This window comes from Gastrolobium bilobum, unplaced genomic scaffold (genome assembly GCF_033153095.1).
Source record: "Gastrolobium bilobum isolate Gb01-03AN ecotype WA unplaced genomic scaffold, APGP_CSIRO_Gbil_v1 utg9509, whole genome shotgun sequence".
Lineage (NCBI taxonomy): Eukaryota > Viridiplantae > Streptophyta > Magnoliopsida > Fabales > Fabaceae > Gastrolobium > Gastrolobium bilobum.
In genome coordinates, this window is record NW_026898720.1 from 452,729 (window position 1) to 522,517 (window position 69,789).

The following is a 69,789-nucleotide window of genomic DNA, read 5'->3' on the forward strand; positions in this document are numbered from 1 at the left end:
GTACAATGCAAATTCTAGCAACCTAATAACAATGCTTAATGCTCTCAAAATCCAAATAAGTCCTCCCACAGCAGTAAATAACTAACCAGTATCACTGCACTTCTTCTCAGCAGACTCCAGTTCAGACTGAAGCTTTTCTTTTTCTTGAACATTATCTTCTTCAACTTTTTTAAACCATCTAACACAGAGCTTAAGCCGTTTAATAAGATCCACCATCTGGTCCATTTTTTTCTGCAAAACAAAAGGGGGGAAAAAACAATGAAACACCCACATAACAAGGTCTACTACAACAACCACCCAAAAAATTATAATAATAGATTAAATTAAGAATCACCCAAGTAAACCTTATTATCATAAGGATTCCCCTTTTTCATCTTCTCATTCAGCAATGTCTCTACATCCTCTTTTGTGAACTCAACAGTACTACATTCCGCAACGTCACTCGCCACCGCATCATCTGACTGATTGTTCACAGAAGAAAGCGGCGCTCTAGCACTCCCAGCTCCAATCCTTCGACCCCTGTCTGAGAGCACTTCTTCGGCACCCACCTTTTTCTGAAATCAAAAAACAAAAAACAAAAAAAAATCACCTTTAAATACCCACACTACTCTCGTTCTCGTTGAGCGCGATATAAAAGGATGGAATAAACGGTGCTTCAGAGCCAATTGAAAATACGAACTCATTTGTGGTTGTGTTAAATTCAAATAATTAAAAAGCACAAATTCGAGAGGACAGAGAAAGGCTTACGTTAGAGGAGCTGCGAGGAGGACGGTTCTGGTTACGGGAAGCCATGTGTGGCTTCGAAATTGAGAATTTTGTGCAGTGAATTGGGATTGGGGATTAGGGTTTACAAAGTTGAGAGAGTTAGAGTGTTGAGCGTGGAATTTGTATTCGGATCTGGCGCTTCAGGGACTTTTCGTCCTCATGTTCTGAAAGTGGAGCCTTTGTTTTTCAAATTAAAAAAATTTAAAACTAACGGTCATATTTCTTATAAGTAATAATAATTAAATTTCTTTATCTTGAAATTTGTTAAATTAATAAAAAAAAATCTAAATTTGATAAAACTTGCACTTCACCCTTACTAAACACTGTTTAATCTTTTTAAATTTAAAAAAAAAATATTCGTTATTTTTTTTTACATGAAAATTTTGATTAGGAGAAAACATATTTTATAAAGGTCAAATAATATTGATGAACTCGAGCTGACTGATTTAGATTGGGCTTTTTTATAATTAAGGATTTTTCAATAATTATTAGGTGTTTATCCTTTTGTTATTTAGGCTTTTTTTATTATTTTTAAGATTTTAAATTTTAAATTTTGGATTAATTTGTAATTAGTCTATAAAATGATGATTAAGATCCTTATTTTATGAGTTGAATTTTGTTATTTTGTTAATTATAATTGAGAATCAGAGGGTTACCCTATTATGAAATCCTAACTTTCTGTTTAGTCAATTTTCTATACGCTTTCGATTTATTCTGGGTATATATATCTCCTATTTAAGAACCATAATCATATCTAGCATGTAGAGAAAACTTGATCAAATATATCACTGTGACGGACAATTAATCCATTATAGGAATAGTTATATTTTTTACCTATTTAATCTTTGTGCCCTTATTATAAATTTGATTTAAATCAACTATCTCAAATATAATATTAAAAAAAACAATTATAAATTTTGTTTCTCTTTTTTCCCTTCTCTCTCCCATACTTTTTTCAACAAATTATATTTTTTATATTCAAATCTAAAATGAAAAAAAAAATATGTAGCCAATATAACTTTCCTCAATCACTATTATTTTTTTGAATCTTCGATAACCAATGTGATTGAGAGTGAGATACATACGAAGGTCTGATGCAAATGCAAATGCAAATGAGAAAATGAAAAGAAAAATGAGAGGAGGAGTAATGTGATGAAGATTTTGAAGTTTGCGGCTTTTCTTCTAACCGCCTTTGAGAAACCGCCAGTGTAGTCTTTTTCATTATAATTTTTTAATTTTTCAACTCAAAATGACGTCGTCTTGAGAACGAATGTAGATAACTTATCTACATTCACTTTACATTAAAGCCTTAAATTAATTTAAAAAGGTTAGATACAAGATTAGACACGAGGTTAGATATATCCTCCATGCGAGCGATGCGCATGACAGGAAATGGGGCCTTATTATCGCGAGTATTCTCAGAAAAGCACATCAGATGGGTTCCACCACGGGAAAATTGGATCAAAATAAACTTCTGTGTGACATTCGCTTAAATACCTAATATTATGCTGGTTTGAAGATCCTCCTCCGACAATCAAAGTGCTACTCCAAGGAAATCTTTCTAGCGTGAGCAAACCCCGTAGGATTCTCATGTCGTTGTTGTCTGTATTTTCATCTGCAGTGTTATTAAACCCGACTCGACTCGGTCGGGTTGACCCGAAAACTAGAAGTGGTGATCTAATTGGTTTGAGTTAACCAACGAAGCAGTTATGCAACAAATCCAATGAGAACCAGGTTGACTCGACTGGTTTTTATAAAAATTGGTGATCCGATCAGGTCATGCATATTTAAAAAATAAATAAAATTAAAGCGAAACTCTTCTTTTTTTTAAGCAACAACCAAATGCAAAATATCTAAATTGCAATCCACCATTTTCAATTCACAAATATACATACTAATCATACAAAAAGTAAAACATGATTAAACATTTAAAATTAAGAAAAATGAATTTGAAATGAAAAGTGAAAAAGTTGGATTGAAATTTGAAAGCATAAAGACATAGAAGACAGGAGGGAATTGGCTGGCTTGTTACTTAGGCGTTTGGTAGAGGAAATATTTTTTTTACCAGAAAAAAAATAAGATTTCAGGGAATATAGTGGAATTTTTTTTTCCTAGATAAGTTACGAAAATGTGTTTGTTAGGTCTAAATTTTTTTCGAGAATATTGAGTTAAATATTATACTGATGCTATGGGAAAATAAAAATATCATGTATCAAATAATACTTTCGTTTGGGATTCTGTAGTTAAAACTGAAATGATGGGAAAAAAAGTTTCCCGAAAAGATTTTCAATTTTCTCATTCCAAACGTTGAAAAAAATTTACCCCACCCCACCTTATCAGGATTTCTAAAAAAATCTCCATACCAAACAGCCCCTTAACATTCACATAAAATTTTCTCCTTCCAACCACACAGAAATCATAAACCCAAAAAATAAAAATAAAAAAATTACAGAGCTAAACATTTAAGTAAAGTTCAACTTCACGAAGTTTTCTATTTCTTGAGTCCAAACAAATAACACTTCAGAAAAATTCACAAAAATTAAAGCAGACCAATGAATTTTCCATATTTCACAAAGAGAGCAAAAAGCGAATGGGTGTGGTGGCGGAGTAAAGGTGATCGAGTGGGAGGTACCGAATGGGTGTGCCACGGGTTGTGTGAACGTCGACGTTGGTGTTCATTAGCACCTTATTGGGGTTGAGGAAGGAATGTCATTTATGAAGAAGAAAGAGACAAAAAGAGAAAAATTCGAGAATGTTAAACGTGGTTATGAAATGCTAAAACGTACGTGGGATGATGTGATTCAATATTTTAAAATAATGGGTAATTTTGTAATTTCAGTATACTTTCGCATCAATATTTCACAATCAACCAAACATAGCATCAGTAAAAATAACTCAATTTTCTCGAAAATATTTTTGCCTACCAAATACATTTTCCTAACTTGGGAGAAAATATTCCTCACCATATTCCAAGAAATATTTTTTTCTCGGTAAATAAAAAATTTCTGCTATACCAAACGTTCCCTAAAAGGGTTGAATGTTTGACAATGATAATGCTTGGTGAAACAAGGTCAAAATGGTCAAATCACTCTTATTAAGAAGGAAAGTGAAATAATAATTGGTTAAGAAAAAAGGTGAGGACAATATATTTTGTAAGAGATAGATATTGACCGTTTGAGAATAATATTAGGTATTGAGTTTAAATAATTAAGTTTAATTTAAATTTTTTGAAATCCATCTATATTTATACCTGAATTCTCAAGCATCTCAAATCGAAAACCGAATTAGTCACATTTGGATTTAGATATATCTACCAAAAAAAATCATTTTAGGCTCTCTTCTAACAAAAAAAAAAATAGAATTTTAATTAGTAGAAAATAAGAGTGTTCAAATCTAATCAAACTAAATTTTTTGGGTTTGGTTTAGTTTTTAATTTTAAGAATTGATCAGTTCAATTTGGATATCAGTTTTTTTTTTTTTTTTCTAAATCCGATCCAAGCCAACAAAAATAAGCACCCATTGCATCTAAGAATGATTCGGTGGTATGTTCACCCCTAATAAATAAGCATTTTAGTACAGAACACAAGCCAAGCCTCTTCACCCACTGCAAGACAACGAGCAGTCATTTTCTTCTTTCGCTCATACCATTAACACCTTTTTAAGACATTTGTGAAGAATCTATACAAAAACAGTACATCTATTATTTAGGTAAGGATCCGTTTACAAATATTTTTTATAATTTTTTGCAAATTACACTATGTACACACGGGAGAACATAGTGTAACCTAGACCTAGTGTTCTCCCGAGAGTACATAGTGTAGTTTGTAAGAGCTTGTAAACAAAAAGTTTGTAAATATAACTCTCCCCATATTATTTCTGTTTTATTTACTCTATATATATATATATACTTTAATTATATGTTATCACTATAATAAAAAAAGTTAACTTCTTAAGTCATTATTACCATAATAAAATAAGATAATACATTATTGGTTTAATAATAATACAATTAAGTTTTACTCCATGAAAGAATAGAAGGAAAAAAAAACGAATGATAGTACATTTCTTATCTAGTAAGATGTTTGTTGACATGCTCGGTCTTAGAATTAGTGTTTTGGTTAAGTTAACTAAGTGAGTCACATTAAGTGTGGCCTACTCCTTGTCTCTTTTCTTCCCTTGTTGTTGCCGATGCAAAAACATAATAAGCAACAGTGAACAATCCGTGAATGAAACATAAAACCCCTCCAATGGATAGAAACCGATGGTTTGATATCCCACACGATTCTCTTGATCTTGAGTTGGCTAGTGTGCCTATGATGAGCATGCAGAATGCAACTGCTAATACTATCCTGCAAAGAACACCAATTCAGCAACCAGCACATCAATATTTTAATCTCTTTATGCTATGATATGGTAAAGGGTAAGTTCAACTTGAGACCAAATTGATAGAATGAGTTTATTTAAGTGCAAAGATGTGTTAGAGAAATATAAGAACCATTAAAAATGTATTTATTTAATAGTTTAAGTTTTTAGGTAAGATAATTGTTTTATATGGTATCAGAGTCTTCGAAATCATGAAGTCACGAATTCAATTCTTACTAACCCTATTCAATTAAAAATAATAATAATTAAATATTTTGGAGTTCTTAAGAGGGATGTGGGACTGATACATTATTCATCGTTCAAACCAATGAGTTCTTGTGTGAGGGGTATAGGCGCAATTAGATCTGCGGATGTGTTTCAGGCTGTTGCGGTTTGGAATGTAATGGATCATCATCATTTTTCTAATTAACTCTTGTAGCACAGATCGTAGATGATGTTCCACGAATCAGTGTCCTCTAAGACAGTATGAATTGACCTCTCCTGCGTCGCAGTACAAACAGATCTCTCTAGGTTCTAGTAAACCTTCCAAGTTATCTATCGAGTGGGAAGGAAAAGTGTGTTGACACTTTTTGAACTTACCTCTCTTGATCAATCACCTAAGAGGCTGATGAATTAAGTAATAGTATTTATATGGATACTAAAAAATTCTAGCCCTAAGCTCTTTGAGCTCTAAACTTCTTGAACTCTTCTTATACTCTTAGCCTAATTGGACTTAAGTAAAAGAACATAAACCCAACAAGGGACGTGTTAAAAAATATGAAAACCATTTAAAAGATATTCACTTAATAGCATAATCGTTTAGGTGAAATGGTTCATTTACAAGATGCAGATGAAATTGAAATTTTTGGTACATGCACATTGAAGAGAAAGTGAAAGACTTACCATGAGAAAATGAGAAATGCCACGGCTAATTGCCTATTGGTTGTGGCTCTTTGGTATTCTTCTTTGGACCGCACGCAAATGCACCCACCAAACAAGTGAGCAATTACATGAGCGAAGGCCAAGAGAATAGCAGCAGCAAGTCCTAGCTTGAAAGCTTCATAACTAGGGTCCCTACACTCAAATATCCACATCTTCAAATCCTTCACCTGTTTTTGTCCCAATAGATTAAAAAGAAGGCTCGTTAATGTTCTCAATAATGGATCCTTAATTGAGATATGTTTGCTCTTGGATTACCTTGTTTTGAGCTATTTCTGCTTGAATTCCAAGTATGCCGGCAACAATATCCATGACCATGACAAGAATGCAAACAAGAAAAAATCCATAGTTTTTGGCCATTTTCCCAAAATTCAAAGGTGATATAGTAAAGGGTGTTAGCTACCTTGGTCATAACTCCTCACTTTAATAGAGAAGCACTCCATGTCATCCCTAATGGAGGAATAAGAATAAAGATTGTGCCAGGTTTGCTGCTTATTTTTATATGAGAGCATTTAGCTGTGAATGTGATTATAGGGTAAAAGCTGCTTTTGTCTTAACATTTTGCTTTATGCTTCTTCTGTTTTTTCCTTTCTAATATTCCTTTCATGAGGGACACGGAAAGCAGAGTTTCACCAACAAGGAATGTCCAAATCCGTGGTATGGAAGTATGGCCAGGTGATCTCATGACAGTGAAATGGAACCAATATTGCTGAAGAGCCTCCCTACATTTAATATCATTATTTTTCTTTAACTATTTTGGTCGTAGGAGTTGTGGCCAAAAGATGATAATTGCAACTTAGCATGTTCCAAAATATTGTTTCATTATAATAAAAGCCTTATCTATTCTCATGTAACATGAGACGAGGAATCTCAGGCTATAGACTCATAGCGTTGGATCACACATAACGGTAGAATTCACCACTTGAAAAAAAATAAATTTACACAATTATCAAAAGGTCTGTAAGAAGAAAAACTAATATCATATATCATGAGAATAGTTTTTTCCTATAATAAATGGGTTTAGTATATGTCATTTAAAAGGACATAAATTGTGTCCTTTTAGTAACTTACACAGAGTATGACCGGTCATACTCTGTGTAATTCTGGAAAGTTACTTTTTTTTTCACTTTACACTTCAGTGATGTGATTGAGGAAAGAGAAAAAAAAGCAATTTTTCAAATTTAACAAAGTATGACCGGTCATACTTTGTGTAAATCATCTAAAAGGACCCAACTATTGTGTCCTTTTAACTGACACTTTTTTTTCCCATAATAAATTCATGTAAATCGTCCTTCCCATTATATCTATTAGTAAACTAAATATAAAGGAAGCAGAGGATTCTCTCGATCTCTATCTCATTAATGGCACATCTCTTGATGTATCGTAGCATAGTATTTGCCTTAGGAGTAAATCAGCTGGATTATATTAGATTTTAGCTTGAATAGACAAAATTTAATATAAAATATTTTGAGTATAACCTAATCGTCGCATAGTATTTGCCCTTATAAGGTATAACCTTATAGTAGTAGAGGGAGACAATTTGTCAATTGTTAATCAGCTTCAGAATCCTGACCCTAGACGACCTGAGTCTCGTCTTATTAAGGGTATAAGATCCTGCATTAATAAAGACCGGAGAATTCATGTTTAACACACACTCAGAGAAGCTAATTCTTGTGCTAATTGACTTGTTCACGAGACAACTACTCAAGATGCTGTTTTTCAGCAATTCACTTTTGTCCCTCGTTTAGAAAGGCTTATGGCTTTAGATAATTTTGTATGTTCCCATAGCTCCTGGTTAGGTAATTTCACTTTGCTGGATTTTAGTTTCTTGTTGTTGTTTTTTTGTCTGGTTTTTTTTCTTTGTCTGCTTTCTGGGCTTTAAGACCTCCTTATGTACTAAAATAATAATAATAATAATTATAAGGTTTATTGAAAATAAAAAGAACTAACCTAAACCAATTAAGCTATTCAAGCTTATAATGCCTTCAAGATTTATCACAAACTAAAAAATATATATATTATTATTTTATTATTTAAAATTATTTAAATAAAATTTTATTTATTTTATTGAAAATAAATAATATTATATAAGCTAATAAGGATTTTTTTTTAAAAAAAAAACTTAATTAATTTTTATTTTATTAAATATATTAAGTCAGCATGACATCCGAGAGGCTTGGTCGTAAATACTTAATAGGCTTCTAAACCACTTACACCCTTGCTTCTAAGTCCGAACCTATTATGTTAATAAAGATAAACCCAATACAACCGTCATTTTGTATAAGTATAATGATACTTTGAGATATAAAAATGTACACCTATTTATATGTGTGTACTTTTTTTTAATAATTTTTTTTTTTTGAAAAATAACTTTTATATTTTGGTATGAGCTTTTTTAAAAAATTGAAGAACTTAAAAAGAAAAAGTGCACACAATTGAGACTTTTATATTTATGACAGATAAACTTTTTTTTATAACATGAAAGAGCTGCTCAAACACTAAAAATAATTAAATAATAAGTCCAAATATAAAATGATTTTTACTTTTGATACAATAAAGCATGGGTAATACATGTGTAATCTTACCGAAAAATGAAAAAAGTTCCTGCAGAGACAAAAAACTGAGAGAGAAATAAACTTAAGGAGAGAGAAAAGTTATCAATGGGTCCCACATCAATTTTGGTATTGGAGGAATTATTTCTGTTTCCTTATAACATAACACATATATTACCCATGGAGCATATCTAATCATCCTAAAGTTAATAGGTATTATACGTTTGGTTTTTTTATATTACATGAGAATTAAATTCTCATATTGACTCAATTAGTGGTGGGCTTCATATTTATTAAAAAAAAAAAAAAACTTTGCACGTAAATCAAAAAATCACAATATGAGAATTAAATTCTTATGCAACATGAAAAAATATTTTCTCTATATATATATAGAATGAATTTTACTATATATTTATTAGAATTTAATTTTCACATTATGTCAGAATAGAAAAGAATTATATTACTATCATCTTAAAAAAATCTACAGTATCATTATTAATATATTATTGGGTAAAAAATGAAGATAAGTTATTTTCAGTGAGCTCAAAACAACATTGTTTTCGAAAAAAAATCAATGTGTTTTTGTAATTTAATATTTTAAAAGGTTATTTTAGTCTTTATTATTATAATTTTTAATCTTATAATCTCAAAACGACATCGTTTTGAGCTCACTGGAGATAACTTTATCTCCAGTGACCGGAGAAATACTTTTCTCTATATTATTTAATTATTTTATTTTTCCTAAATTATTAATATAGAAAACTTTTAAAACAAGGTATCAAACGAAAAATATATGATAATGTATATATTAATAATATTTCAAAATTCAATTTCATTTACACTGACAAATGATTTCATTTTGATGCATAATGTAAAACAAAGTTTACACTTATATGCAATAATATAGTATAACATCACGAGTATGTCACATGTTAAAATAAAGAAAAAAATAAGTATTTAATATTAATCGTAATCACTTAAGAAAGAAGTGATAATGAACAAATATTATATGAGTAATATTTTAGGTAGACAAATGTTATATTTAAATTTTTTGAAATAAACATTTTTTAGATAGACAAATTTGTCTGTCACATAGACATAAAAACATTGACCGCGTCATTTTTTTCTCTCGCAAACAAAAGCCAAAACAAAACAGTTGTTAATATGAAAAATAAAAAAAAGTAACGTGTTGCCACCTCCTTGAATAGTGACAGCGTTTTCTAGAAAGAACTCCATTGTTCTCTTTTCCTCTGCCACCTTCCACATTTGGATAAACTAATAAGTTGCTTTTAGGAGAAGGAAACTAAGAAAGAGAGAAAGGGATTATCAAATCCACACTAAACTGGAATCTGATTCCCTCTCAATTCTCCTCACTCACCTCACCCAACTAACAATGTCAGCATACCGATGGAAAAATTTCGACGAAAACGAGGATCGCCCCACCAAGCCTCGCCGCTATGGCGTCACTGAAATGAGAAGCCCTCATTACACTCTCTTTAGCCACAACGTTCTTCAGGTAACCCCATTTCCCATTCCTCATTCAATTCATGACTCTGTTGTTTCCTGTACAATCAGGTTGAATTGAGCTTAAAGGTCTTTGATTACTAGTGATTATGGTGGATCATGATGGGTTTAATTATTTAATTATTATTAGCGTTGTGTAGTGAAGACGTGTTGTGTTGTGTTTTGTGAAGGATATATTTGAATCTATGGGAGAATATGTTGATGGGTTGAAGTTTTCTGGAGGTTCTCACAGCTTGATGCCAAAGACTTTTATCAAACAAGTGATAGACATGGCACATCAGCATGATGTTTATGTTAGTACTGGTGATTGGGCTGAGCATATGATTCGTAAAGGTCCATCAGGTTTCAAAGATTATGTGGAGGTATATGGCCACTTTTTTCAATAATTTTTTATTATTTTGTGATGAACTTTTGTTCTTGACTTAGTTACATGTTATTATTGATCTTGTATCAGGAGTGCAAGCAGTTGGGGTTTGACACTGTTGAGCTGAATGTGGGCTCACTTGAGATTCCTGAAGAAACCCTTTTGAGATTTGTTCGCTTGGTCAAAAGTGGTGGTCTTAAAGCTAAGCCTCATTTGGAAGTGAAGTTTAATGAGTCTGATATTCCCAAAGGTGGTGATAGGGCTTATGGGGCTTATATTCCCCCAGCACCTAGATCATTTGGTAAGGATATCTTCTGGATTGTACTAATAAAATATGAAACAAGTGATATGCTATGATTGAAGAATAGGCAGATATTTATGATTAATCATGTCCTTTGTACAGGACATTGTCTTGATAAACATGTTCTTTGTTTCAGGCAATACTATTGTGCTGATATAATTTTCATGAATCTAGTAAGAGAATGCACTAATCTGTGAAATATGTCTGATATTCCTTGTCTACAACAAGCCTGCTGATAAGCCTTATATGATATGTGGTTGTTTAATAATGTACTATAGATAGGTTTTTTTCTTTTTTAAGGGAAGGGCAGTGCAGGTAATTTATGTGAAGTAATTAATGATGGAAACCCAAAGCTTGGTTAAGCAAATGACATGCAATGTCAACCGAAATCAAGATTATGAAAACAAAAATTGGAACTACACTAGAAGCATGTTCAAGTTCCAATCATTTTAGCATCAAATTTCTGTTTATAGAACAATTTCTCAGTTTGTGTCCTTGATTCAATTCCTCTTCTATATTCAATTTCAATTCAATTTGATTGGATGTTCCATACCCAGTATCTAATAGTTAATTTTGTACGTACTTAGCATGATAGTAACATTAAAAAAATAAAAGTTAGCTACTTTGTCTGTATCTTCTTGCTGCATGAGCTTTCCTTTTCTGATTTTGAGCAGAAGTATAAAGTTAAAGTTCAGAATAAATTTTTTATAGAAAACAAAAAAGTTCATATAAGAAATGAAAATATCTAAATTCTGAAGGGTTTTGGTTTCAATTTGGATAAATTGCTTAATCAGATGAATGAATGCAGAAGATATGCTTATTATGGATTCCGTCACCTTTATTACTTTAGACAGATCTGCTTAGAATGTGTGTAGAATCAAATGGGTAGAGGCCAGGATAGGGGGTCAATACACCTATGTGGTATATATTTCCTAATTCATTGATGTTGGACGTGTTTTACATGATACTATTTGCTGTAGTCATTTTGAATGGTGCTTAAGAAATTCCAACCCACTAGTTACTGGCACATAATATTTCAATTTTTTTTGGACAGAAGGTTGATTGGCAATGAAAAATGTAAAATCAACATAATATATTGTTTTGACTTTGTATTGAAACTCTTGCCACAGAATTTGTAGAAGATGTAGATCTCTTGATCAGGAAGGCTGAGAGATGTTTAGAAGCAGGTGCAGACATGATAATGATTGATGCTGATGATGTCTGCAAACATGCTGATAATATGCGGGCAGATATCATTGCGAAGATCATAGGGCGCCTTGGTCTTGAGAAGACTATGTTTGAAGCATCAAATCAGAGAACGTCCGAGTGGTTTATCAAACAATATGGTCCAAAGGTAGATGGTCTGCTAAATAATTCTAGGCATAGTTGCCCTTTTTGCTAATAAGAATAAGAAACCCAACTTACAGCTTTGTTGATATTATACGTATACCTCTTATTTCAGGTTAACCTCTTTATTGATCATTCGCACGTGGTGGATGTGGAATGCCTCAGGGGACGAAACTTGGGTAGAAATCATGCTTCTGTCCTCGGTTCTTCATATTTCCTGTTCTGAAGTGATGGGAATTTTATGGCACCCTATGGGGGGTTGGCTTGTTTAAGTAAAAGTCTTGTGTTGTCTGTTATAGTGGGTGTTACATATTTCCTTCAACGAACATAGAGAAAATTTAAATGGAGATATTGAAATAAAAGTTCACATAAACTTTTCATGGATTGTTCATACAATAGCTCTACTAATCCTATACTAAAGAAAACATAACATATTCAGAAATGATAAGCTCAGCAGCACCAATCCACGCAAATTTATGATAGTATTGCTTCGGGGTAAAAGGTGATTTGTGTGCGCTCTATTCCTAAAGAGAATCTTGCCTTATAGCGTTTAAGAACTTGATCCATGGTAACTCATTGTTGATGCTACTTTAATATGTTGGCAGTTTCAATTTTCTTGTTAATCTTGGCGGTTCAAGGCTTCGGCTCCATTTGAGATTAACTAAAGATGTGCCTTCCTTGTGCTTGCACGGACTTTTTGGTCTTTCAAATTAGTTAGTTAAATGATTTTGGTGCTATATGTTTCTTTTCTTTTTCTTTTTTTTGGCTATTTGTACTTGAACGCATGAATTCAAGAAAACTACGGACAAAACCAGGGGTAGGAGAAATTTTTATATGAATCTGATGTATTAAGTTCATAAATTATTGACATGTAGTAACTAAGTAGTAATTAACTATGATAACTAAATAGTAATAATTAATAATTTATCAACCTAATGTGCTCAACTTAAGCACACAAATTGATACAAGAATTATGTTGTACATTAATCTAAGTCTAATTGGGACCACAGTTAGTCGTGAGCACAAAATTCTTTCAAAAAAAAATCCAACTCTTTTTTGGGCATTAAACCATTAAGTAACGCATTGAGGTATCTAAACATCAAAGGAAACGGGAATGGACCCTCTATGTTAAATAAAACGAGAACCATAGTTATACAAAGGTGGATCAATAGTGATAAAACCGATAAAAAAAACAAGTTTTCTTCTAACATCTTTTATGGGAATAAAAATTGTTAATTCTTTATAAAATTTTCCTCCGATTTATCAATTAATTCTTTAAAAAATAGTATTCTTTGTACCAAAAATTCTTATTTACACATTTTATAAACAAAATTAGTTTTATTTAAGTTTTTGTCACTCTTTTCTATTTATTAAAAAAGATATATATATATATATATATATATGTGTGTGTGTGTGTGTGTGTGAGGCGAGATCCTTTGACATCGGCGTCAAATTTAAAGTTTGACACCTAATCTAAGAGCTGTTAGATCAAAAAAGAACAACGACTCTGATTTGTAAGAATGTGATACCATTGATCTTTTTTGATCTAACAGCTCTCAAATGAGGTGTCAAATTTCAAATTTGAGTTTATCTCTTACATACACATAAAAGTATGTAGGGTTCATATTTTCTCTTTCTTTCTCTTTTTCTCACTTTTATGTATATAAGAGATAAAATTAATTTCCTACAACATGAGAAATATTAATATTTCTGTCTCTCTCTCTCTATATATATATAAATATATGGTTTCAATTTTCGCCTATAATAGGAAATATGTATCTTATGTTATAGAGACATCTTGTGTTGGACCCATATCTATTAAAAAATCATAAAGCTGTTATCAAAAAAAAAAAATCATAAAGCAAAAGAAAATCTTGCACGAAAATTGAAAGATCATTGATAAGAGACTCTCTTACAATATGAGAGAATATTTTTTATTTTTTTTTGGAGTTACCCAACTCTAATTATCTCTTTGAGACGAGTTGGCTCCCTCCGGTATCCCCACGAGCTTCGACTCTTTGAGCCGGCTATGGGACTAATCCAGAGTGCGGGGGAACAGTGATGGCTAAAGGTCCAGCCCCCTCCCCAAGAATGCATTCAGCGGGAATCGAACACATATCCAACCCCACTAACTCAGCGCCAAGTTACCAACTGAGCTGCACCCATTGGGTGGATATTTTCTCATATATATATATATATACATGAGGTAGGATCCTATGACACCAGTGTTTGACACCTCATCTAGGAGCCATTAGATCAAAAAAGATTAATGGTGTCACATGCTTAATATCAGAGTCGTTGATCTTTTTTTATCTAATGGCTCTCAGATGAGATGTCAAAATTCAAATTTGACACCGGTGTCAAAGTATCCTACCTCTATATATATATATATATATATATATATATATATATATATATATCAAACCAAGCGTATAGCTTTTTGTGTGCATTGCAGAGATGTATATATATCAAACCAAGCGTATAGCTTTTTGTGTGCATTGCAGAGATGTTCGTGCTCTAGATTGGATCAATTTTTAAGTAAAAATCATCATATCTAATTCCTTCGGTTTGATCATTTAATCATCCATTCGGTTTAGATTTTTTTTTCAATCCAATCCAATTTTATTCGGTTTGGATTAGATCGGTTTTTAATTTTTCAAAAAGCCTAAAATTTCAGTCATACAAACCTCTAGCTGTATAAAAATAAAGTCATTCAAAGTTATAAACCACTTAAAAATTCAAGTCTTCAAACTAAAATAAGTCTTAAAACGCATGAAGAGTTAAAATAGATAATAAAAAATTAATAAATACATAATACATTGGATTACTTTGAATTGGATCTGTTTTTACCAACCAAATCGAAAACCGATCCAATCCAATTAAATTATGCGATATTGTTTCGGTTTTTGATTTTTTGATTTTCTGTTAATTCAGTTTTTCAATTCGACCGCTTTGATTTGAATCGGTTGATAAATGCTCTAGTTAGCTTAGTACCATGCTCCCTCCTAAAAAAGGATAAAAAAAAAAAAGAACTCAAAGAGGAATTGAAAAAAAGAATTGGATTGAAGAGGAATAAAAGTTTTTTATATACAAAATAGATGCACCGAATTTATATTAGGGTAGCACCAAAAAAAAAAGAAAGAAAATCCGTATACGAGACGAGAGGGACTGGGGGAGGGGTTAATAGTAGTTTGTGACAGCTAAAAAGAGCGTTTGTTTGTTTGACTTGATTGGATTCGGATGGTTCCCCTCTCTCTCTCACACACACATTCACATGACAAATGATATGATTAATAATAATAATTACACATTCCGTTTTCCATTTCCATCTGTGGTTTTAATTACAACGTTGTTGTTGCTCTTCCTCACAAAAAACAACCCATTTCACGCGAAACAAGGTTCCTCCCCTATCTCCTTCTCTTTCTTTTCTTCTTGGTCAATGATAACTCTCTCTTTTTCTTCGATTCAATGACGTTCTCATTTATTACTGTTAGCTTAGATGTGCGAATTCTTTGTTAGTATCTTGGGTCGGATATGCTTTTGGGTGAGATTTTGTTCTGAATCCATGTATGCATTGCCAAAGGAATAAAAAAACAATAAGGTATTTTTCTTGTACGGGTATTGGTGGCACAATTTGATTCAGGTGTAACAGATTCATTTTGCGAATATAGTCTTAACCTGTTTAATTTTCAGATCAAGTTGTGTGCATTTGCATAATTTGCAATTTTCTTGTTTAAATGGGATATGGGTTTCAGTAGATTGGATCAATGGGGTTAATATACTCATCCTGGCTGATGCTGTGTTGGAATCTACTATACTAAGGAATGCCATCGGGCAGAGGCATTATGTTTCAGGCTTTGTCCTTGTATTTGTATATCTTGATCTCTTTGAATCTTATTTGATTTTCTCACATGTTATTGCAATCATGGGTGCTACACTAGTTTTAGGATATAAATTTTTTGATGAAATAGCAAGGGAATAATGTTGGCATTTGTTATAGATAATGAAACCTCGATGCAGCCTGATGCTTTTTTCCTTACATTGCAAGTCTACTAGCCATATTTATTGAGCTCAGGAGTACCACAAACGATGACTTGATCATATGCTATTCTTGCAATAGACAATCATGCGAGTTCTAAGCCTGTGGCTCCTTCTTGATATTTTATAATACTCTTTTTTGACTCCTTGTTTCCATAGTAGGCTGTGGTGACTTAATCAGGTTGGGATTACAACAATATAATGATGAATCATGTGCTCCTTTCATGGCATGTTTGTCCATAAGGATTCTTATATCATATTTTTAACATTATGAAGAACACATTTGGCTTAGGTTTGATTCATACAGAAGGAACCACAGCTGAAGTTCTCATATCTCGTCTTTTATACAAGAAGAAAACTATCCTCTTTTCTCGGTCCTCATTAGTCACTATATTACTAACATGAGTAAAAGGATTGTTCTAGTTGTCTTTGGGGGTTGCATTCTTTTAATGTAGAGTTATTCTCTTTTGATTGTGTTTTTATTCACTACCAGCCTCTTTAGTCTATTGGAATTCTGAATGTTCCATTTTTTGGAGTGTTGTTTGCTGATTAATATTTTGCGGAGGCCTTTTAATGTATGCTAGTATATGCTTTCCTATCAGGGTTTGTTTAGGTCTAGCGCGGGATTGAGTAGATTGCTTTCACCATCTTGTTTTGTGTAGTGTGGAAGTGCTGCAATTTAGTTGGCTTTTTTCCATTTATTCAATATATGGGGTTTGTCTAATTTTATATAGGATTTTCCACAGCTATATGGCTGTGAAACATGTAGAAATCATTTTCAGCATAGTCTCTTGCATTGAGGTAACACACGTTGATATTTATTAGTTAGCTTTTAATTGATGATTGAACATAAATTCAGCAGAGAAATTGTGTAACTCTTAAATTTTGCAATTTTGCCATCTTCTTGCTTCCTGGATACTAATGAAATGGGTGTGAACTTATGGCTTTATCTACTACTGAGATGTTTTCATCTTGATGATGCATTAGCATTTTGTTGTTCTTTATTGAAGGATATTTCCTCATAGTTTCTGGATGGAATGTGACTCTGATTTCGAAGATACAAACACACACATATATGTTTAACTTCTCCAAAGGCTGTATATTCTATTTTCTGTGGAGTCAAATATACGTGCTATTACATGAGCATTGAATTTCCTAACACTCTTGCTAATGTTTGATATGATGTACAGATTCAAGCTGTCCTAAGTAGGTCGTTGTAGAAGCCATGGTTCATGACTCCATTTTGTCTTCTCCTCGGATGAGGTCACCATCTTTCAGGAAGCAATTTACAAAGTATGAATTGGGTAGTTGGTCAACACTCTTGAAGAGACACCGCTTCCTCTTATATGCTCTTGTTCTACTATTTCTCCTCTGTACTGTTTATCTGTATTTTGCTATCACTTTAGGGGCCACTGACTCCTGCTATGGGTTGACTGGACCTGAGAAAGCTTCTTGTCATATGGAGCAGGTTAAGGCTTCTATAGCCCAGCGTAAACTGAAAAATCTGAGACACTTCTGATTGTAATGCAAGTTATGGTGGAGAGTCCTTTTTTGTTTTTTTGCTTTTTTCAAGTCTGGGTGAAATGAAATCGAAATATAGTACACTACAGTGTTAGTATTGTACGTATTATGTACAGATAATTAGAAACTGTTTTGTGAGCTAAAATGAACAATGCATGTAGAAAGAAAGCAATTTCTACTAGCCCAATCAAGTTTGAGTTTTTCCAATGTTGATGGCTGATTCAAAGCTTTCCGTTTCCTATTTTTTTGTGATACGGTTGGTTCATTTTAATATGGACCTTTTCTAATGTTATCATGTTGGATCATATCCCGAGTTGCAAACCAGGAAGAAGTTGAATAATTCTCACAATGACTTTGGCAGACTCACACTACACGTGTATAATTTAGTGCAGCTTAGGTTTTGATTAATTCAAAAAGAAAAAAAGTATCAAAAACTTTCTAAAATAAATTTGGTTATAAACTATTTTAAATACAAAATGAGTTAAGAAAGTATTTAAATTATTAAAAAAAAATTAATTTACTGTAAATGTAAAAGTTTTTCATATTATAATCAAATTATTTATTATTATATGTTCACATTATTAAAAAAAGTAACTATAATAATTATTTAAAGGGGAAGGATATTGTAACAATCAACTAGTGTTATTATTAATGTTACTACCAATTAATTTCACCGTTAGATCGATTATGTTGATCCAACGGTTATATTTATTGTAAATGTAAAAGTTTTTCATATTATAATCAAATTATTTATTATTATTTGTTCACATTATTAAAAAAAGTAACTATAATAATTATTGTATCAACATAATTGATCAATGGTGAAATTAATTGGTAGTAACATTAATAATAACACTAGTTGATTGTTACAATATTCTTCCTCTTACTTAAAAACTAAATCTTTGAATAATGTATCAGATTAAAATTATCTATTCAACATATTTAGGAATTAGGATTTAGGATCAATTGCTCCATACTTAGGACCCGACCCGATCCACAATCATATCAGTTTGATCAAGTTAGTCCGAATAAGTTCGTGTATCAAATCCCTAATCCGTTACCACTCCTATTTAGCAAAAATCTCAGACTTGGAGGGACTTGGGGTTCGGTCTCCGATTTTGAGATAGTTATGTCGTCGGAGAAGGAAGCTTTAAGTTCTACAGCTAATCGTAAATTATCGTGTACCACTTGCTTCGATGATCTCTGGTTCTGCTACTGTAATATACTCATTGCCCTAAAACCTCAAAAGTTGGTGTCTTTTCTCAATTGGGTCATCAAATTACTGATAAAGTTTGTGCCTTTAATGTGTGCAGCCCCGGTTCATCAAATGCAGCAGTATTACAGGCTTGGTGTTCTTGATAATTGTTCCGACAAATGGAAAGCATTGGTTGACTGCTTAATGCTCAAGACCAAACCCAATTCTCAAGTCCAGGTTGGTTCCTACTTCATCCTCATTAATTGATATGCAACAATAATGTAATTATTGGATGTTATTTATTATATGCTGAAAACTTTTTTAGACATTGGGTTAAAATATTCGAGTTAGTCATAAAAAATATAGCGTTGATAGAACTTACCTTATAAATATATGAATTATGTATTCCGTTAGTGAAATTAGTTGGGATTAATTTTAGTGACTGAATGCATATTTCAATGATGATATAGCATTTTGTGTGGTAATTGACATTTGACATCAATGCATGGAATTATTGATATGGAGTGGCTTACTTGGTATATGTGTATTTAGAATTTGGTTTTATGTTATTTCATGTTTGTGAGATTAGAGAGTTAAGGAACCTGTCCTTTCAACTCTGTCTTTGAAATTCTCTTCATTGCTAGTTTTGCCCTTCTAATTGATGCCCGTTATGCTGTTCTGTTCTGTGAATGATGAACAGTACTGCAACATGAAATGTGCAAGAGCTCTTAGTTAATGTTAGTTGGTGTTATTGTATTTTTTTTATATTCATCATTCTACCATGTGCTCGTCAAGCTGGACGGAAAAGAAAATAACTATTTATATAAGATGAACCTTTATGATTTTTCGTTGTTGTTGATCGTTTTACCATGTGCTATGGCACAGTTGCGTGGTTTATTAGATCTGGCATGGCAGTTTATCCGGCTATTACTTTGAGTAACATGCTGTAACTCCTGCGTGCAGGAAGTTCTGGAAATTCGTGAGAAATCGAAGTCACATATCTGGACTTTTCGGACGCCAGAAGAAGCTTCAGATAACTGGGAAGAACTTTATGGTCATTTGGACGAGAGCAAGTTTAGGACTACCGTCGCACAGAGTAGTGGGAACTACTCCCATTTAAAATGAAATTATAGACTATGTATTTTCGGGAATACATAGGCATAATATTAATATTATTTTTTTCTCTCTCTCTTTAAGAAGCATTTCAGCACAGGTGTCATGTTTTTATTGGCCGGATGTAGGTACTACGCTAGCATACTATATATTTCCCATTTGGACAAGCCTGAATGATGAGAATCAAATTGTGTCAATAAATGAGTTTTGACTTCTGATTTTGCCTGTGACTTTTGTAGACCAAAGAAAGTTTATATCAAATTGAAGATGCTAGAGAGCAAGATTTTCATTCTTATTTATTTTGTGCTGTCTTCTGTCTTCACATTGAATTTTGCACTCAGAAGACTTGGCCAATAAAGTTTCTAATAACTTATAAAACTGCAATGACTTTAGTTTTAATGGTTCTTTCTCTTGATGAAATTTTAGTCACTTGATTTATGGTCCCTCCATCATCTTGTATAGAACATTGGCACGTTATTGATCATGTAATTAAATATCTTTGGCACAATAAGTAATGGTTTGTTCTATGAAATATATCAAACTACACTTGCAGGATTTTTCAATGAGGATTGATAATCATTGTAAAGTAACTTTTTATATACTTTCTCCCAGTTGAGTCCTTTCTGATTTCTCTCAGCAGTCAGAAGCATATCAATACTAAACATCATACATAGAAAACCTGTTCTGGACATGATGGGTCTGGCTTCAACCTCAAAGGGTAGCAGAAGGAACTAGCTCTTTCTGTCTTTGATATGTTTCATCTGCAACAAGTAGATGCATTACACTCGTTCATTTCCTTTGCTCTGTGGGAAATTTTTGTACACAAAGACTAATACAATCAACATAAGTAATCACATAAATTTTTTTATCACATAAATATTTTGTATTTTAATCATCTAATGCTTTTGGGTAGTAACTGCGTCTTTGATTTTGATTTGCTTAGTTATTGGTGATTGTGTTTGACCTAAATGATTACTTCGTGAATAACAATAATTTAGTTTATTTATGCTTATGAGTTTTCCTTTTTTATTCAACACTAGTGTTGTAATCAAAAGTTGATAAAATGTCTATCATAATGTTTGAAATTAAATATAATTCAATAAGACATGAGTATAAGTCATTCTTCTATATTTGTGAAAAATCGCTGCAACTTTAAACACTAATGCAGGAAGTAAATCTTAACTTGTTAATTATAAGAACAAATCTGATTAAATAAAAATTGAAGGATTGTAAACTTTAAACATTGATTTGTAAGTAATAATAAAGTTAAATGCAAGCAACACTCGACATAAGAAAGAGATAAAACGAAGGCATCAAAATCGAACTTTTCTTCTTTTTCTTTTCATATTTTGGTTGTAGAAGACAAAACAATTTTTTTTTTTATTGACAAGTTTTCTACATTACTATATCAAAAATAAAATAAAATTAAAAGAGATATAAAACATCGAAAAGGATTTCATCTAAAACAGAATGTTATAATGAAATCCTTTCTATTTCAAAAAGTTACATTAATCTTTTTGAGAACGGTTATACTTACAACTTTTTTTTTACAACCTCTTACAACCATATCTTAACACTGTTGATTTTCGTCAATCAACGGTTATCATTTATTGTGAATTTATAATTAATTAATGAGTTTAATTTGCGAAAATAATAACCGTTGATTAGCGAAAATCAACAGTGTTAAGATATGATTGTAAGAAGTTGTAAAAAAAAAAATTGGAAGTATAACTTCCCTCATCTTTCTTATACAATTAATGAGTGTTATACTTTGTATCATGTAATAGTATGTAAACCTTCATTTTGTAATTAAATAAGACGAAATTCTAAAAATAAGAAGAAATACTAAACAGATTATTTTTCATGTAGAAAAATTAGTGGGAAAAATTATAACAAACGCCGCATCCAAAAGATTTCATCTAAACCCGAGTGTTATAATGTATTTCTTTCTATTTTAAAAAGCTACACTAATCTTTTTTCGAGGAATTGATATGCGTTATACTTTGTACCATGCATAATATGTAAGCCTTTATTTTGTAATAAGAAGAAATTTCATAAACAAGAAGGAATACTAAACAAATTATTTTTGATGTATTGAAGATATAAAATCTAATGTTAATAGAAAGAAGAGTGGATTAAAGCAACATTCAAAATATTTCATTTTGAAATGATGTTGCCTAAAAAAAAATGAATGTTATTATTTGATCCTTTCTATTTTAAAGTTATAGTAAAAGAAATAATTTATATGTTACCAAAAAAATTATATTATATATTTTAGTCCGTTTTAATATAATTGAGCCTTTCAAATATAGCTTTTCTTTTTAAGCGATGGATAGTACTATAATTCATAAGTGAGTAAATTGAAACCTTTTTTTTAATCCATAAAAATTTAAGTGGAATTAGACACCAGTATTCTATTAGGATCAAACAGGACCACTCAACCTCTTTAAGAATTTTCAGGAGATATTACATGATTTGAATTCACGTCCTTGTAGAATATAGACCATACCCTTAGCTAGGGGTGTGCATGGAGCGGTTCGTAACCGATTTTGACAAAAACAGAATCGAACCGATTTTAAACAGTTTGGTTTTAAAACCGAACCGATTTTTTTTTAAACCGGTTTTTATTTATCCAAACCGGTTTAAAACCAGTTCCAAAACCGGTTTATAATTGAAAATCAGTTTTGATTTAAAATCAATTAAAAACCGATTTTGAATGTAATGATTCAGAACGAAAAGCTGTAAAATGTAATGGGAGGAGATAGGAGATGGGAAGTGGAACAAATTGGCAAATGGCTTAAGAGGTGGGTTGGAACCAAGATGTGTACGTGGTCCTATTGAATATCACTTGGGATGCCATTGAGTCATTAACCTTTGAACTCTGGCATCTGGTTATGGTTATTACAGCACGTTGCTGCATCCGAGCAAAACATGTAAACTTTTAGTTTTCCATCATCAGATTCAGATTTTTCTTTTCTATTCCAAATAAAAAAAAGTACAATCTCTACTCCTTTTCTCATTTAGGAGTTACTGCAAATCCATTAAAATTGGGAATTTGGGAGTAAGGGTTTATGGAACTAAGATTCAGAATATTGAAGATAGGATTAAAAAAGAAAAAAGAAAAAAGAAAAAAGTATTAAAAAAATGGATATGGTTTGGTTATGTTGGATATTCAAACTATTGTGAAAATGGATAATCAAACCAAAATCAAAATTAAAAAACTGGATTGATTTTTTAAACCATTTTATAAAAACCGGTTTTTGAAATTGGTTTGGTTCAGTTTATGAATTGGTTTTGATCATTTGGTTTTTTTGAACACCCCTACCCTTACCTAATTATATTTATCTTTGTTGGGTAAATTGAAACTTTTACTATTGACTTTGAAATTTTAGAAAATAAAATAAAGATTTTGAGTGAAGTCCTAAAACCTATAATAAATATTTTTATTTTATTTTATTTGAAAAATCTTGAAGTTATTATTAGGGTGTTTAAAATTGATTATGGTGACATTAAAAATGATAGAGAGAAAGAGAAAATAATATCTTTGAAAGACTCATTTTCATAACGGTTAAAAAATTCATTTATATTAAATAGATTAAAGTATAACTCATGAATTTTATGAGAAGGAAGTACAAATGTTCAAAGAGTAAATATTTTTTTTGGTTCTCATTAAATTTCACGATATCTGTTTTAGTTTCTAGCAAATAAAAAGACCCATCGTGGTCCCTAAGAAATTTAAAATGAATCCATTTAGTTAAAATTGTAGTCCCACATATTCAAAAAAGACCAATATTAGTCCCTAAAAGGACTTAAATGGATCCATTTTGAATTTTTTAGGGACCACGACGTACCTTTTTATTTACTAAAAACTAAAGCGGGCATCGTGAAATTTGGACAAAAAAAAATTTACTCGGTTCAAAATAATAAGAGGAAAGAATAATTAGAAAAATGAAACTACCATTTCTTTCATAGATAGTACGCTTTTTAATTTGTTAGTTGCATCACATCAATTTTTATCCATTCGAAACACTACCTTTTGGAGAAAGGACAAATACTTTTAGCAATCTTTACTGTTGAATTTCCGTGCTATCTGGCCACACTGAAACCCACATAAATGTTGGAGCAGGACGCCATTTTGGTGTAAGAATTTAGAGAGAAAATGTAGAGCTCCCGGGTCCCCGAGACACAAAAAAGTATTTATGTTGGAGCAGGACGCCATTTTGGTGTAAGAATTTAGAGAGAAAATGTAGAGCTCCCGGGTCCCTCAAGACACAAAAAAGTAGAGAGAGAAAGAGGAGAGAGGAGAGAGGGGAGAGAGAGAGGAGAAAAAAAAAGGTACAGGGAATAAAATTCCAAGAATTTATATTCTTTCGGGAGAAGGATATTGTGACAACCAAGTTGTGTTACTACCAAGTGACTACCAATCAATCTCACCGTTAGATCGATTATGTTGATCCAACGGTTATATTTATTTCTATCTTTGTATGGTCATGATTCCCCAAATTTAATACTTTATATTTATTTTCATCTTTGTATGGTTATGATTTCCCATATTTAATGCTTTCACTTTAAATATGGGGAATCATGACCATACAAAGATGAAAATAAATATAACCGTTGGATCAACATAATCGATCTAACGGTGAGATTGATTGGTAGTCACTTGGTAGTAACACAACTTGATTGTCACAATATCATTTTCCTTCTTTCGGATGAATAAAACCTTAGTATTATAGTGACACCGATTGTTTGGTGCAACGGTGGTGGTATCATAATTATGTATTTAAGAAATATATAATTATATGAAAAAATTATTCTTATGTTACATGTAATAAATTTTTCTCCTACACACTCTTCGACAACTGTGTCATCTTTTTCTTTTCATTTCTTTTCTTTTTAATTTTCAGGTGGTGAAGTCCACAAATTTATCTATATGATATGAGATAACTTATCTCTTTTAACATGAGATTAATAACACCTATAATTATAATATTAAAATTATTATTTTTTCTTTTCAAAAATTTGTTAGTTGATGTAAAGAAAGAGAAAAAAATATAACTTTAGTATTATATTATGTATTTATGAGAATTGTGTTGACTAACTTGTGAATTTAACCTCCGAGAGTTGTCATTCTTGGAGAGTTTTCATAATTAGTGAAGTTCGTTAAGACTTCACGATTGATATCTAAAAGAATTACTTTTATTTTAAAAAACAGCTTTAAAAAGATGCAACAAGAGTGTTAGATTAGTTGTAAAAAAAAAATGATTTCAATAATTGATTATAGGGTAATTGATTTCTTAAAAATAAATTATGATGAAGTCAAAGATTATAATTTATTTTAGATAACGAACGTCAAGATATAAAATATAATAGATCACTTTTTTCATGAAGAAAGCTTTTTATTATTATTATTAAAAAAAGTATGCCCATAAATGGGCTAAAAAGGATTGTGTAAATCAAAGTGACAAGGTCCCTAGAGGCATAAAAATTGTTTAGTAAAATCTCCCAATGTACTGCAATGGACTGTGTCAACTGTCAACCATGTTATTTTGTGACTGTGTTGGTAGATCATAGGTGGGTGCAAATTTTTTTTTTTTTTTTTGGAGTTACCAAATCCTAATTATCTCTTTGAGACGAGTTGGCTCCCTCCGGTATCTCCACGAGCTTCGACTCTTTGAGCCGGCTATGAGACTAATCCGGAGTGCGGGGAAACAGTGATGGCTAAAGGTTCAGCCCCCTCCCCAAGAATGCATTCAGCGGGAATCGAACACATATCCAACCCCACTAACTCAGCACTAAGTTACCAACTGAGCTGCACCCATTGGGTAGTAATTATGAATGTGTATGGATTGAATCGAATCAAATTTTTTGAAAAATTGAACTAAATTGGTTTAAATGGTTCGGTTCGGTTTAAAACTGGTTCGGTTCGAAACTGATTCGGTTCGGTTCGGATCGACCCTATTTTGAAAAGAAAAAATAAATAAAAATTTAAAAAATAAAGTTATACAAATTAATTTGATTCGTTTTGAAAACGGTTCGATTTGGTTCGGAAACAGTTCGGTTCGGTTCAAATCGGTTCGGTTCTTAAACTAGTTCTAAAAATCGGTTCGATTCATGTTCGATTCATGAACTGATTTTTAAAAACTGATTATTTTAAGGGACAATTCAATCGATTCATAGTTCGCTTTAATTTTTTAGTTATTTTGCACATTTTTACATGGAACATGAACATTACATAGGCTTATGATTGAGTGGTAGATATTTTGAGAAGGGTAGATAGGGTGAGTATTTGGAATTCAAAATGAAACGTGAGGAAAATATTTATAGGGCAGAATGGAAGGTGGAAAAGGTTTCCAAAATTCCCAAGACAAGTTGATATTGAGTCGTTGGTGAGGACACAACTCACGTGCTCACCTTAAATTTTTTAATGCTCACATGAAACAAACACTGTGTTCAAGTAACTGAACCACTAATATTATTTAAGAAGCAAACAACTCTGCTTCTAAAAACTGTCTTAGGGTTAAGTTTCATTTCAACCTTTGAAGTGAGAGTGTGTGTCTCTGTCTGTGTGTGTGAAAATATGGCTAGTATCAAGCAATTCGGAAAGAAGAAAGCATGTGTGATCGGTGGTAGTGGGTTTGTGGCTTCTTTGCTGATCAAACAGTTGCTTGAAAAGGGTTATGCGGTCAACACCACTGTTAGAGACCCAGGTATGTCTCACTCTCGAATAAATTAAAGTGTGTCCTTCTAGGTAGTGTTTGGTTCGTGAGAAATTTTTTTTTACTAGGTAAATGTAATTGATAGGGAAATGGTTGGAAAGTGAATTTGGTAGGAAAATATAAAAAAAGTTGTTTGGTTGACCCAAATATTACCAGGGAAGTTTATTTAAATATGCAAAATCTATGTTCGGGAGAAATTTTGCACCTGTTTTTTCACTTCCCCCAGTTATCTCAGAATACCACATCTCAATTCTGTAACAGTGAATTTCATCCAAAAATCAACACAAAAGTCATTTTCCCATCTATCCTATTTGCCTGGTATTTTTAAAAAAAAACCTGAACCAAACGTGGTATTTTTCAATATCCACTTACATTTTCCCATCAATCACAAAATAAACCTTGAACCAAACACTGCTAAGGACACAAGCTTAAGGCTTTTTAAGAGAGAAATAGCTATACAGAGGGTGTGGATCTTACTAATAAAAATAAAGAAAATAAAAATAAAAATATAGATCTTACTTTGTATTTATCTCTCTTAAAAGGATCTAAATTTGTATAATTAAAAGTCACACTTTTTCCAAATTTTATATATGCTTCATTTTAACCAAAAGAAAAAAGAAAAAAAGCAAATTACATGTGTCAAGTATCAATTTTTTTTTTTTTTACATGTGTGATATATTGTCTTTATTTTTTGGTTAGCCCTCTTCGTTTGTACCCACAAAAACACAATACCTATGAAGAATGAAAACAAAACCCATAAAGGAAAAGGTACTTGAAGACCAAATAAGATTTTGTCATGAACAAAAGTTATTATTTTGTTGTTTTGCGCAGATAACGCTAAAAAAATATCTCACCTTGTTGCACTGCAAAGTTTGGGCGAATTGAACATATTTGGAGCAGAATTAACAGTAGAAAAAGATTTTGATGCCCCTGTAGCAGGATGTGAACTTGTCTTCCAACTTGCTACACCCGTGAACTTTGCTTCTGAAGATCCTGAGGTAGATTGAACACTGAACTAGAAACTGCATTATAAATTTTACAACCAAATTGGATGCTTGCACCTATTTGGTTGGCAATGTGTGCAAATGCACACATAAATTTGTCATACATTTTTTTTTTTAAAAGATATATTTTTTAATTAATTAGAAATGTCACTTAGGAGCAATTTTAGTGCTGCATTGCCAGGAATATAAGCACACATCTTATTCACTGCTTATGTTTTTGTTGTTTTATATCATTAAGTTGATTGTTGATTGTTGATTATTGTTTTTTTATATTAAGTCGAAGTTTATTTTTCTTTTGTTGTTTGATGATTATATCCTTGATTCATGTAACATGAGAAATATAATCCTTTTTGTTTATATTCTTTTATTTTTTAATACATTTAAAACTTTGTTTAATTTTTTTTCGAAGGGCAGCACCCCTCTTCTAAATATTCGAACTAAATATGCACACGTAAATAAAATTTACTGGGTTTGACACCGGATGCTTTTACACGTAAATATATGCATATGTTTGTGTGTTTTGAAGAAAAAGATTAATTAACAAATGCTTCTGCAATTACTATTCAGAATGACATGATCAAGCCAGCAATCAAAGGTGTATTGAATGTGTTGAATGCATGTGCACGTGCAAAAGTTAAACGAGTCATCTTAACATCTTCAGCAGCTGCCGTAACTATAAACCAAGTCGAAGGGACAGATATGGTTATGGATGAAAGCAATTGGACTGATGTTGAGTACTTGAACACTGCAAAGCCACCCACTTGGGTAAAAATCAAACCTTAATCAAAACTTGGGATGGGGATGGGGATGGGTATGTTGAATGGTTCTTCACACTCCCATGCCTTGGAGCAGCACTAGTAAGGTGGCTCCTTGTGACCGGAAGGTCACGGGTACGAATTTGAGAAACAACCTCTTTGCAAAAATGCAAGAGGTAAGGTTGCTTATAATCGACCCTCATCCCTACTCTCGCAAGTCGGGGAGGGTTATACACTAGGGTTTGCCCAATCTATATTGAAGTAAAATTCATCCAAAACGTGCAGGGGTATCCAGTCTCTAAAGCACTTGCAGAGAAGGCTGCATGGAAATTTGCTGAAGAAAATCACATTGATCTCATAACTGTGATACCTAGTCTCACAACTGGTCCTTCTCTCACTCCAGATATCCCTTCCAGTGTTGGCCTTGCCACTTCCCTCATAACAGGTTCAAAAACTACCAAATCCACTGGTTTAAAGAATTTTTAGTTGTGCCAAATACTTACAAGGAACATACTAAATGACTCATTAATGTTTCAATGACACTTATATATCTTGCAGGCAATGATTTCCTCTTAAACGCTTTGAAAGGTATGCAGTTTCTGTCAGGTTCAATATCCATCACTCATGTGGAGGATCTTTGCCGTGCACATATATTTGTAGCTGAAAAAGAATCAGCTTCTGGTCGATACATTTGCTGTACTCACAATACTAGTGTTCCTGAGCTTGCAAAGTTTCTTAGCAAACGATACCCACAGTATAAAATTCCAACTGAGTAAGTTTCTAGTCATACATTTGGTGTGAACTAAAGACCCTTGTCTTTTGCATTTTAGAGAAATTCTTTGGTGGACCCTGTCCACGTTCCCGGGACAACTCTTAACAACATAGAAACTAAAGAACTTGCTTTTTAAAAAAATTCTCATCCCTACAAAGCTGCAAGATTCAAGTGTTTCTGATAGCAAAAGAAATTAGAAGTGATTATTTCAAGTGTTTGGCTTTTCTATTTTTGAAGTTGTTTATGGTATATAATACACCTATCTGTCAAAGTTTCTCTTCACTTGTATTGGTTTCGACCCCCCTTATTTAAATTTATGCAGTCCAATTTTATGGCCATGAATTTCTGATGAACCATTGTGTTTTGAACCCTTGATGACTTCGTTCTAAAGTACTCCCTTTCTCTCACAATTGAAACATGTCTTCATTTCTCTAAAGGCAAGAATCATTTTGTAATTGCAGATTTCATGACTGTCCAACCAAGGCAAAGTTAATAATCTCTTCTGAGAAGCTTATCAAAGAAGGGTTCAGTTTCAAGTATGGGGTTGAAGAAATTTTTGACCACACTCTGGAGTACTTGAAGACTAAGGGGGCTCTGAAGAACTAAATTTTTTTGATAAAATTTCAATGCACTAGCGAACTCTCCGCTTATTATGTAGTAGCACTTTACTTGGTTATGTTCAGTAGTTAAGCGAATAACTTCAAATCAAGGGAACAGTACGTTCTCTATGGCAATCCCCTACTGCATTGCAACTTTATTAAATCCCTCGAATACGAGTTATGGTATCCCCACTTTGTTAAAAGGACAGCTCAATCACTTTACTATAAGTTTGGATTGGATTGGATTATGCTTACTAATCCCATATTCTGCCCACGTTTTTATCAAATGATATGTGCTTGCATAATCAAACCAGCTAATGAAGACACCTACAAGGTCAAACCATAGAGATATTTGAATCTGATCCCAAATATTGAAAACTTGATATTTACGACTTAAATAAGCTAAAATAACTAGTCATTGTTTGCATTAGAGCCTGCTTTTATATCTGATAACTATCATATCATACTGGTAACCACTACGTCTTTTAGCAATTGACTTTCTTACAAATGGTTACACTGTCACAGGTTTGTGTCCGAAGTGGGGTGAAAAAAGTAATCATTGATGCCAATAAAGTCATATTTTTTGCATCTTCAGAAATAACCATAAAGCTTACTGAAAAATCTTTTTTTTTGTACCCTCACACTATCCTGTTATACTTTTTATTTATTGAGTAAATACCCTTTTTGATTCTCAGTAAATTTTATGATGTCCGTTTTAGTCCCTAGCAAATAAAAAAGCCCATCGTGGTCCCTAAGAAATTTAAAATGGACCCATTTAAATCCTTTTAGGGACTAATAGGGGTCTTTTTTGAATTTGTGAGGACTACGATTTCAACTAAATTGGTCCATTTTGAATTTCTTAGGGACCACGATGAGCCTTTTTATTTGCTAGGGACTAAAACGGGCATTGTGACATTTGCTGAGAAACAAAAAAGGTATTTACTCTTATTTATTATAAAGCAATCAAAATTTGTGAGTAGAATTCCCCTAACATAGTCACGATATTAGGGTAATGAACTCAAATTGTTAACCAAGTAAACAAAACAGAAAGCAGATATATACACATCCAAAAAGCACTAGCAGGCTCTGAAGATTATCGGCTATGCAATCTGCGCAGCTCCTTTGAAAACTTAATTGATGAAAAGCTATGAGTTTCTAGCTGGTCCACTTCAATGGAAACTTCCTTTAAGGCAGAAGTAGATGTTCGGCTATGATTTCTACCATGCTTCTTACAAAGCTGAGATAATGTTTGAACAACTTCCCTCATTGGAGGTCTCCTTTTGGAGACTTCATTGACACATTTGAATGCAAGTGAAGCCATAACATTAAGCTTATGCACATCATATTTTCCATTCAGCTGCGAATCCACAATTTCTTCCCATCCAACCTTACCTTCACCTTCAATGGCTGCCTAATCATAACCAGAGAAAAAATACTGCGTGAATCCTAAATATTAAAACGTTATATATTTATATATATTTCCTTATGCATCAATATATATATAGAAGCCAACATGCAGACACTGTTCTTACTAGTTTTACGTATTCCATGAGCCCCTGCTGTGGATTCCTGCCAGTAATAAGCTCAAACAGCAGCACACCATAACTGTAAACATCACTTTTCTTGGTGTAGGTTTTGGTAGACATATACTCAGGATCAAGATATCCAAAAGTTCCTCTGACATTTGAGATACGAGGTTTGATTGTCTCAGGTCTGGAGAGCCCAAAGTCAGTGACCTGCCCAGTAAAATATAGATGTTAGAATTATATTGAAAAGAAAGGTTTTAAGCTTCAATCTGGACAAAAACAGGTGAAAGGATACAATGAGCAAGGAAAATTGCAGCATTATCATTACAAAATTAAGGTATTAATGCCCGAAAAGCATTCTTTGAATCAAGAAAACTAAGACATCAAACCATTAGGATTGGTTTAGTGCTGTGAGACTTGGATAGTCTACATGAAGTTATAGGTTCAAACTTCAGTACTACCATTGTATCAAAAAAAAAAAAAAAAACACTATATCATTTAATTCTCCCCAACAAAGCTTTCAAGCCTATTCGGTAAGTATTGGCAAGATAATATCATTTTGATGAAATATATAGAAAAGGAGAATGTGAGGAAATACATAAATAAAAGAATAAATAACAGGACCAAAAATACCCCAATACTTTCCATGATGAAAAATGCACCAATGAATGTTTTCAAGTATCATCAACATCCTTCTTTATCTTTCTGTGAACTAAATGCAAGGTTACCTTAGCTCTCATAAACTGGTCCAACAGTATGTTGGAAGATTTGATGTCACGGTGCACAACAGGTGGAGCAGCCTGCAATGAGTTGTGTTTAAAAAATATGAAGAAACCAAAAGTAAAAGTATTCCATGTTCTCCATTTGTAAGTTTACCAATAATATTTGAATAAGCTATATACCCCAAAATGTAGATATTCCAGTCCCCTTGCAACATCTAGTGCTATGCTAAGTCTCACATCCCAGCACAATGGCCCATGATTTTTGCCTATATCATTAACACAAACAAAGGTAAGTAAAATGGAGAACAAATAGAGTTCAAGTAAAAATTCTTCTAAGCTCTTAAACAAAATAAGAAAATTGGGGTTGTCCTGGGAATAACCTTTGTTCAATAGGCATAAATGGTGAAGTTGATGAAAAGCAGGCTAACATATAACCACCTCATACTTACCACATCATTATAGTGGTTTTAACTATATCATTAAACTATCCACAGTGGTTTTAAGCTATAATTTTTTTTTAAAAAAGGAAACAAAAAAGAAGAACTGCATCATCATGAACAGCAGGACATCACATATTATAGCAAGGTATTGCACTTCCAAGAAAGTAAATATAAACTCCAGTCCGAGGATAACCAAATGTTTTATTTTCCAAAAGACAAAAGTCATAACAATTCAGACTGTTAAATTACTGAGTAATACAAGTTCACTGATAAATCATTTACACAAGAAAATGTGAATGCACATGCTTCTCTGAATTTACACAAATATTCAGATCAAGCTATTTTTTATGGAACAAAGAATGGAGCCTTCAGACGCTACAAGCATCTATTTCATTCAGCAATATCCAAATTTCTTTTTTGCCTACAAGTATAAAATGACAAAAGAAGAGTTGCTCTCTTTCTAACCATATAAATGAGAAGCAAGATTGCCGTTGCTCATGTAACTGTAAAGGAGCATACGCTGCTCTCTTTCTGCAGCATATCCTACCAAACCAACAAGATTTTTGTGGTGTAATCTTCCAAGTAATAGGACCTGCTAACAGGAAAGCAAAGTTTGAGGGAATTAATCCTATTATCTTCCAAATTCATCATACTGTTTTTATATCCCTGAATAACAATTTGAGAGTATCATATTGCAAATTAAAGGGAGTTAGCAATAGAGTAACAGAATGCTCGCACCATTAGTACAGGACATGGCATTGCATTAGTGAATGTGAAAAATTGTAGTCTTGTACGTATTACCCCCTATATTAACACTGCACAGTGCACAGTTGTCTGACTGGAAGTGATATGCAAGTTTTTTTTACCAATTTAAAATTTGGAAGATTTGAAAGGGAAAAAAATGAAGATAACAGTATAATTACATACTAATAAATTCTTTTGAAATTTATATAGTGATATTTGGTTGAAGGTTATAGTAAATTTCTATACTGTCCAAAATTAAGTTAATGTTATATACACAAACTTATTATCCTCCCACCCAACATAACACGTTTGAAGTAAAGTTTCAAGAAAACACCAAGGAAGGATCAATGAGTTTGGCAATCTGCGGTATATATAATGTAATAATGTAAGGGGGGTTTGTTTTTCTCATGTTGCATGAGAAAACAAACCCTTCCTACACATACCATAAATAGGTGTGCCACATTTTTTTTTTGTTTTTTTTGTTTTTTAAATAAGTGGGTCCCACACTTAATGTATCTATGACATGAGATTAGGATTTTCCTACATCATAAGATTTATTCCCAATGTAAGGATAACGAGTGAAGTTTTAGTGAAAACAGGAACCTCCTTTAAATATGGGGGGGGGGGGGGGGGGGAAGCTAAATTGATTTTTAATGTAATATTTAGTTTTCTCCTCGGTAGATTTTAACATAAAGAATCAGTTACATTCACACTTCAAAGCTTCCTATTTGAAGCCTATATACTTAATTAACATGGCCATTAAAAAAAAGGTGTTTCCTTGTTAAATACATAAGCAAACTTTCAAAGCAATTTGCATGGACATACAGATACGGACACATTAATAAAAACCTAAACATATCATTGGTTAGAAATTCCTTATTACCTCAGTTAAAAATTCATTTTCTCCTTGTCTTGAATCAGTACCAAGAACTTTAACTGCAACTGTCTCACCTGTGGACATCTGTGCTTTGTAAACAGGACCAAACGCTCCATGGCCTATGATGGTTGTGAAATTAGAAGTAGCCTTTTGCATATCTCTGGAAAAGGGGTCACAAGGTTACAGAAACAGAGAGATACAACACATGGGCAAGTTAGCAACACTAATGACAACAAATAGAAGGAAAACAACGAGATGCCTAAATGTTAAATGGAAAATGCTCCCCAACTCAGCCCTAAGCCACTGATAAGACCCAATATATTCAATCCAAAAACCCAAAACTAAGAAGTATTCCAAAAAAGTTGTGTACAATCCCCCAAATTACTATTCTTTTGCAATCCCCCACCGCATTATATATTTCCTTATCAGTCATGTCTCATATCCTAGTCCTTTCTTTGTTCATGGGCACAAAAGTAGAAAAAAAAATTATTTCTTTCCATAAACAAGGCAAGAGACGGTTTTCATGCACACCCTTTTTTCTCTTCTGTGAGAGAACTTGCATGGTTACAGTCTCATTGTCAATAATATGTAAACAAATTTTTCTCTCTCTCACTCTCTCAGTCCACAAAAGCAGCAAACAATTAAAAGGTTTCTATGCAACAAAAGTTAACTTACTTGTAAGAATATTTGGGAATTCCACATGCTGAAACTACACTCTTTCTCCTAAGTCCTTCCAACCATAAAGGCATGTTACTCCACTCAGATGTTCCGGGTGATTCCAGACCCACATTGGAGTCTGATAATGTTGAGCTTGAATAAACCCCTTCTACATGAGCAGGAATGGCCACTGCTCTCTCAGAACTGCTCTTCTCCACCTTTGTACGCTTCCATCCACACCTGAAGCATAATAAAATTGAAAGTGCCAAACACACTCCAACTACAAAGCCTATGCAAATTCCTATTATCAAAATCAATGAAGTCCGACTCATTTCTAACTACTTCAGTGTCTGCTCATGTACCTGAAAATGTACAGACAAAACCTTCAGAAAACTAATAAGACAGCTATATCTCTCATAAAACCCACCCAATCTACCTTGAATGCTGAAAAACAGAAAAACATCATCCACATATTAAGGGAAAACTAACTGCTACACAGAGTTTTATTTAGAGGCATTGTTTAATCATATTTCTCAACTAGCTAAACATTTATGGAATAAGTTATTTCAAATTCTCAATAGATTTATTTCTCAGGAAAAAAAAAATGCAAAAGAGACAATTTGGTGGATTTGAAAACCCATCAACACATGTGCTTCCCTAAAGGTATCTATCAACTAAGATTTTGCGAACCACAAACTTAGGAGAGAGAACCCCACTCATCAAAAGACTTTATGCAAGGGAATTTCAAAAATCACACACTTGCTGTAACTGAATGGCTCATCCCCATACAAAGGTGAAATTAACAACCAACTTAATGTAAGCACTTAAATTCAAAGTTACTTTGTGAATTATGATTTCCTTTAGAAAGAAAAAAAAAAAAGAAAAAAGAAATGAACTAAGGATTAGCAAATTAAGCTCAGAAGGACAAAAAAGTTACAATCTTGCACCTGACCCATCAAGGAAGAGTAAATAAGTACAAAAATCTCAGCCACCAAAAAGAGAAGAAAGAAGAGAAAGAAAGAAAGAAAACAAGAAAGAAAAAGAACAAACAAAAACAATGCTACCAAGCATTCAGAGCATTCCTGGAGAAAAAGAACACATTTTCCATAAGACCCTTTACCTTAGTTCACCGTGATCATCATAATCATGTCATGTCAATGTAACACAGACACAAACATGTTGCAATGAGAACACAACTAAACAGAACGTCCAATGGAAGTGTGTACTTACCAGTAAACGACACATCCACAGAGAAAGAGGGGGAAATGATGAGTGATATGCAAGAATCTTTCATGAGTTTAAAAGTTATCCGTTTAAAAATTAAACGAATCAAAGTGACGTGCCGTTTCGCTTCGAAGATGAAATGCCAATTTGGAATTTTCCTTGGCATTCCTAATTTGACACTTGTCATTGTTATATTCAATAATTTATTTTTTAAATGACATTGTTTAATCAAAGTACTACCCTTTTGGTTGAAATTTTTTTCCTTAGTTAAAAATTGCATTCCTTCCGTGCACACGTTGTTCTATAGAAGTGTTCAAGTGTCAATAGTTGAATCGGTGACAGATATGGGTGTTAATAATAGTGAAATTCAACCTATTACATATAGTTAAATGGAACAGGTTCAGGAATTTTAAAAAGATAATATTATAGGCCGAGTAGACAATAAGCTTTTTTTTACATGGCGGACTTATAAGTTTATAGACTGACCTATATCATATTATTTATTTTAAATAAAATAAATAAATTATTATTTTAATGATTTTGCATAAAAAATAATATTATTTTAATTATTAAATATCTAATAGGCTTAAATAAGCTAAAAGACTTAGGCCAAGACTTTTATTTTTTAAATATAGTTCAGCCAAGACTTATAATTTGAACCTATACAGGCTAACAGATCAGTCCATGCCTAAAGTATTTTACACAAGTCTGACCAATTTAAGCCAAGGCCTAGCTTAGTCTAGCCTATTTATATCCCTAATGACAGCTATTAGTTATATTTAAAAAAAAATCAAAACTGTAATCAATAATTTAATTCCCATAGTTATGACTTATTCTTCTTCTTTTTTATAGTTCATTTAGAACTTATACCTCACTAAGTTTTAAAATATTTTTACCGTTAATTTTCATTATAACACCATTAATTTGGTGCATATTTACGTTATAAAAAGCATCTAAATGAGTATTTACTGGATAGAGGAGTACTCATCCAAAAGTAAGAGCTTATAAGTTATATGCTCCTCCCATTCTAGTGTTTCATCACAAGACTGCAAGAAGGTATTTTCTATTGGGAAAGAGATCTCTTCCATATATGTTTCATATGCTTGCTCTTCCCCCACTTTAGAATATTCCTCAACTTTGAATTCTTCTTCTGCGGTAGATTCCTCCTTGGTTTCATATTCTTTATCAACTTTTTCCACATCATGATCCTTAAACTATGAATTTCCCTTAACATCCTTCTGAACTTGCTTGTCTTTAGTGGGTTGCTCAAGATCTCTGATGAATGCCCCTTGGGTTTTGAATAAAGATCTGATCTCTTGCTTAAACAATGTCTCCTCTTTAATCAGACGTAAGAGCGCATTCTCTAAGCCAGAGAGGGTGTCTTGCTGTGGTTGTGTGAGAAAAGGATTTTCTATACAATCCTCTTAGCTAGAATGGATGACTCATTCTCAGCTTCTTGTTCCACTATCGGTTGGGCCTTGAGTGCCTGATATTCATCGTAAACCACTTTCTCGATCAACCTTAGAGCTTCTTCAAGTTTCTCTATGTAAAGAGGTCCTTCATCTACAAAATCTAAGTTTATTCTCGAAAGTGGGCATAGACCGATGTAGAAAGTATGAGCCAATTGCTAGTCTTCTAGAAGGTGATCTGGGCTTTTCCTGCATAATCTCTCAAGTCTGTCCCAAGCTTGATATAAATGTTCTCAGTCCTTTTGTGCGAAGGAGTCAATCTCCTTTTTAGTCCTTTAGGCTTTGGATGATGGGAAATATTTTCTCAAAAATTTGAATTCTAGGTCCTCCCATGTGGTGATGCTTCCTCAAGGTTGAGACTTCAACCATGTCTTGGCTTTACCTTTTAGAAAGAAGGGAAATTTTGGAGCTAATAGCGTCTTCAGTTACTCCATCTATCATTATGTCATTGCAGAGATACAGAAACTGGTCTATTAGATTGTAAGGATCCTTTGCATGTTCACCCCCGAAAAAATCTACATATTCATTGTTGAGCAATTCCTCCAGCAAATCTGGTGGAATTTCAAATTGATCTGACATGATGTTGATAGTACATCATAAAGAACCAAAAATTATACTAGTGAAAAATAAAATAAGAAAGATTCAATCTATGATATTATAGATATTAATAATGTTGATAATGCTCAATCCCCAGCAATGACCCCAAAAACTTATTTCCAAAAATAGCAAGTATATCGATCGTACAAGTAATAAAGTAGCGAGTACGATATTGTTCCCACGAGGATTGATCTATCAAGCACCAATTTTGCTATGCGATCAAAGTTGGATCAACCTTAAGGATTTTTGTGAATATGATTCAAATATAAAAACGTAAGCTATAACTAACAACTAACTAACAAAAACAAAATCAAGAGCTCAAAATAAAGAATGGATTGAAACTAATAATGCAAAAGCATAGCTAGTGTTTCGATTTTCGCAGTTTCTTCTTAATGAATCTATCATTTCCCTCCATCAATATTCAACTCATGTTATTGACAATTCTTCAAAGATTAATTAACACCCAATCTCTTGGTGTTTCAATTCTTTACCCAATTAAGAACCCTAATCCCTTAGTGATCTCGCCTAGGGCAGACATTAAGAACAAAGAATCAAACAGTCATAGATTCCAAGTCATAGATTCCATAAGTCTATCTCTAAATCAAACAAACCTAGCAATTAATCAAATTAGAGTTTAACACCAACATCCTTATTGTCATGCATCTAAGATTGGCCAGATCATAAATTAAAGTAAGAATGAAGAACAAATTATTTACATAACATAAAGATTGAATATCAAATTACAATAAAAGAGTAAATAACATTAGGAATCCATTGATTCCATCTAACCCTAACTACAAAGAAACCTAACCTGACATAGATAAAAGGAAAGAGAAATTCATAAAGAAAACTCAGTCGTTGATCTCCACTGTGAAGCTTTGATCGATCCTTTGCCTTCTCCTCTAAGAATAATGTTATCCTTCTCCTCAAGTCGCAGAATCAATGAATCATCTTGCTCTAATTTGTTGTATTTTTGTAAAAAGATCCATGGACTTTTTTTTACGACATTGCTCGCTAGGTTTCTCGCTGAAACAAGCAACTCAACGAGATGAATACTGAAAATAACGTCCTGCTCGTTGGCTTGCTCGATAGGAGACTTATATAATCAGCATTCTTCATGGTTTACTTGCTGAGTTTACTCGTTGTAGCAAGCAACTCAGCGAGATACAACGTGAAATAATACTCTCTAACTTCCATTTGGCTTGAGTCTTGACTTTCTTTGGCTTCTTTGATCTATCAATGCTCTGATATAACAAATTTAACCTGAAATTGATACATTTTTAGTCAGTATCTTACCAAGTATGAAAACTAGACAAGTCTTTTGCATTTAACAATATTTATCATGTGTTTGACCATATTTTACATTATTTAACACACTTTTAGTCCTAAAGACATAATATAATTGACAATAACAAGAAGTACTCAAAAGGGATGGATTATTAATCTTATGAATAATTAAAGAATCCTCCTCACGTTAACTCAAGAGTTGTTGCTGTAGTAATAATTAGACATTAGGATATGATCAGTCCAAAAGTCGTAATTTTTTTTAAAAAAAATAGAGGCACAAACTCAAAATCGAAGAAGTAGTCACTGTTCTAATACTGATTAATATCTTAAAAAAAAAAAAAATCCTTCTCAGGTTATTTTGTCGACGAAGACTTAAGAGCCCAAGCCAAACATTGTCTTGCCTTATATTGAACAAAGCTCTACATCGAGTAAATTGATGAGCACAACAAAGTGCTTTGTCTATAAAAGAAACTGCTTCTACATGCGCGGCAAAGCTGTTCTAAATTGATTTCCCCGTTAAATTGAATTCATCAGGAAATATTAATATTTAATTTAATTTCGAGTGAATGTAATGCTAGCTTTAAAAAATTTAAAGATAAATATGTTTTTAATTATTTACTTTAAAACAAAGTTACTTTAATTTATTTTTCAAAAATATCTGCTTGTGTGATAATTGTAAATGGGTGAGAACTAGGGATGTGTAAAATAATTAAAAAATTGAATCGAATCATGAATCGAACCGAACCGCCCCTTAAAATAATCGATTTTTAGAAACCAGTTCATCAACCGAACCGGGTTTTAAAGAACCAGTTCATAAATCAAACCATTTTGAACCGAACCGTTTCCGAACCGTTTTCAAATCGAACCAAATTGATTTTTATAATTTTATTTTTTAATTTTTTTCTTTTCAAAAGAGGGTCGACCTGAACCAGTTCCGAACGGGTTTCGAACCGAACCAAACCAGTTTCGAACTGAACCGAACCAGTTTCGAACTGAACCGAACCAGTTCAGAATTGAACAATTTAAATCAATTCGGTTAAGTTTTTCAAAAAATCCGGTTTGGTTCGATCCATGCACATCTCTAGTGAGAACCATTCTGCCTTAGTAAAAAAAAATTCAACTAGCACACCGGTTTTTTTTTTTTTTTTTCAATTAAGCAGCCAGATTAATTAAAATTGGCTGGGAGAGTTTTTAAAACTCTAAAAGATCACACACACTAATATTTATCCATTTGTATGCATACTCCATTGAGTTAAAACTTGGACCAATTACTTAGTTGGTTTGTTGGTCAAAAATAAGATCAGTCTAGATTGAATTTAATAACAATCAGTTTATAGCAGCCGCAAAGATCACTTTGAAAAAGTTCTATTTAACCATTAATTTTTATCTAAAATTAGGTGAGCAATTTATTATTCTACAATAAGATCAATCATTGAATCAGTTCTTTCGTTTCATCTTGTTCCACATTTTCCCTCTCACTTTCACTTCTTTACTCTCTAACACAGTATTCTATCAAATAAATAAATAAATAAAATGAAAAATAAGGATAGTTTTCCTGTGTGGGCTAAAATTAAAAGCCAAAATCAAAAGTATTTAAATGAAAAATAAAACATTTATTTGATGGGAAATGCGACATACCCTTTAACTAATGTTTTTATGTCACACTCAAAACTTGAAATAAAAATTATTTAATAAATGATCTAGACTAGAAATATGGATCAACGAAACCCATTCAAATAGGGCAAGAATCCATTAAGGATCATGCTCATCAAATCCAAATCAAACCTTAACTAGTATGAAACGCGTAGGATGTGCATATCTACCATTTCGCGAATCACTCAGCAACTTAGACCTTATGACCATCTACTCCTGCTAATGACTAGATGATGAAGACAAGTTTTCAATTAAGCCTTAGTAACATAGCTCATCAAAAGGCATATCACGTAGATCTATAAGCTATGAAGGCCACCCAAAAGTTTATATATCAACTAAATCACCACACAAAGGAGGTTCATTACGAATAAAGACGATAAGAGCGAGATATATTTATCTTCTTCATATTAATTAAGCTGGGGTGTCTTGCATGTTATAGTCAGGTCAATTACTAGCGGCATCCAAACTTCATGCTGAGATGTCATTCTACATAATAGCCCTCGATCCCGAAAATCATAATTAACTTGGATCAGACTCAACGATGTATGATAAGGTCCACTTTCTTATGATCTTTTTCGTAAATGATACATAAAAAATCATATTATTTCCTCTAATATAACGGACAACTCTATTTGAAAATAAAATTATATGTGATTTCAAACATCTAATTCTTTTATTTTATTAGTTTATTTATATATTCTATAAAATAAACGTGGAAGTTTTGAAATATTTACATCCAACAACATTCCTATTCTTTTTACTTAGGGGGCGTTTGGTTGGAGGATTTATATCAGATACATAGGCAAATGGAGAAGGTGGGATTCAGTGTTCTCCTTATTTGGTTCAATGATTTCACAATTTTCTCTACCTAAATGTAAGTGCCAGCTTTCCAAGTTGCCTATCTTTTTCATTGAAATAGCTGGCCAAATAATCCCAATGGAAAGGTGGTATCTTCAGTTATCCACATAAATCGTAACACTGCAAAAAAGAGATGACCAGCGTGCCCTCCAAATTGAGCGTGCGACTCGTACACAAGCTATGATGTAAAGTTGTTAGTTGTCACTTTCCATTTTCCAAAGACTTGCACAGAGGAAAACGGAGATGGTCATGCAAGGTAGTGTTTCCAAGGTTCCTGTTTCTGGTCTGAAGCCCTGTAGAAAAGCAACTCTTGCGCAAGAAAGAAGAAAATAACCCGTCGCGATGGTAACTAACTACTAACTAGTGACGAGTGAGAAAGAAGAAACCCCCCCTTACGAATTTTCCAATTCTTGATAGTTAATCTTTCATTTGGAGCGAGAGAAGAAAGAAAGGAAAGAAGATGAATGAGCAGCAGGGTTACATGGAGGTGAGCAGCACTGGCACCAAGAAAGAAAGGGAAGGATGTTTGTTTAAAAAAAAATTAAAACATGGGTATTTTTGTAATCTCATCTGTTTTTTCCATCTATATTTTATCTACGGCCAAACATAGATTTTATAAACGTTACCTAATTTTTCCAGTAATATTTTTTTCCAACCAAACAACTTTTTTTTTACATTTTCCTATCAATCTCACTTCCGAACCATTTCCCTATCAATAATATTTTCCTATTATTCATAAAATTTCTCCTCAACCAAACGCCCCTTAGGGGTGTGCAGAAAAACTGGTTCACTTGTCCTGACCTTGACCTGACCCATAAATACCTATTTTTTTTTGAACTGGTTTAAATACTGACCCAATTTTATTTGGGTTAATTTTAGACCTGACTTGTTTTAAAAATGACTCATTGATCCAAAAGTTGACCCATACCCATTATGTGAAAAAAAAGAAAAAGAAAATCACAATTATATTAAAAGAAAGTTTTAACGTAAAACAATTACGTCAAAATTTTTTACGAAAAATATTTTCATAAAAAATTTTCACAAAAATTTTTGACGAAAAATATTTTCATAAAAATTTGTGACTAAAAACATTTCTGTAAAAAAATTTGACGGAAAAATATTTTTGTCAAAATTTTTTACAGAATTTAAATTTCGTCAAAATATTTCACAAAAAAATATATTCATCAAAAATTTCGACGAAACACATTTCCATAGAAATTTTTTGACGGAAAAAAATTTCATCAAAATTCTTTACAGAATTCAAATTTTGGCGAAAATTTTCGACGGAAATATTTTCGGTAAATTGTTTGACAAAAAAAAAATTTCGTCGAAATTTTTAGGGAAACACATTTCCTTAGAAAATTTGCGACTAAATATTTTCGTCAACTTTTTTGATAAAAAATATTTTCATCAAAATTTTCAACAGAACACATTTCTGTCAAAAAATTTCGTTGACAAAAAATGTTTCGATAAAAAATTTTGACGGAAAAATATTATGTGAAAAATTCTTTAGAGAATCTAAATTTCGTCGAAAGTTTCGAATGGAACATTTCTCTCAAAACAATTTTCGTCGAAATTTTGAACGAAAAACTTTCAGTCAAAATTTTTGACTGAATTTTTTTTCGTTTAAAATATTTGATGAAGGAAATCATTTTCGTCAAAACTTTTGACGGAAACTAAATTTCGATAGAAAATTTATTTTTGTAAAAATTTTCATTAGAGAAAAAATTCCGTCGCTTTTCGACAAAAAATATTCCAACAAATAATTTTGTGACAAAATTTTTGTCGTTTGCAACGTAGAAATTTCGACGAAATTTTGTAACGAAACCAAGTCAAAAACGGGTCAGGTCAAATTTTACCCACTTCAAAAACCAAGTCAGGTCAGATCCGACCCGGTTCTGAACTAGTTCACAAAAATCCAAATCAAGTCATATCTGACTTGGATCAAATTAAAGCGGGTTGAGTCAAAATACCTGATCTACAAAAATCAAGTTAAGTCAAGTCGGCACGAAAACCTGACCCGACCTGACCCATGTACAACCATATTTTTACCTAACATCAGGGATCAAAATCCCATTTTTAATATAGACTATTATTATAACATTTTTATTTTTTATTATATTATTGTTATTATTATTATTATTTTGCAAAAGATGATTATAACACAGTTAGTTTTCTCTTGCATGATAAGGCTAATTTTTGGATAACCTTATTTTACCAAGACACCGTTGCCAAACCAAAATGTTTTAAACACATTTCAAATTCTGGGTAAAGGATTTCTTCGATCAATGAAGATAAATTATTTTTGGTTAGTTAAAAACGACGTCGTTTTGGGTGAAAATTAAAGTGTTTTTATAATTTTAATATATTAAAGGATTATATTAATCTTTATCATTATATTTTTTTAATTTTAAAATCTCAAAATAATATCATTTTGAGTTTAATGAAAATAATATCTCCAGTAACGAAGAAATACTTTTATCTTCTAGAAATATATGTAAACTCAACTAGAAATAACAACGTTAATCAAAGATTGGAGGGTGAAATATAACCCACAATTTAATTTAGAAAAAATAAAATAAAATGCTGCATATGGGTGAAACCAATCTGAGGTATGAGACAAGGATGGCCCAAATCCAAATCCATGTTGACAAATATAGCAATAGCAATACTAAGCCGCCACGAGTCCTTATAAAGAGTTATACACAAACTAGGATCTTCATTTATATCCTACGGTCATAAAGTTGTATCCCTTGACGTGGCAACATCCTATGGGCAATCATAATAAACCGTAAGCACAACAACAATCTTAAATAAAATAAAGGCAAAAATTATACTTATCTTCTTTTCTTACTACTAAATTTTAACTATTGATTTTCATTAATATAACGGTTATAATTTATTAGATTATTTTTATTAATTAATTATTAATTTTCAATCAATTATAACCGTTATATTAACGGAAATCAACGGTTAAGATTTAATAATAAGAAGTAATAAAAAAAGAAGAAGTTAATAATTATAATCACTCTCTAAAATAAAATAAAAACATTTCACACGATTATCAAATATCATTCACAATCGTCATATTCCCAAACACTACTCACACATCCTCTTCACTCACCTTCCTTTTTCCGCACACAAACCCAAATCTGTTACCAATCCTGTTCCTGTTCTTCTTCGTTCCTTCTACCTATATCCATTCCCACTCGTGGGGTTTCCCTCCTCACTCTTCCCTCTTCTTTTCTCTCCCTTCGCTTCACAGATTCCTGAACCAACAACAACAACAACATCAACCGCGAGCTTGAAATTTAGGCTCTGGGATAGCCTTTTTTTTTTGACTTTTTTTTTTTTTTTGTGAAGAAGAGGGTGTGAGGGAGAAGGGGGAGAATGTCGAAGAAGAAAGTTAGTGGTAACACCATGACGCTCAAGGATTTCCATGGTGGTTCTATACCCTCTGATCTCCCTCTCCCTTCTGCTCCCGGCATGTAAGTACCACCCCTTTATTGCTCTTTCCCTACTTTTAATCTTACGATTTAAATTTCTAATCTTTTCGTTTTAGTTTGATTTGTATTCGATTATTCGCTAATGGGCACCTCAGTTAATGCTGTGGTTGTAAAAAATAAAATAAAAAATTAGGTATTTGAGAGAGAAATTAGATCTATGGCTTCTAGTTGTGCATGATTTGTTTGTTTGTTTGTTTGTTTTTTCTTTTGGTGTGATGATTTTCTTTTTCATTGATAGATCTGTTTATAAAATCTCTTGTAATATTTTTTTACCTGATTTATTTTTGGTTTTTCCATAGAACTGTGAGGACCTCCGATCGTTCTGGTTATGATCGACCTTCAGCATGGGGATCCCCTATGAGCCGGTCTGATCATTGGTCTCGGCCGCACACATCGCCGGCAACTAGGCATTATGACGATAAAAGCCCGTTTCTCTCACACACTGCCCCAATTGGCAGGAATTTTGATGAGGATGAGAGAAAGCCTCTTGATGGTATTTCGGTCCCAAGGAGAACAATTAGTGATGAGAGCATTCGTGCTCCGCCCTCTCGTGTTGAGGTGAAGCCTGAGTATGGATTGGGAGGGAGTTCATTGGGCAGGCAAGTGGCTCCGGTGTCTCAGACTCCTGTTGGAGCGGTTAATTCATACTCGGTGAGGATTACCGAGACGGTTCATGTGGGGATGAATTCTCAGAGTTTAGGAGGTAGTAAGGAGCAAGGAACTGCTGGTGGTAGTGGGGGTGGTGGTTATCCAAATGTATGGTCAATGAGGAAGGAGGTGACAAGTGCTGCTGAGCCAGAGCAATCTGCTTGGTCTGGTGCTAATGCTGTTTCAAAGTTGGCTCATGCAAGTGCTCTTGAGAAGGTTTCTTCTGGTAGATGGCAGTCAAAGGCTGTCCAATATCAGACAGATGCCGAGGTGGTTAGATCTTCTAAAGTGGAGAGTAGACCAAGTGCCAATGTTAATGGCAATAGTGCTTACAATAGGATGGATACAGTGAATGAAAAGGAAGATTATGATGCAATGCTAGCAAGACATGCTGAAAGGGGTTTGGGTATTGATAACCAGATGCAAGGTGGTAGGAATGAGTTACTGGATTATGAAAGGTCTGGGATTCCCAAGTATTCAGAAGTACGACCAAGAAGTGTGCCTTATCACTCAGATGGGGTTCAGCTGGCTCGAAATGATGGCAAGCTTGTTGGGTCCGAATTGCAGCCCCCTATGCCTTCTGAACCAACCGAGCGACCTAAACTGAAGTTGCTTCCAAGGGAAAAGCCACTGGAAAGTTCAGAACCTTCTGTTATGGAATATGCACAGGTATTCACACATTCAACTTTTGATATTCCCTCCTTAGGAGTTTTTTATTTTCATTTTCTTTTTTAAATGTAGGGATTGATGGTTCTGCTTTTATTCATTCTTATATTCGCTCTATGAATTCCCTTATTTGCCCCATGGTCGGGATGTTGTCAGGCTAATGATTCTGGACTGTTTTTTAGGTGCATGGCCATTCCAATTTTGTGAAGCCTGTCTCAGCTGGAACTGAGAGCGGGAAGGATTTAGGACAGCGCCCGAAGCTGAATTTGAAGCCTCGGTCTCAGCCCCTTGAGCAGTTGGAAGGAAACACTGAAAGAGAGAGGTTAGTTATGCGAGACAGCGAGTTGGGCATTTTTTAACTGTGCTATATATCTATTTTGCGGCGGATTTGTTTACTTGTTGTCTGTGAAACATTTCCAGTTGGTTCAACCTGTAGTGAATTGTGGCTGTAGGCCTACTTTGACAGGCAAAAGATGTACTATGATTAGTGAACATTACAGAAAGTGACTGCTCATCACTAAAACCCTAATCCTAATACTCCCAATGTGCACAGTAAACGATATTATGTGTTGATGTAACTACTTAATTTGGAAGATACATAGTAGGTTTTCCAGGTCAGGTGACGTGTCAGGTTAAGTCAAAAACTAAATACAAGCCACAAATAACTGATAGTTTAGGGATTTAGGTTGTCTTAGACAGAACAAAGAATACTTGTGTCACGCGAGTAAGAGGTTGCATGTGTTCTTTATGAGAAAGGAGATTCTCCTTTACTACAATTCCAATATTTTCTGTCTGGAATGATCAAGAAGGAATGAGGAAGATGTGATCCCAACACTTACCACACAGGTTCACACACTCATGCACATACTCCTAAATTACATAATACAGAACTTGTTTTAATTTCTAAATCAGTTATATAATTTTAATTAAAATAACAAAACAGGGGATTATGAGCATTTCAAGACCCTTGTGTGTGTGTTTGTGAGGAATGCTAACTTCCTCATTCTTGTTGTCCATTAAATTGGAATTATGAAAAATCTAATAAGTTTCACTGAATTTTGTTAATTTCAAAGTCTATAGATTGAAGGAATAGCTTTGTGCTCACTAAATTTTAAGGATGATGGGGAGAAGTAGGAAGGTGAGACAAAGGAGGAAAAGTGGTTATAAGTTTTAAAAGACTATTAGATTTGTTACTTGAGTCTTGACCCTAGCAAAGTGCCTTACAAGCCTACTAGATTTATTTACTTTAAGGAATAGTAGAATGGTTTTTGTATCCAGTCAAAAAGGTGGAGGATGCTAGCATCCACGCCCCAGGAAGGAGGATAGTAAGCACTGCCCTGTTTATGATCAAAAGAGTTTATCTCTGCTTTTTTCAAATTTATCAGCTCATTAATTAACTCTCTCATCAATGGGCCTCATCCAATTTCCTCGATCTCTTTCTCTAAAGAACCATTTCAACCCAAAAGCTTAAGTTGTTAGTGAGGACTTTTTAATGGTTTATTATTTATATTATTCTCTAACACACTTTCTCATGCAAGAGCCCTTTGGGCTTGAAGCATGAATATTGCACAGGCCCAATTTTTGGTTTACCTTGTGCTTACTTAATTCCACTAGAAAGTGGGGGGCGACGAGGATCGAACTTGTGACCTCGTGGTCACTGAAATTCTTATACCATCTAGAAAACCATTTCAATCCAAAAGCTTAAGCTGTTGGATGAGAGCCTTTTTAATAGTTTATATTATTCTCTAACACTTTCTATCTCCCTCTCTGTTCCTTGCTTATAGAGTGTACCTTTTATTTTAATAAATTTAATTTTTTTATTAAACAAAATCTGAAAAAGAAACCATAGAATTACATTTATGCATCTAAAATATGAAGATATATTATAAGTAGTGATAGTTCTACGTTTTTGTGTTCATGGCTCTCAAATAGTCAAATGTAATAATTAGTACATTGTAAAATTTGTTCAGGAAGAGAAGGCTTAGTGCCTGGAATTTGAATTGGGATCTTAAATTCATATTTATAATGCCTTTTAGAATTAGAATTCGCAGTAACAATTCCAACAAATTGAAAAACAACTAATTAGTGTCATTCTCTATTAAACAGGATACAAATAAATTTTACTCTAAAATTAATTGTTTGATATTTGCTTTTTTTGTGTCATATGAGCAGTGCGTCATGTTTACTATTGTGAATTGTCGTTATGAATATGGTTGTTAGTGAGCCTCATAACATGGAGAAGTAACTTATTTTCCATTTTCCATCCAGTGCTGTGGCACTTGTGATATTTGGGAGTTTAATGTTTGTAACATGAGATCAAGCATTACTCTTATATTGAATCCAGCAGTTTCTCAGTCATAGCCCACTTCACTTATCTGGACATCTAACAAATTAGCATCCCTTGGGATTCTCGAATCATTTTTGACTGTGTTCCTGACCTCCCAATTTGAAGGGTTCTTACTCCTGCTTTTGTTAAAAGCAAAGTGCATATGAAGTTATTATTATGTTGAACTTTGTAATATCTTAATTTCGTCTTGAGTCTTTGATCAATGCTTAGTATGAAATTGCATGGGCTACTCTTAGCTTGTTTTTTTGGTTAGTTATTCATAGCTTCATGTTTGATAATGGAAGAAATGCAAATGTTTCAGGAATGCTTTATTTGGTGGAGCTCGCCCTCGAGAACTAGTAAGTTCTTTCATTTATTTGTTATCCTGAATTCCAGTTATCCTTCTCTCTGTGCTTTGGCAATAAGCCTTCATATTTTCAGCTTGTTAATGTTTCTGATTATTTCCCTCAGGTATTGAAGGAGCGAGGGATTGATGATGTTGCAATCAACAATTATGATGTGGTTGAGCATTCAAATAAGTAAGGACTTTGCTTTGTTTATTTGTATGTGATCCCAGTTGCCTCCAATGGTGACCCAAGTCTGATACAATGCTTGCCAATGAATTATTTGCTGTTTGAAGGGTTGAACATAATATTTCAAGGGTCGAGAAACTTCCTGATCATTCAATCCAGCCTCGACATGGTGAAAAAACTGAGGATGCTCTTCTTGATCAAAGGGCAGGTAGAAAACCTGAAAGGAAGGAGCAAAGGGTAGATGCTGAGAGAGTTCATGCACAGAGGAGGAATTGGCGCGGTGGTGATAATAGGAGAAACGTGAGGGAGATTGATAGGCAGCAGGTGGTCTCTGAGAGGCAAACTTCACCTGAGACATGGCGTAAGCCTGTGGAGCAGCCAAAATCATCTGTGGATGCTGTAGGCACACGCTATGGTAGAGCAGCTTCAGCAGTTGAACTTGCACAAGCATTCTCCAAATCTGTATCAGAACCAAAAGTAAATGATAGGTTTTCAGGTCAAAGGGGTCTGAACACTGGCCGGACACAAATGCCTTTTTCACGGCTTGTTGGTCCTACACCAAGGCCTCAGATCAATGGTTATTGATTCTTGATGATATTGGTGGAAATTTGGGGTTCATTAGAGACCTGCTTCTTGGAGACAGCATTGGTTTCATGCATACTGTGGAATTGCAGTGCACTTTCATTGAGTGGATGTATCTTTCATTATATTCTCCTCATTCATAAACATGGGTGAGAACTAGGAACCTTAAATAGGTTGCCGAGTTACAGTGCAGTATATTACATTCACCATGTTTTGTTTGTTTTTCTTGCCCCATATCATTTGCTACCAAAACACTTTTTTTGGTCTTTATGGAGAAGGAGGAGAAAGAGCTGTTGCCCAACGAGGTCATTGTAGCATGATTTATAGGATAAAATTATTAGTTTTAGTGTCCTCTTCTGGCAAAAAAAATTAATTTAATGCTTTTTAATAAAATAATTACGCTTTTATTACAGTTTTGAGAATAATTACGAATTTATTGCACAATGTGATGTCCTTTTTGGGCGTCAGACGCCCCATTGAGGCGTTTCACCGTAAGATGTCATATTTTTTTTCCAAAAAAAAAATTAATTTAATCATAAAACTTCTGAAGACCATAATTTTTGACTCGAGTATTCAAATTAGGTAATTTTTTTTTTGATTCTACGTAACTTTTTGAGATCTATGCAATGATATCTCATTATTATTTTATTAAAAACTGTAATAAATACATAATTATTTTATTAAAAAGCATTAAATTAATTTTTTTGTCGTCCTCTTCTTGCAGCTATCCACAAAATCTATAGTTTATGGATCATGATTACGGATTTCAAATTTCAGAACATGTTTTTAGTGCTCTAACTTATTACTAGTTTATCTGCGTTAGACTATAATATAAACACAAGCAGTAATTTTTGTTAGTAATAATTTTTGTGTGCTTGATGTCACGAATTTCAAATTCTGTGATTAGTTTTCTTTGAAGGTTTGATGGATATTCTCTATAATAATGTTTCTGTAACCTATTAGTGGATGTATTTTCCAATTATTTCAGCACAAAAAAAATTAAAAAACCAATAAGGGTGCTTTCCAATTTAATCATGGAGATAAGTAACTTGGGACGTGATAGACAGAAAGGTACCACTACAAATTACGCTTATGGCCAATGTTGTCAAAGCCACAGAGGACAACTAAAGTGATTTGGCAAAGTTTTTTTTTTTTTAAGTGTTGGGTTGAACCATTTAGTTGAATTATTATTATTATTATTATTATTATTATATATATATATATATATATATATATATATATATATATATATATATGGGCTTATCATTTCTTGTTTAAGATAATTTTATCTCCGGCTACTAAATCATAACCGTACAAAGATAGATCAATGATAATGAAGGAAGAGAGAGAAAAAGAGAATCATAATCATTCAAAGGTGAATCAATTAATATAAGGAAAATAAATAAACAAAACGATGTAGTTTTGGGATGGTCGGAGATAAACTTATCTCAAGTTGCCGGAGAAATATTTTTCCCTATATATATAGGTTATTCTATCTATCATGTTTTTTCTGCCTACCTTTGTCTACCACCTTTCAACACCGTTAGATCAGAATCCCACTACATTTTTCGTTTCTCTCTCCTATCGATATTCTGATCTAGCGGTATTGAAGGGTGGTAGACAAAGGTAGGCAGAAAAAAATAGAAAAAATGGTAGGTAGAATAACCTATCATATATATATATGTGTGTGTGTGTGTGTGAAGATCCGTTTACAAATTTTTTTTTTTACAAATTACACTAAGTATGACCGGTCATACTTAGTGTAGTTTGTAAAAGTTTGTAAATAAAAAGTTTGTAAATATAATCTTTCCCTATATATATATATGAGTCAGGATCATTTTACACCAGTGCAAGTTACACTCTTGATCTTGTCCGTTAATTTCACTTATATCTAAGGGATCAAATTTTTTAATAATGTGAGCCATTGGATATAAGTGGATCAATGATCAAGATTGAGTGTAAGACTTCTAACTCTTACACCAGTGTAAGAATATCCTGCCCCAATATATATATATATATTGGGGAGGGATCTTTTGACTCCAGAGTAAGACTTAAAAGTCTTACTCCTCATCCCAGCCGTTGATTTCTGTTCATCTAACGGTTATAATTTAATAAGTTATAACAATTAATTAATTATTAATTTCAAATAAATGATAACCGTTAGATGAACGAAAATCAATAGCTAAGATGAAGAGTAACATTTTTAAATCTTACTCTATAGTCAAATGATCCATCCCCATATATATTTCTTAAGCAACTTGAGATATATTTATTTTCATTCATTCAAAATTACGTCATTTTATTTATTTATTTCCTTATATTAATTGATTCATCTTTGAATGATTATGATTCTATTTTCTCTCTCTTCCTTTATCACCTTTGATCTATCTTTGTACGGTTATGATTTAGTAGCCAGAGATAAAGTTATCTCAAGCAACTTGAGAAACGAATATATATATATATATGGGGTTTACATTTCTGCAGTTGTTGTACGTGCAGCAATTAAATACTTGCCATATATATATGTGAAGGTATTAAATATGGAGAATCAAAACCATACATCTATCATTGCTGTACGTAAAGCGGCTGAATAAATGATTTTACCTATATATATATATATATATATATATATATATATGAACTACCATTGAAAAAGAGATTGAAAATGCATTTACGGGCTACATGAATGATGCTGAACATCTAGTCTAAAAATAATTTGAGATGTACAAAAGTGTTGTTAGAGAATTATGGGGACAATGACCAAAAAAAAATTACCAGACTGCCCCACCAACAGTAAATTTTGTCAAAATGCCACGCGGCATAATTCGCTACACAGTGTAGCGGATTATGCATGCAAGTAATTCGCTACACAGTGTAGCGAAATATGCCACGTCAGAATGCACAGAACCAAAAACGCGACATGTCAAATTTTGATAAATTCGCTACATAGGGTAGCGGATTTCTCAAAATTTGACATGTGGCATTTTTGGTCCTGACGTGGCATATTTTGCTACACTGTGTAGCGAATTATGCCGCGTGGCATTTTGGCAAAATTTACTGTTGGCGTGGCAGTCTCGTAATTTTTTTGTCCAAACGTGACAAAATGGTCACTGTTCCAGAATTATGCTCTTATTTGAGGATAAATACTAAAACGGTTTATTGGAGATAAAATTATTTTTTAGTGATTTTTTTTCTCCCTCTTCCATAGAGTTTCGCCAACTCCACTCATATGGGAGGTAATTTTATCAACTTGTAATTCGAACATTAAATCCATATTTTTCAAACTATAAAAATATTATTTACAATAAGAGCTTAATGGTATGTCTTGTTCCAAAAGAAATTAGTTTTACATTTAATGGGAGAGATTTTTTTACCACCAATTAAGTTTATCACTTCTTACCACATCGGCGAACCCACACTATTACAAGTGTGGGCATTTGCAGACACAAGTTCTTGGGGGGAAATTTTTTTTGCGAAATGATGTACAAATGTGCGGGTACAGAGAACAAATGCTTATCTAATTAACAGGTGTGGGGTGCCCTCAGGGTTCTTGATGCTGCTGATATTGATAAACCAGAAGCTTCATCAGGAATATATATATTGATAACCAGATACTTATCAAGAAATAATAATCAAGAGTCAACTAAGCTATTATAATTTCAAGTAATTTTTGATAAGTTGAAGTTTTCTTTTCTTTTATTGTTCATATTTTTTTATTTTTTAATGTATTTAAAAATTAAAAAAATGCAGCGCTACAAAATGTGCATACACAAATAAAATTTTCTGGATCCGCCACTGTCTTACCATCAAATTTTAACAGTTGATTTCCATTAATCTGACGGTTATAATTTATTGGAAGACACTTATTGATTAATTATTAATTCTCAATAAATTATAACTGTCAGATTTACAGAAATCAACGGTCAAAATTTGATGGTCGAAAATAATAAATTTAATTTGTAGTAAGTATATTCTGTCCTTTAAAAGTATATAAAAGTATTCAAAAGAAAAGCTATAAAAAGTTATTATGTAAAATTTGTAACATTTATGTAAAAGTCTTTTATATATAAAAAGTTGGGTAATGTTTTTCTCCTTTCACATGACACAACCAATTTTCCTACAGACACAAAAAAGTGGGCCCATCAATTCTTTTACTTTTCTTTTATTTTAAAAATAGTGGCCCTCACAATTGATTGTCTCTATGATATGACCTAAGAATTTTCTACAACATAATACTTGTTTTTCCCTAAAAAGTTTGGGTTTTACATAAAGTTATGTTGTAGGAATAGTGATTATGTTATGTTATAGAGATTCGTTTTGCGTGCTGTAGTTTTCTTTTTTCTTTTTGCTTCAAAAAATGCGGGCCCCATAAAATGTTGTGTGTGTAGGAAACTTTTTCTGGTTATATTGCATGATGAATGCAAACCTCAAAAAGTTTTAAGGAAATGTACTTATCCTTTCATGGGATAAGAGAATTTTTGCAACAACCAATTAACAGTATGTCTTACTGGTAAGACATAGTTGTAATTTCAAAAGCTATTTTTTCTCTCTCATCATAAGGTATGTCGTCTGACATGGCAGAGACAGAAAAAATAACTTTAATATAATAACTATGTCTTATTAGTAAGACATAGTGTTAATTGGTTACTGTAAAAAATCTCTGATATAGTAAAAAGAGAAGTTGGGGAATGCTATCAATGAAGGGTAATACGATTCTTATGCAACATAAGATAATTTCTCTTTCCTGCACTCATAGAGAAATATGCCAATTTTTTTTTAAATGGTTGACCCCACCTAAATCTTTGTCGGGAGGAAATGAATTTTATCAGCCGTAATATAAGAAAAGTTAACCCCATCAACCAATTATGCAATATCTCCTATTAAATAATAGGTTTTATACTTCCTATATTACATGAGATAAGTTTTTTTATGCCGTAGAGATAAAAGTTATGTAAGACTCATATGTTAGAAAAAGTCATGTGTGGGACCCATGTCAATATGAAAATCGAAGGGTGTGTAAAAAAATTTCTCTTCGTGTTATATGAGAAGTATAAAACCCTTAAATAATTAATGTAAAACAATTAAAAAACTTTATTGTTGCAGAGGCAAGACATATTTTATTATAATTATTAGATTTAAATAGTAGTAAAATATAACTTTAAAAAAAAAATGAACGATACATTATATCGGCAAGCAAAATAAAATATGACATTATTATTGACATCCAACTAAGGGTGTTCATCAACCGATTCAATAACTGAATTAACTTAAAAAAACTCACATATTTTAATTGGATTCGATCAGTTTTTGATTTGGTGGGTGAAAACTGATCTAATGCATTATGTATTTATTATTTCTGAAAAATGGTAACTTGAAATCTTATTGTTTATAGACTTAGATCTTATTGATAGCAAATTATTTTATTTTAATTTTTTTATTGTCTATTAATCTATTTTAACTCTTCGTGAGTTTTAAGATTTATCTTAGTTTGAAAATTTGAATTTTCCAATAGTTTGTAACTTTGTATGACTTTATTCTGCTATAACTAGTGATTTATAGCACTAAAATTATAGGCTTTTCGAAAAATCAAAAAGCAATTCAATCCAAACCGAATAAAATTGAATCGGATTTAAAAAAAATCCAAATCGAATGAATGATTAAATGACCAGATCAAAAAAATTGGATCGATACCCAATGGGTGCAGCTCAGTTGGTAACTTGGCGCTGAGTTAGTGGGGTTGGATATGTGTTCGATTCCCGCTGAATGCATTCTTGGGGAGGGGGCTGAACCTTTAGCCATCATTGTTCCCCCGCACTCCGGATTAGTCCCGTAGCCGGCTCAAAGAGTCAAAGCTCGTGGGGATACCGGAGGGAGCCAACTCGTCTCAAAGAGATAATTAAGGTTGGGTAACTCCAAAAAAAATAAAATTGGATCGAATAATTTTTACTTCAAAATCGATTCAATTCAAATTACGAATATCATTACATCCAACAATATTTTATTTTGAATACATTAACTTCAGGGAGAAATCTTAATCTCCTTAGTCAAGTCCTACTTTATAGAACTTATCTTTAAATTAATAGGGAAGGATATTATAATAATTAATTAGTGTTACTACCAATGTTACTATCAATCAATTTCACCGTTAGATCGATTATGTTGGTCCAACAGTTATATTTATTTCCATCTTTGTATGGTTATGGTTCTCCATATTTAATACTTTATATTTATTTTCACCTTTATATGATTATAATTTTTCATATTTAATGCTTTCACATTAAATATAGGGAATTATGACCATACAAAGATGAAAATAAATATAATCGTTGGATCAACATAATCGATCTAACGGTGAAATTGATTCATACTAACATTAATTAGTTGTTACAATATCCTACTACTAAATTAATATAATAACTAAAAATAAGATCTAAACACATTCTTATTTCTAAGATCATAAATAAATAAAGAGAAAATGATTCCTCTTTTTAAATGATGCAATTTTTGTCTTTTAATAATTTATAATTATGTTCTAAGAAGTAAGAATAGTACATAATTAAAATATTAAAATATTTTAATATTAAAATTTTACTTTTTTCTCCCTCCTTGTAGCAAAAAGTTAGAGGTTATACTTAGTACCTTTTCTTTACTACTTGTTACTACTTAATCTTAACCATTGATTTCTGTCAATCTAACGGTTATAATTTATTAGAATTAATAATTAATTAATAAATGTGACCCAATAAATTATAACCATTAGATTGACAGAAATCAACAGTTAAGATTAAGTAATAATAAGTAGTAAAATAAAAAGGTAGTACTAACATTAATTAGTTGTTACAATATCCTACTACTAAATTAATATAATAACTAAAAATAAGATCTAAACACATTCTTATTTCTAAGATCATAAATAAATAAAGAGAAAATGATTCCTCTTTTTAAATGATGCAATTTTTGTCTTTTAATAATTTATAATTATGTTCTAAGAAGTAAGAATAGTACATAATTAAAATATTAAAATATTTTAATATTAAAATTTTACTTTTTTTCTCCCTCCTTGTAGCAAAAAGTTAGAGGTTATACTTAGTACCTTTTCTTTACTACTTGTTACTACTTAATCTTAACCATTGATTTCTGTCAATCTAACGGTTATAATTTATTAGAATTAATAATTAATTAATAAATGTGACCCAATAAATTATAACCATTAGATTGACAGAAATCAACAGTTAAGATTAAGTAATAATAAGTAGTAAAATAAAAAGGTAGTAATTATAACTTTTATCTTTTAAAATTACATAATTTAATTCCAAACTTTTAACCCATAAATAAATAAGAAAAGCGTGCTGGAACCGCACTTGTGTACTCGTTTTGAGGGATCGTCTTCACAAGCAAGCATCGTCGCTTTTTCTTCTTCTTCGTTAATCGTTACTATTTCATCACTTTCTTCCTGTGAGAAAACACAATATCTCAAGCTTTCTTTTTGATTTCTGGGTTTTTTGATCTCAAGAAGACAATAAAAAAGGAGCAACATGTTGGAGAAGATCGGGTTGCCGCCAAAGCCTTCGATGCGAGGGAGTAATTGGGTGGTTGATGCCTCAAACTGCCAGGGTTGTTGCGCTCAGTTTACCTTCATCAATCGCAAGGTTCCCCTATTATCATTAATCATTTTCGATTCCCACTCTTTTTTTTCCTTTAATTTTTTATGGGGTTCTGTTTCAAGTTATGTATGTTCCGGTTGTTCACTCTTGTTTATTTGAAGGGGGGAGGGATGAATATAGAAACTTTTTGCAATTAGAGAGAAAACCCATGATTTATTTTCTCTCTAGAATGTTGGATTTTATATGGGTATTTTAGAAAATCACTCTTTTATTCATGCAAGATTAAAAATTTGTTGCTGATGTCGTTTTGCTAGTTGATTTTTGGCTTCAGAGTTTTGGTATTTGTGTGTATTTATGATTTATTGTATCTTAGTTTGGTATGGCACCGGTAATTAATTTCATTTTAAGTTTACATTCATTTTTTTTTTTTCGTTAAAAGTGATTCAAAAATAGCTTTCACTATCTCACGGATCTGTTTGGGATAATTTGATTATGCTGATTGATTTTCTTAATCAGATTAGTTAATTCCATCTAATTGTAGTAATTGTTAGAGATATTGTTTGTGTATGAAGTAGAATGATGCTAAATTGATCGCAGCTTATATATTAACTTATTGCCTTTGCATTAGATGAGTTCTTTCCTGATGTCAAAATTATAGTCAAATACTATACAAATTCTCTTTGCTCTATGAAACCATGTCTAAGAGCAGTTCATTTGCTGCTCATTTTCCTCTTTTTAGCGTATGTGCAAGATTTCGCTTCCTACTCACTAATGTATACTTAGCGAGAATCAGTTGGCCATGCCGTGTGATAGTGTTTTGATTCTACTTCCTTGTATATTGCATCTGTAACTTCCCTAAGATGGTATAACTCCTTGTATAAGATAGCGAGAATCAGTTTATTTTTTTATTTTTTATTTTATTTTATCAAACTTGTAGTTTGAAGCTTCATGGAATCTTTGGTGACAAAAAATGAATAATATGCTTGTCAATTTTATGGTTGTGTGAAAAATGAGATGCTGAAAAGTGGAAGATGGTCTTCCATGTTTGCTTATAAGAATCTGATTAAAATCAAACTGAATTCTTTGTCCGGAATTTAATTTTTAGAAATTTTATTTTATATTTCAGCATCACTGTAGAAGGTGTGGGGGCATATTTTGCAACAGTTGTACCCAACAAAGAATGGTTTTGCGTGGACAAGGTGATTCCCCTGTGCGTATATGTGAACCTTGTAAGAAGCTAGAAGAGGCAGCACGGTTTGAGATGCGACAGGGACGCAGAGCTGGGAGAGGTATTTTTCATTTTTTCGTTCTTTTTAAATCATGGCTTTCAACGGGTGCTATTTTATATTAGAGTAGCATTCCGTCATCTTACTTTCTTTATTACTAACAGTTCCATACTTTTGAATATTCATTTCAATTTCTCCAGGGAGCTTGAAATCAGCACCTAGAGATGAAGATGAAGTTTTGAACCAGATCCTTGGTCAAAATAGAGAGGAACTCTTTTCATCGGGAAAGCAGTCAACCAGTGACAAAGTTCCTAGCAGCCAAGGATCAGTTAGCATTGCATCTTCTTCAAGCACTCAGGGATTCTCCAATTATGATGATAGAGACATACAAAAAATTGTCTCAAATGATAAGCCTAATATTTTGGGTATTGATATGGGAGTCACCACTCCTGATGAGTTACGTCAGCAAGCTTTGGAGGAAAAAAAGAAATATAAAATTCTGAAAGGAGATGGGAAATCTGAGGAGGCCTTGAGAGCTTTTAAGAGAGGGAAGGAGCTTGAGAGGCAGGCTGATGCTTTGGAAATTCATTTAAGGAAGACTCGTAAGAAGGTGTTGCCTTCTGGAAACTTGTCTGATATGCATAACAGAGTTGGTCCTGTTGAGTCTAGCAGAAAAACAAAGTCACTTCCTCATACGGGTAAAGAAAAGGATGATCTTACTTCTGAACTTATAGAGCTGGGATGGTCTGATCATGATCTGCATAATGAAGATAGAAAGTCAGCAAACTTGAGTTTGGAGGGTGAACTCTCTTCAATGATTGGAGAAATCTTTGTAAAGACAGGTGAAGAAAAGAGCAGCAGAATTGACAAGTCCCAGGTTGTTGCTCTGAAAAAAAGGGCTCTAATGTTGAAGCGTGAGGGTAAGCTTGCAGAAGCCAAAGAGGAATTAAAAAGAGCTAAAACTTTAGAAAAGCAACTGGAAGAAGAGGAACTTCTTGCTGAAGCTGAAGGTTCTGATGATGAGCTATCAGCATTAATTCGTGGCATGGATGATGATAAAGAATTTTCAGATCTTCATGATCATAAGCATGCTTTTGATTTTGATAACCTTTTGAGCATTTCTGATGATCTTGGTGGTAATTTTGAAGTGACTGATGAGGATATGATGGACCCTGAATTAGCTGTTGCTTTGGAATCCTTAGGTTGGACTGAACCTGAAAATACATTTTCCAAGTCTCAAACCTCTGACAGAGAAGCATTGCGTAGTGAAATTCAGTCTTTAAAAAGAGAGGCTCTTAATCAAAAGCGAGCAGGTAATACTGAAGAAGCAATGGCATTCTTGAAAAAGGCAAAGTTATTAGAAAGGGGCTCTAACAGCGCTGTATCTGAAGTTGCTGTTAATGGATCAGAATCCATTCAATTGGATGAGAGAAATACTATTGCCACTGACAATGCTGCTTCGAGAGTTGCACCAAAAAGCCGATTGATGATACAGAGAGAGCTTTTGAGTTTGAAAAAGAAGGCTCTCACATTAAGAAGGGAAGGGAAAATTGATGAAGCAGAAGAAGAAATGCGGAAGGGTGCAGCTCTTGAGCATCAGCTCATGGAGATGGATAAGGCTTCGAATCTTAAAGCATCGCAGAAGAATAGTGCTGATAATGTCCCATATACAGCACACAAGCATGCTGATATTAATAGAAATCTGCCACTTGAGGAAGGGACTGAAGTTGATGTAACAAATCAAGATATGTCTGATCCAACATATCTTTCACTCCTTAGGGACTGGGGTTGGAATGATGACAAAAATGAACTTCCTAATTCTTCGAACAAGCCTTCGAAGAAAGATGATAATGATTTTGATCCATTGAATGATACTTCACCAAGTAAGCATTCTACAAATATTTTGGTTGAAGCACCAAGAAGAAGTAAAGTTGAAATTCAGAGGGAGCTCTTGGGATTAAAGAGAAAGGCCCTTGCTCTCAGGCGCGAAGGGAAAGCTGAGGATGCAGAGGAAGTTATTAAAGTGGCCAAAGCATTAGAAGTCAAGATGGCAGAGATTGAAGCTCCAAAGAATGAATCACGGGTTGAGGCAACTATGATGAAAGATAAACTCTTCAATCCTCCAGTTGAAACTGCAGTTGATGAAGGGGATGTGGTTGTTTCAGAAGAAGATATGCTTGACCCGGCATTGAATTCAATGCTTACTAATCTTGGGTGGAAGGATGATGAATTTGAACCTGTATCCATGAAAGAAGAGCCAGTTAAGGAAGCAACTAGTAGGTTTACTCGTCCTGTGGACCTGTCTGTACTTGATTCCTCCTCAGGCATTCCTGCTACAGCTTCAAGGAATAAGGGAGAGATTCAAAGAGAACTCTTGGCATTGAAAAGGAAGGCACTTGCTTTTAGGCGCAAGGGAGAAATAGAAGAGGCTGAGGAAATTTTAAGAATGGCCAAGAGTTTGGAAGCCCAAATGGAAAATTTTGGGGGCCAGAACAAGGACTTGTTACATAATGTTTCGAAGGATGAAAAACCTGTTCTGTCTGAATCATCTGACTTCCAGGACAGACATGGAAATAGGGGAGTTGCTGTTGAAGTGGATAATGCTTCAGCCTCATCCGTGGTTGGGTCAAGTAAGAATGATACTGAATTATCAATTGGTTTAGAAAGAATCAACAATGAAACAAATGTTCCTTTCTTTAGGAAGTCAGATAATTTAATTCCTGTAACCTCTCAGTTCGCTGAAGATAAGCATCCATTATCTGCTGAGGCGAGTGCTTCAAGTGAAAATCTTGCAAAAAAGATGAAATTAGGAAAAACCATTGACCATAGCTCTTCAGCTGGCCACTCTATGCATACGCTAGATTTACTTACTGGTGATGGTTGTAGCAGTTCAGAAATATTGCCTCAAAAACAAAAAGAAGAATACAAACTTGGTTCAGCTAATTCATCTCAAACAGGTCCTGCTATTCGTTTGGACTCCTCAGAGAATCTCAGCCAAGACCAGGGATACAAAAATAATGTTACAACTCAAAAAAGAAGAGACATGACTGATGCAAATGAAAAGCCAAACATAAGCGAGTCAAATGCTGTTCAGGATGATGCTTCTCAGCACCACCTTTCCTTGCGTCAAGAAGTTTTGGCTCATAAAAGGAAAGCAGTTGCTTTGAAAAGAGAAGGGAAACTAACAGAAGCTAGGGAGGAACTCCGACAGGCGAAGCTATTGGAGAAGAGCTTGGAGGATGGAAGTATGCAGCAAAACACTGCCTCTACCAACAATGTTTCCAATGCATCAAATGTTGTACAAAAGAAACAGGAATTATCAAATGTTGTACAAAAGAAACAAGAATCATCAAATGTTAATGCAAAACCATTGACCAGTCGTGATCGTTTCAAGTTGCAACAAGAGTCTCTTGGGCACAAACGTCGAGCCTTAAAGCTTCGGCGGGAAGGTCAAATAGAGGAAGCAGAAGCTGAGTTTGAACGGGCAAAGGCAATTGAAACCCAGTTGGAGGAGTTTGCAACTCATGATGCCAATAAGTCAGATGCAGTAGATGATGTGTCTGTTGAAGATTTTCTTGATCCTCAACTCTTATCTGCTCTGAAAGCAGTTGGACTTCAAGATATAAGTGTTGTATCAAGTGGCCCTGAAAGACGAGAGGTTGTGATACCCAATGCTAAAGTTGAAAACTCTAACCAAGAGAGAGTTCAGCTAGAAGAAAGAATCAAAGAAGAAAAAATAAAGGCGGTTAATTTGAAACGTTCAGGAAAACAAGCTGAAGCATTAGATGCTCTTCGACGTGCCAAAATGTATGAAAAGAAGCTGAATTCATTAACATCTGGGTGATGGTGAGGTAAATACTGCAACTTCAGTATGGGAAGTCCTTGCTTGTTCAACCTGGTAGTTTTCTTAACTTGGTTTAATTTCTGAATTTTTGTTGAAGGTGTACTATAATGTGCCCAAGAAGTTGCTCTCTTCATTACATGCACGTTTGCGTTATTCTGCTAGTAAATATTGGAGAATATATACATGATTATTCATAAAGTTACAATTCTCAGATGTGGTTCTAAATGTGAAGAGAATAAATGATGTATATTGTGTTTGCATTTGGTGTTTGAAAAAAGGCCATTCCTATATTGCAGGAAGCCACCTTCTCAATCTTTATACGGAGCCACTCACATCCTTGATGCATTTATTCTTAACCTAGCATCTAGAGTAGGAGATATTTTACAATATATATTTTTAAATTATTATATCAACATTTTTAGGAATATTAATGTTCAAAAAAATCATATCAAGGAGCCATTTCTTTCTTTTCAAGAAAATAACGTGTCATTTCTCAGACGATGGATGGAGAAAAAAACGACAAGAGGTTGAAATCTTTCTTGTTTAACCACTCTTAGTACTTGTCCTTATTTCCCCATGTGAACTACGCAGCCAAATTTCGCCACAATCACCAAAATAGGATGTTTCTGGCAAAGCTTTTATCGAAATGCCACCTTTCTGAAACATTTTCCCAATCTACCACGGATTAAGTCCAATGACTGATACCCCTCAAATTTCACAAGCCGCTAATGCAATACACGCGTGACTTGAATGTTGAAAAAATGTGCATTCAGGTAATGCTGTTAGTGAGTGAGTGATCAACCCAGGTTCCACTGATCAACTTCTACATGAAGGAACACCAAGGAGTTTCTATTGAACAAACAAGGGAGCATATCAATGGTCAGATTTCAAATGCATGGAAACGAGTAAACAAATAACGCATGCCCAGCAAATCCATTACCATAATCTTTTACTAAAATTTGCCTTAATGCTGCTCGGATGGTACCTCTCATGTACAGTTATGACGGCAAAAGCCATAAAAGCTAGAGGAGCATGTGAGTGAGATCGTTGTTTCATGATGATGTTTACTTACAAAATGTTCCACAATAGATGAGATCATTGTTTCTTGAAATATAATCTTTGCAAAGAAATCAATATAATAAATAATACTACAAATAAAAATGTTGATGCTCTAATTTGATGTAATTGTATAATAAAAATAGTTTGCAAATTAAATTTGTTGAATAAAACAGTGTTGTGAAACTTGGCCCGACCAGGAATACGGCGAACCGGTTATCGGACTGGACCGACTATGCATCAGATCTAGTCGGGTCATGCATTTATATAGCCTTACCCTTGCATAATAACAAAGAGGCTGTTTCCTGGATTCGAATCCATGACTTTTCAGTCATGAAAGAACAGTTTTATCACTGCTCCGGTTCGCCCTCTTAATGCATTTATATATATACATATTTATATATATATATATATATATATATATAAAGTCTAAAAATCAAAAACTAAAATTGTTTCATCTTGTCAAAAAAAATGTTGAACTCATTTTAAAAAGTTTTGTAATTTTATTTGCTATACTCTTCTATAATGACATCAAATTTCAGCTTCCAATACTGAAGTAATTTGCGGAACAATAAATTAAGAGAATGTGATATATATCATTTCAATGTAAATGAATTTGAAAAATATGAGTTCATAACATCTGGTAAAAAGTCTTTTGAATATAGGATCAGGATCATTTTATACCGATTTAAGACTAATAAATCTTACACCGCATCTCAACCGTTGATTTTCATACATCCAACGGTTATAATTTAGGAAGTCATACAAATTAATTAATATTAATTAATCATTAATTACACTACAAATATCAATCGATGATTTCCGTCCATCAACGATTGAGATACGGTGTAAGACTTATTAGTTTTACACCGGTGTAAAAAGATCTTGCCATATATATATATATATATATATATATATATATATATATATATATATATAGGTAGGATCCTTTGACGTCAGTATCAAATTTAAAATTTGATACCTCATCTAATAGCCATTAGATCAAAAAATAATCAATCCTGATATTTTTCGGATTTCTCTTGACAATTACGTCTTCACGCGTGATATGTTCTTGTTCGTACCTGATATATTCTTGTTGGTACTTGACTGGTCGCGCGCGCATAAGTGGTCATTTGCAATATTTCATTCTCCTAATCAATTCATACAGCAACTTTAGCTTCTTGAAATTGTTTCAAGCCAATATCAACATCAATCTTGTAAACAACGATATCAATATTAATAACATGTGGGGATTGAAAATACATGCAAGGTTAACACGTCCATACAAAACTTCAATTATTCCTTATGTTACAATTCTCAACCAAGAATCACTCCAAAAAAAATAACTTGCAGAAGAGAAAAGCATAAAGAAAAAGAACACCAAGATTGTATACAGTGTAGGAGCTGGATTCCAATTTGAGTCCGGTCCAAAAAATTATGTGTATTTATTTTTTTTAATTTTAATTAGTTCATATCATAATATATTTAAATTATATCAAATAAAGAATACCTGAGCAGGCAGCACCAAAAAGAGTTATATATTTTATTAAATAATTTTTAATTTTACTAAAAATATTTTATTTTTTTATACAAGTGAAAATTGCACACATAACCTAATACAACTTATCCAAATCTCTTACAAAAAATATTTTAAGTTTTAGATAGGGCCAAATTACAAAATGTAGCCCGGACCAAATTACAATTTTAACCCGAACTAAATTATAATTAATTATATAATTATACATAATAAGTATAATTTATTAAAATTTAGCTCGGACGAGGTCACACCCAGAATGTATATGTCTTCGCCACTGATTTTATACTTTGTTCATAAACTCTTTGTGAGAGAGTTTCTAATGAGTCTCCAATTAATCATGTATTAAGGGTTAATATGAGCATGAAATTGATTTAAAATTAATTAAAAGTTATGAGAATTATAATTAAAGCATTATTTCATTCTCAGTAATATTCTCATAAAAATTCTTATATTGTGCAGTAATTTTCATCTCAATAAAAAGATAAATTGGAGAGCTCAAGTGGATTTGTTTTGAATTTCTGAATCATATAATTGATTGAAGATTCTCTTAAATATTTTTAGGAAATTGTTTCCTTTAAATATAAAAGAGAAGATTTTAAAGATTTGATTAAAGATATGATTAGAGATTATAGTAAAGATTCCATAAAAGATCTTATTGGAAATTAAAAGATATAGTTTCATCACTATAAATAAGGGGCTCATTAAAAAACAAGAGGATTTTGAACAATTGAGAAGAGCAAATCCTACTTTGGAGAGAGAAACACGTCTTTCATGCTTTGGAGCATCGGGAGCAGTTTGAATTCAAGAAAAAGCTGGGGGTTTTGAGGATTCTTCACGCCATCACACCAATGGAGTTTGGGGAATTTTCTTTACTTTCTCTTGTCTTTGATTTCGTTATGTTTGGCTAAATTTTTATGTAGTTAAGGGAAGATGAAACCCAATTGAATCTTTATGTTATGAATTAAATTGTCTCCGAATTCTTCTCTTTTTATAATTGAATGAATTTATCTGTTTTAATTATTTCTTTGAGTTTGTTCCTTATAGATTGATTTAGGGGAATTATATTATAATAGAGATGTTGGTGCATGAACCCTGATTTGATAAATTCATCATAATCCTTGTGATCTAGAGATAGACATAGGACAATTGTGCAATATTTGAATTCTTGATTTTAAATAACTAGCAATAAGAAAATGGGCCTCAGCTACGGGCAACCAAATCATTGGCCCACATAACAATAGGGAAGCAAACTGAGACAATAAAGCAGCAACAGTCCATTTGCAATGTAAATAATAAAAAGTAACAGACCCAATGATTCAAGATAACACATGTTTAGAAATTATATTTAACAAATCTCCACCTATTTACTAAACATACAACAAAACAAAGTGCATACCAGAGTTTTTCTGGCGTTTAACCTAAGGCCTATGCTATGCATGCAATTAGGGAGGTTTTATTTTCAGCAAATTTAGAGCCTCCCTAAATTTACTAACAAGAACTGTCTTAGTCAAAATATCAGCAGGATTTATATCAGTTGATATTTTATTCACATTAACCTTACCATTATTAATTATTTTCCTTATGAAATGGAACCTAGCATCTGTATGTTTGATCATTTCATGGTATGCACCAAATAACACCTCGTAATTATAAAACCTATAATTATAGTTAAAAATATGGATTAAAGGGTAGGATTAGTGAAAATCCTGAATTCTGAGTCAAAATACGAAAAAGGGTAAAACGGTAATTTGACAAACACGTAATCCCATACAATGAAATGTTAGTAGAAAGTCTCAGATGGGAAAACTAACCCTGAAAATGGATTTAGAACGAAAAATTAAGTGGTTAGACAAGTTTTATGAAAATTTGATGAATATCGTTTTTATCGGGTAAAAATACAGCGGAACAGTTGTATCGAAAAGCGTGTCGAATGAAATTTGAGATCTAGGCTTGGCAATAAGTTGAAAAAGATACATAGGACTAAGATTTATGATTATTGATGAAAATTGATTGAAATTAGGGTTTTGGGAAAACGTGCCTACAATGTACATAACAACTTAAAACTGTGATTTCACCGAATAACCGGAAAACTCCGGATTCATCTGCTCAAGGGAAATTAAAGGACTTTGGTGAATGTTAAAATTTTGATTTTTTAAATCGTCAAGGAATTATTTAGATATTGGTGAATGGGATTTCACTGAATGACCGAAAAACTCCGGATTCATCTGCCCACAGTTATGATCACAACTTATGTCATTATGTTTTATTATTGTTTTCAAATGTTTACGTAATGAAAAGAAAAAAGTTTACTCACATTTTTAAGTGAATTACTGTGATTGTAACTACGCTTAATATCATAATCAATGTTAACAACACCAGTACGTACGAGCTGTTACACACCACTTTTGGACAAGTGTATGGCAGATTGAGAATCAGAAAATAAATTTGGTGGATCCTTACCTAAGCCCAACTCAGAGACAATTTCATGTAGTCATATTGCCTCCTTGACAGCTTCTGCGAGGGCCACATATTCTGCTTCAGTTGTGGAGAGTGCCATAATGTGTTGCAAGCTTGCCTTCTAGCTCACCATATTTCCTCCCACACAAAAAATAAAACCAGTTAGAGACCTTCTTTTGTCAAGGTTAGCAGCATAATCAGAATCACAATAACCAGCAATGTCAAAATCAACTGAGTTTTCAGCAGTATAATGAATGCAACAATCAATAGAGCCACTAAGGTATCGAAGCAACCATTTCACAATATTCCAATGTTTGTTAGATGGTTTACTCATGTATCTACTAACTACACTAACACCATATGCAATATCAGTCCTAGAACCTATCATGGCATACATTAAGCATCCTACAACATTTGAGTATGGAATATTGCACATAAAAAAAGCCTTATCCGAGGCTAACTCGCCATTTACAGTCTTCAACCTGAAGTGACCAGCAAGGGAAACACCTACAGGTTTGGCCAGGTATATGTCAAAAGCCTTATCCTTGTAATGTCCATGCCAAGTATCCTCTTGGCTGGACCAAGGAATTTCATCTCAAATTTATTTTTAAACAATGATTTCAGTTTATTAATTTCATTTATGTCCTTAGATGCAATTAATATGTCATCAACATAAATTAGCAAGTAGATAAAACAATCATCATGCAACTATTTGAAGTACACACAATGATCAAAACTACTCCTATTAAAACCTTTGGACAAAACAAAATCATCAAACCTTATTATTTTGAAGTACCCAAAGCTTATTCTTTTGTCTCTCTTCTTTATTTTAAAGTTGATATTTTTTAGAAAAGTTGTGAAAATGCCATTATTTTGTCAAATCTTTTCTTTAATTTCTTCCATTTGGCTTCATTTCTACTTTTAGTTTGATCTTTTATTTAGTTATAAAATTTTAGTTCTATGAAATTTGTTATAAGATTGATAATTCTTTTGGTACCAAATGAATGTTGATAGAATGTATAATTTTAACTGTATGATTCTGATGTGAACTGACCCACAAAGATTTGGGTTCAGACGATAATAATGTAAGGGACGTCTTACTTGGCTTGAGCTCCGCCAATCGAAACCTTTACATGTAGAGACCTGTAAAATTTTGGGCTTTAATAGCTTCGGTTAAATATTACACAATTTGTCATATGTTTATTATTTCTTTTATTATTTTCTCATTTTAAATATACTTGAGAGATGATATTTTCTGTTATTGCAGCCGGAATAATTATAGTTAGAAAATCTCAATATTACTGAGATTTTTCTTACAAGTGTTTGTTTTTATGCTAACCATTCCAGAGAATCATCATGCCTAATTGGTGTTTCATTGATGAAGGATGGGGCATTTCGATCTATTTCTATGAAGATCATTTGGAGTTTTATATTGTGCTAGGGAATCAAGTAGTAGTTGCTATATTTTATCAAGATAGGGTACAAACATTTATATATAGGATTGACTAGATGAGACTGAAGTAGTGTACAAATTTGTAACTTCAAGTGGTTAGGATATAATATATGTACCGAACTGATGTAAAATAGTATAGGATATATATATAATTTAATGTAAAATAGCCCGAATGTAAAATATATGTATTTGACATCAAAACTACGTACAAAATAACTTATGAATGTTTGTTTTATCTATCAATGTTTAAAAGTTTACATTCCTTTATTTTTCTTGTTATTATTGTTAAATAGTTATGTAATATTCTCTATACTAATTAATTATAGAGGATGTCACATGGAGCACTCATGTCTGACAGCTTTAGCAGCACTTTTAATTAACGAGGTTCCATGGTCGCAGCAATCAATTTAAAATTTTCATTCAATTA

General features: G+C 32.8%; 10 protein-coding genes across 12 annotated transcripts in view; 6 read left to right on the forward strand and 4 right to left on the reverse strand.

The window, feature by feature from the left end:
* The window catches only part of LOC133283571 (kinesin-like protein KIN-14C), a 7,002-nt gene extending 6,210 nt beyond the window's left edge, over positions 1 to 792 (reverse strand). Inside the window, exons 1-3 of the mRNA XM_061480449.1 lie at positions 748 to 792; positions 345 to 554; positions 87 to 231 (exon numbers count right to left, since the gene is read on the reverse strand). Of these exons, the coding sequence (XP_061336433.1) occupies positions 87 to 231; positions 345 to 554; positions 748 to 792 (400 nt within the window). The remainder of the gene's footprint in view (positions 1 to 86; positions 232 to 344; positions 555 to 747) is intronic.
* Positions 793 to 4,906: 4,114 nt separating this feature from the next.
* On the reverse strand, positions 4,907 to 6,442 carry LOC133283572 (protein DESIGUAL 2-like). Its single transcript, XM_061480450.1, has 3 exons — positions 6,325 to 6,442; positions 6,031 to 6,236; positions 4,907 to 5,114 (listed from the first exon to the last, which is right to left on the reverse strand). The coding sequence occupies exons 1-3, from the start codon at positions 6,424 to 6,426 to the stop codon at positions 4,907 to 4,909; spliced, it is 516 nt and encodes a 171-aa protein (XP_061336434.1). The 5' UTR covers positions 6,427 to 6,442.
* Positions 6,443 to 9,886: 3,444 nt separating this feature from the next.
* On the forward strand, positions 9,887 to 12,534 carry LOC133283547 (protein HEAT-STRESS-ASSOCIATED 32). The gene is made up of 5 exons (XM_061480415.1): positions 9,887 to 10,134; positions 10,313 to 10,504; positions 10,597 to 10,807; positions 11,938 to 12,161; positions 12,270 to 12,534. The coding sequence occupies exons 1-5, from the start codon at positions 10,012 to 10,014 to the stop codon at positions 12,378 to 12,380; spliced, it is 861 nt and encodes a 286-aa protein (XP_061336399.1). The 5' UTR covers positions 9,887 to 10,011; the 3' UTR covers positions 12,381 to 12,534.
* A 2,877-nt stretch (positions 12,535 to 15,411) lies between these two features.
* On the forward strand, positions 15,412 to 17,798 carry LOC133283582 (uncharacterized). The gene is made up of 2 exons (XM_061480462.1): positions 15,412 to 15,552; positions 17,383 to 17,798. The coding sequence occupies exon 2, from the start codon at positions 17,418 to 17,420 to the stop codon at positions 17,709 to 17,711; it is 294 nt and encodes a 97-aa protein (XP_061336446.1). The 5' UTR covers positions 15,412 to 15,552; positions 17,383 to 17,417; the 3' UTR covers positions 17,712 to 17,798.
* A 974-nt stretch (positions 17,799 to 18,772) lies between these two features.
* Positions 18,773 to 20,115, forward strand: LOC133283579 (uncharacterized). The gene is made up of 3 exons (XM_061480459.1): positions 18,773 to 18,930; positions 19,027 to 19,145; positions 19,872 to 20,115. Exons 1-3 carry the CDS (start codon positions 18,843 to 18,845, stop codon positions 20,031 to 20,033), a joined length of 369 nt encoding a protein of 122 aa, XP_061336443.1. The 5' UTR covers positions 18,773 to 18,842; the 3' UTR covers positions 20,034 to 20,115.
* A 6,400-nt stretch (positions 20,116 to 26,515) lies between these two features.
* On the forward strand, positions 26,516 to 30,112 carry LOC133283544 (anthocyanidin reductase ((2S)-flavan-3-ol-forming)). The gene is made up of 6 exons (XM_061480407.1): positions 26,516 to 26,731; positions 27,572 to 27,738; positions 28,312 to 28,509; positions 28,785 to 28,944; positions 29,058 to 29,271; positions 29,733 to 30,112. The coding sequence occupies exons 1-6, from the start codon at positions 26,602 to 26,604 to the stop codon at positions 29,875 to 29,877; spliced, it is 1,014 nt and encodes a 337-aa protein (XP_061336391.1). The 5' UTR covers positions 26,516 to 26,601; the 3' UTR covers positions 29,878 to 30,112.
* An 851-nt stretch (positions 30,113 to 30,963) lies between these two features.
* On the reverse strand, positions 30,964 to 35,168 carry LOC133283578 (calcium/calmodulin-regulated receptor-like kinase 1). The gene is made up of 7 exons (XM_061480458.1): positions 34,855 to 35,168; positions 34,186 to 34,339; positions 33,024 to 33,150; positions 32,299 to 32,384; positions 32,125 to 32,196; positions 31,403 to 31,606; positions 30,964 to 31,281 (listed from the first exon to the last, which is right to left on the reverse strand). Exons 1-7 carry the CDS (start codon positions 35,166 to 35,168, stop codon positions 30,964 to 30,966), a joined length of 1,275 nt encoding a protein of 424 aa, XP_061336442.1.
* A 9,864-nt stretch (positions 35,169 to 45,032) lies between these two features.
* On the forward strand, positions 45,033 to 50,560 carry LOC133283552 (uncharacterized). Its single transcript, XM_061480422.1, has 6 exons — positions 45,033 to 45,412; positions 45,730 to 46,747; positions 46,927 to 47,066; positions 49,393 to 49,429; positions 49,542 to 49,609; positions 49,711 to 50,560. Exons 1-6 carry the CDS (start codon positions 45,315 to 45,317, stop codon positions 50,186 to 50,188), a joined length of 1,839 nt encoding a protein of 612 aa, XP_061336406.1. The 5' UTR covers positions 45,033 to 45,314; the 3' UTR covers positions 50,189 to 50,560.
* A 7,092-nt stretch (positions 50,561 to 57,652) lies between these two features.
* Positions 57,653 to 63,074, forward strand: LOC133283560 (uncharacterized). 3 transcript variants are annotated; one of them, XM_061480437.1, is made up of 4 exons: positions 57,653 to 57,834; positions 58,916 to 59,123; positions 59,231 to 61,948; positions 62,057 to 63,074. In XM_061480437.1, exons 1-4 carry the CDS (start codon positions 57,721 to 57,723, stop codon positions 62,857 to 62,859), a joined length of 3,843 nt encoding a protein of 1,280 aa, XP_061336421.1. In that variant the 5' UTR covers positions 57,653 to 57,720; the 3' UTR covers positions 62,860 to 63,074. The 3 variants fall into 3 exon arrangements, with proteins under 3 accessions (XP_061336421.1, XP_061336419.1, XP_061336420.1); XM_061480435.1 differs by having other exon boundaries at positions 59,231 to 63,074; XM_061480436.1 differs by having other exon boundaries at positions 58,916 to 59,078; positions 59,216 to 63,074.
* Positions 63,075 to 68,030: 4,956 nt separating this feature from the next.
* On the reverse strand, positions 68,031 to 69,328 carry LOC133283573 (secreted RxLR effector protein 161-like). The gene is made up of 2 exons (XM_061480451.1): positions 69,249 to 69,328; positions 68,031 to 68,484 (listed from the first exon to the last, which is right to left on the reverse strand). The coding sequence occupies exons 1-2, from the start codon at positions 69,326 to 69,328 to the stop codon at positions 68,031 to 68,033; spliced, it is 534 nt and encodes a 177-aa protein (XP_061336435.1).
* Positions 69,329 to 69,789: the final 461 nt, after the last annotated feature.

Bases quoted from the DNA above. Each gene is read 5' to 3' on its own strand.
- LOC133283572 (XM_061480450.1), bottom strand. From the start codon at position 6,426: ATGGCCAAAAACTATGGATTTTTTCTTGTTTGCATTCTTGTCATGGTC. The intron at 6,237-6,324 runs GTAATCCAAGAG...GGACAAAAACAG, and splicing joins CAGAAATAGCTCAAAACAAG to GTGAAGGATTTGAAGATGTG. The intron at 5,115-6,030 runs GTAAGTCTTTCA...TGTTCTTTGCAG, and splicing joins GCATTTCTCATTTTCTCATG to GATAGTATTAGCAGTTGCAT.
- LOC133283544 (XM_061480407.1), top strand. From the start codon at position 26,602: ATGGCTAGTATCAAGCAATTCGGAAAGAAGAAAGCATGTGTGATCGGT. The intron at 27,739-28,311 runs GTAGATTGAACA...ATTACTATTCAG, and splicing joins TTGCTTCTGAAGATCCTGAG to AATGACATGATCAAGCCAGC. The intron at 28,945-29,057 runs GTTCAAAAACTA...TATATCTTGCAG, and splicing joins TGCCACTTCCCTCATAACAG to GCAATGATTTCCTCTTAAAC.
- LOC133283560 (XM_061480435.1), top strand. From the start codon at position 57,721: ATGTTGGAGAAGATCGGGTTGCCGCCAAAGCCTTCGATGCGAGGGAGT. The intron at 57,835-58,915 runs GTTCCCCTATTA...TTTATATTTCAG, and splicing joins TTACCTTCATCAATCGCAAG to CATCACTGTAGAAGGTGTGG. The intron at 59,124-59,230 runs GTGCTATTTTAT...GCTTGAAATCAG, and splicing joins TAAATCATGGCTTTCAACGG to CACCTAGAGATGAAGATGAA.
- LOC133283573 (XM_061480451.1), bottom strand. From the start codon at position 69,328: ATGATCTTCATAGAAATAGATCGAAATGCCCCATCCTTCATCAATGAA. The intron at 68,485-69,248 runs GTTAGCATAAAA...TCCTTGGTCCAG, and splicing joins CATGATGATTCTCTGGAATG to CCAAGAGGATACTTGGCATG.
- LOC133283582 (XM_061480462.1), top strand. From the start codon at position 17,418: ATGGTTCATGACTCCATTTTGTCTTCTCCTCGGATGAGGTCACCATCT.
- LOC133283578 (XM_061480458.1), bottom strand. From the start codon at position 35,168: ATGAGTCGGACTTCATTGATTTTGATAATAGGAATTTGCATAGGCTTT. The intron at 33,151-34,185 runs GTAATAAGGAAT...TCCTGTTAGCAG, and splicing joins AAAATGAATTTTTAACTGAG to GTCCTATTACTTGGAAGATT. The intron at 32,197-32,298 runs GTATATAGCTTA...AACTCATTGCAG, and splicing joins TGGAATATCTACATTTTGGG to GCTGCTCCACCTGTTGTGCA.
- LOC133283552 (XM_061480422.1), top strand. From the start codon at position 45,315: ATGTCGAAGAAGAAAGTTAGTGGTAACACCATGACGCTCAAGGATTTC. The intron at 45,413-45,729 runs GTAAGTACCACC...GTTTTTCCATAG, and splicing joins CTCCCTTCTGCTCCCGGCAT to AACTGTGAGGACCTCCGATC. The intron at 49,610-49,710 runs GTAAGGACTTTG...TGCTGTTTGAAG, and splicing joins GTGGTTGAGCATTCAAATAA to GGTTGAACATAATATTTCAA.
- LOC133283579 (XM_061480459.1), top strand. From the start codon at position 18,843: ATGTCGTCGGAGAAGGAAGCTTTAAGTTCTACAGCTAATCGTAAATTA. The intron at 18,931-19,026 runs GTAATATACTCA...TAATGTGTGCAG, and splicing joins TGATCTCTGGTTCTGCTACT to CCCCGGTTCATCAAATGCAG. The intron at 19,146-19,871 runs GTTGGTTCCTAC...TCCTGCGTGCAG, and splicing joins AACCCAATTCTCAAGTCCAG to GAAGTTCTGGAAATTCGTGA.
- LOC133283547 (XM_061480415.1), top strand. From the start codon at position 10,012: ATGTCAGCATACCGATGGAAAAATTTCGACGAAAACGAGGATCGCCCC. The intron at 10,505-10,596 runs GTATATGGCCAC...ATCTTGTATCAG, and splicing joins GTTTCAAAGATTATGTGGAG to GAGTGCAAGCAGTTGGGGTT. The intron at 12,162-12,269 runs GTAGATGGTCTG...CTCTTATTTCAG, and splicing joins TCAAACAATATGGTCCAAAG to GTTAACCTCTTTATTGATCA.